The following is a 72,089-nucleotide window of genomic DNA, read 5'->3' as shown; positions in this document are numbered from 1 at the left end:
GAAAATATCATCTGAAACAAAGGAAACTTACGAAAATCAAGATATTTTAACAAAAACTGTTATTGAGCACAACTAAATTCAAGATGTTAGTGATGGTGACTAGTTTAGTCGCTCTTTCAGCTGAAATTGAAAACATTTTTGCATTCAATTCTTGAACCTAGACCAGAACTAATAAAAGCAAAAGTAGCGAAAGATATCAAAAGCGACATTCAAAATTCACAATAGGAAGAGAAAAATGTCAATACCATGGGGGAAAAAACACTAACAAAAATCAAACAAAAGTACATAAAAACCCTTCATAGAACATTACGGACTGAGAAACAACACAATCTTTTTCAAAACCAGTGAATCTCATGTGTGCGCCGAAAACGTTAGCTGGTCCATCACCAGTGGTGTTAAAATACTTCAAGTCTGAAGTTGGATAATAGGAAGATCCAAAACACTATAGTTTTTACATGTATCAAAGTTTTGCAATATATTTTGTAGGTATATTTTATTTAGGAAGTCTTATTAATATCAAAGACTTGCACCGTAATGTTTATTCAGTCCACTTTCAACTTTGACTTTGATAAAAGACAGAAAAATTGCACTCTACACGTTGATCGTGATAACAGTCAACGCCTACATGTAGGTAAATGCGAAAAACCAAAATTTTATTGTAATACCTGTTACATGAGATGGAGGTTTATTTATTTGATAAGTATGATACAAAATGGGCGGTTTACATAGCAAAAATTAATTTGTGTAAATAAGTATCACAATACAAAGGTAATATAAGACCAAATATATCATATCCATTTGTTTCACATTTTTATGTCGAAGCCCTTTCATAACCGACTATACGGTATAAGTTGTCTCAATGTTGAAGGCCGTATGCATATGGTGACCTTTAATCGCGTATATACTCGTCATTCATTTGAACTCTGGTGGTTATTAGTCTCACTGGTACAGTACTCTCTCTTATCTAATATTGAAGTGTTCATTGAACACTAAATACACGCAATATGCCCAGTATTTGCATTTTGGAGAAAGAACTGCTTTGTTAAAGCTTTTTAAAAAATATGTACATTCTAACGTTGATGTAAGAAATCCTGTCATTTTAAAATATTTGCCACTGAGGATTAATCATACAACAGTCTATGATTTCATCTTAAAAGTTATAGATGTTTAACTGAATTCGTAAACTTTGAATACAGGAAATGAACAATTGACTGATGTTTCCGACATTTATCATTAATGTTTAAGTGCAACTAAGTACATGTACTCCGTTTTTTAGAAGAAAGTCTAAGTCCTAAGCGGGATACGTCTCCGTCGCAAATATTAAATTAGCACAAGTACACACCCGTGATATTGCTGGTCCGTAACTGAATTAAAGTATATAACTATGCCTAAGCCTTATTTTAGTAATTGGTATTGTCATCTGATAAAGTCATGTCGATTATAAGATACACAGTTTTCTCTGCTTTCAAATCTTTCTGTTTGAACCTGTTGACCTGGAACTTGTCAATTATTAGTAATATTAATTATTTGGAAAACAAAAGGTCCTGGCTATCCAGGAATGGAGTATTTTTTAATCAACATCATTGTCCCATATAAGTTATCTTAGAAAGTCTTGCTGATTGCTGAATAAAACTACAATAGGGAAAAATTTGACAAAGATTGAATTTAGTAGTGTCGGCCCTTTGATTATGACCCGTGTATATAGCAAAATCCTAAATACACCGTTTGGTGGTGCGCCTGTCAAATGCGGAACGTACCCTTTGATTAGGAACCGTGTATATAGCAAAATCATACACCGTTTGGTGGTGCGCCTGTCAAATTCGGAACATACAGATAAGGTAATAGGGAACCGGTGAATATATTATTGGTATCGGTATCGGATTCGACCCGGAACTTGTTAATTATTGGCAATATTAATTATGTGGAAAACAAAAGGGTCTGGAGTGGTGTAATTTTTAATCTACATCATTGTCCTATATTAGCTATATATAGAGTTGAATTCTTTGATTTGTCGTTTTTACCCGATGACGGCTGACAAATTGGACCTCGTAATTTTAGTATTATAGATATACGATGATCATTATAAATCACTTCATTTCGCTTTAATGCATATCATAATGAATCAAACATTCCATATCAAAATATAACTAAACGGAAACTTAACTTTCACTTAACCAATTCAAAGAACTTACTTCATATGATGTGTGTGACTATGTAGTAGGTTCGGAAGTATTAATACATCAGCTCGTCCTTTCGTCATGTGTATGATGACGGGAAACATCTTACCTTAAACGCCAACGTCAGAGAAGTATCAGATGTGATGTCATTCTCCTACACTGCCATGAGAAAATCTTAAGGGTTTCATCATTTTATAAGCCATTTATAGAAAAAAAATATACTAATACACAATGGACTATAATTAAGATGGGTGATGGTCATTCATTATTTTGTTCATAAATCAGTTGGCTAGTTTTCCCGTTTCAGTTATTTAAAATTTGTCATTTCAGGGCCTTTTAAATTGCTGACTATGCGGTATAGGTATTGTTCACTGTTGAATTCCGTATGGTGATCTATATAGTTGATCATAGTTCTTAATTATTATGCCATTTAGTTTGTTTTTTGGAGAGTTGTGTCATTGTTAACCAAACCATATCTTCGAATTTATATATAATACAAAGATCGATAGAGTTTTTAATTGATGTTGTATTAACATTGAATCATAGATTAAATCTATTCATTCAGTGAATGTTCACTTGTGCTAATATGTCTTTTGAATGAGTCAGGCCATTTCAATTTATATTTATAATGTGTCTTTCTATTTTGTGATGTTACACTATTGTTTTGGATAAGGGTGAAGGTTTGGTACCATTAAAACGTTTAAAACCTGCTGCAATTGTTTGCACCTGTCCCTAGTCAGAAATCTGATGTTCAGTAGTTGTCGTTTGTTGATGTGGTTCATAAGTGTTTCTCGTTTCTCGTTTTTATATAGATTAGACAGGTGGTTTTCCCTTTTGAATGGTTTTATACTGATAATTTTTGATGCCCTGTATAGTTTGCTGTTCGGTGTGAGCCAAAGCTCCGTGTTGGAGACTGTTCTTTGACCTATGGAGGTCCTATTGGCAATCATACCACATCTTCATATTTATTCATTTCTAATTAACATAATTTGAAATAAGCGATGTTGCAACATTAGGACTCATGTTTTACTACATGGCGTGAATTACGAAATATAATTACCATTGTATTTACTTAACTGTCATTTACTAAACAGAAAAAATAACATTACTTCCTTGCATTTATGTTTATCTGGATATTTAGTATAACATAAATTAGATTGTTAATAAAAATATATCTACATGTATATTATAATGATGGGTTTGATTTTTTTCGAAGGATTCCAAATAACTTGTTATAGGTTGCATAACTGTAAATATCCACAACGCAATTTCCCATAGGAACCCATTCTACGGCCAAAACTGTGCCACTTTTACTATGAATTTAAAAAAAATATATATATCCTAGAATGGAAATAGATATAGGAAGATGTGGTGTGAGTGTCAATGAGACAACTCTCCATCCAAATAACAATTTAAAAAAAAGTAAACCATTATAGTTCAATGTAGGCCTTCAACATAGAGCCTTGGCTCACACCGAACAACAAGCTATAAAGGGCCCCAAAATTACTAGTGCAAATCCATTCAAACGGGAAAACCAACGGTCAAATCTATATAAAAAAAAACGAGAAACGAGAAACACGTATAAATTACATACATACATAAACAAACGACAACTACTGTACATCAGATTCCTGAGTAAGGACAGGTGCAAACATTTGCAGCGGGATTAAACGTTTTAATGGATACAAACCTTCTCCCTTTTTCTGAAACAATAGCATAACATCACAACATAGAAAAACACACGATAAAATATCAATTGGCAGGCTTAACTCAATCAAAAAACGCAAATTAATAAAAGTTCATATGCGATACAATTTTTTTCAAAAGAGGCATGGTTTGAGAACCAGCTGTATTTACGAAGTGCAACCTATAACCTGTGCGTCCAAAGCGCTTTTCTGAATTTATACCTTCACTAGGTACTCTCAAAACATAACATTAAAACTTCATTATGCATACAAACGTAGTCACATTAGGAGCTACGTAGTACTTAGTATACGACCGATAGGTACAAACAAATCATGGCCAAGTTCATTCACGTTCAAATTTGCCTGAGGGAGTTATAACATTCGTTTTTTAATATTTTTCAACGGTGGAATTTATCAAAAAAGGTTTGTTATAAATTATGCCAGTACCGAAGCGCTAGCTACTGAACTGTTGGTACCGTCGTAAACTACTACTATGATTCTATATAATAATTCAGAAGTTGGTTATTTTAAAAATAAAGTAATATTCCATTATTGTTACTATACATCCAATCGGTTAATACTCAAATAATTAAACGTATGCCATTCCTATATCAAGTTTAGATATAAGAACAGGCATTGTCAGGAAATGTGAACCATTTAATTACATATAGGATGGATTTGATGGATCTAAATCGTGAATACAAGATCTCTTGTATTGCAAACATAATTTAATAAATTAATCAATTTTATAAATGCATTTGATAAGGAAAATAATATGTAAAATGAGGAGAAATACAATCTTTTATATATACATCAAAAGTCACAAACATTATATTTACTAAGTCACAATTTACAATAGTTCACTTCATTGTTCAGTTCAAATGGAGAAGATGGGATCAGCGGCTGCGTAAGATTAATCTACCACGTTGATGAGTCCTAAGCTTGTTGGAATCGGTCTTTAAGTAGTTGGAGTCTGATGTGTATTACTCTGTTTTGTCGTCTTTTTGGTGGGCGGGCTCCTGCTGCATACTGGATAATGTTGCATTCTGTTAGTGCTTTTGTCTTCTTCAGTAGTTCGATATTTCTGTTATCCGGATGTCGATATTTAATATAACTAAAAGTTATTAATGTTAATAATAATTACATATTTTTATTACTGGTATTATTATTATTTCTTTTTATTATCAAAACTGATTATATTAAATATCGACATCCGGATAACAGAAATATCGGTCTATTGATCCGTTTAAGTACATCCAAACAAGGAAGAAGTCCACGAGAGCTTATAATATCATTTTGAAAAAGGCCGACAGAAGTGTTTGAAAATTGCGGAAGGACGTTTTCGAATTTTAATAAAAGTGATCTTTTCGAATCAAATAAACAATCGTTATCCAGTCCTATCATAAATTCATATTATCCGGTTTTTATACACAGACAAGGCCTTTTATGTCTGCTGAATTCATTGGTTGAAAGTTATCCAATAAAATGATAGCAATTAGTACCAAGGAAGAAACTCTACAGTTAGGATTTGATATTCGAAAAATAATATTTATGTTGGTATTACTAGTATGTAATTTGTAAACTACAGAACATACAACTACAGATCATATTATTCGGAATCGGTGATACTGCAATGCTACAATGGATCAAATTATTAACACATGTAGACACCATATGATGATTTATTGTTTTAGTTTGGGAATATTTGAAGATACCCCTTTAGAATCCCTTTATAAAAAGACATATAATTGGTATCTTAAGATTACGCTTTGAAGTGAAATTGACCTATGTATTTTCTTATTTGAATTCAGATTATCTTTTTATAAAAGAGCACTTGACCGATTAAAAAAAGGTACTATACTTCAGAATTTTCCGAATAGTTTGTTTAAATAAATCACATTGACATTCATTTGATACATGCATACTCACTTAGATTTTACGTAGAACGTGCAAAAAAGAGATGTCATATGGTTATCATTTAAAAAGTTACTCATAAAGGTCAAAGGCAGAATAAAGCATTTTGATGGACCCTGCAAGACCTGTCATTGATATGGTCATAACTATAAATTAACTGTTCACCAAACTTTACTTTTTTTGAAATACTAAGGCTTTACTGCAACAGAAATAGATAACCTTAGCTGTATTTTTCAAAAACTTTTAGGAATTTTTGGTCAACAATGCTCTACAACTTCGTACTTTATTTGGCCTTTTATCCTTTTTTGTATTCAAGCGTCACTGATGAGTCTTTTGTAGATGCAAAGCGCGTCGTGCGCGTATATAAGATTTGAATCTTGGTATTTATGATGAGTTTGTTATTAAAGATTTAAGGATCAACGTTGAAATGTTATTTAAAAGTGCTGATGAAAATATGCACCTTCATATATAGCTTTACGTGTGATGCAATACACATGAAACAAAAGGAAATGGAAGTTTTAACACCATGCAGTAAGACAGAGTCGACATAAACACTCTTAAAATGACATATGCGATTATAAAGAATCATAAAAAATAAACTTCTTGCTCTTAATCGTCCCAAATGAAAATAAATTATTAAGATTCAACTTATAGATTCAAGTCATGGCCATTGTTCTGCAAAAATATTTGAAGTTCAAAGAACTTGAAATGTCTTTACGATGATTTAAATATCGTTCTTCTATACATGTACATGTACTAACTTCAACCGGACAGAAAATAATTTTTCCTTGATTCGTTGTTCGGACAAAATCATAAATCAAATGCATTAAGATTACAAACAATTGTCAAATAGGTGTTATTGTGTCATATGATTAGAAAGCGACAACTATTTATAGATATGAACACTATGGGTAGAAATTATGTTTTTTTTCTTCAAAGGTGTCCGCAAAGAATCTCATCTTTTTACAAATGAGTATGTGTTGTTTATGTTGTTTATGTTGATTGTGTAATGGTTTATGCCCGAAGTTGTCTTTTGGTTTATACTTTGCTTTCGAGGTATCTAATTTTTAATATTGCAGTCTTTTCGATATTTTCGTAAATGCAAAATATAAATATGTGTGTGCGTACTCAAAAAAACATTGCCCTATGTATTATAATTATTTAAAAAAACAAAATAATAGTTTTAATAACCTGAATAGTAAATGGTATATATAAGTTGCAGCGAAAGCCAAGGATCTGCTTTTCTACATATATGACAATATGATCCAAATGAATTCCCAATAGCATTTCTTAAATCGATCTAAACAATTCTGTTTTGTTGAGAGTTTACAGAATGGGGAATAATAGAGAAAATGTGCAGAATAAAAGAGAAAGAAATGAGGGAAAATAGACAAACAAAATTAAGTATAGAGAATACTAGTGTGATTAAATATAAAGAAAAGAGAATAAGGGGTAAAATATATAAAGAATAGAGAACAGTCTGGTTCAAAAATATCAAATCTATATAACTTTGACTCTTAAAATTTTAAAAAGAAAGTAAACTCAGAAAATAATTTGAAGATCACCCGATAGTATTAGGTAGCGTGCTTACACTGAGCGGGAATGTCCAAGTGTTATATCCTCGGCTTTATAATACTAATATGAACAATTTACAATTGGTGTATAAACTTCTTGACTTCGCAGAACGGGGATTTAAGGAGTAACATAAAATTATAACCGGCTCGGAATCGTGCTATACTTATATTCTCTGAAAGCAACAATGAATAAAACATGGATTCTCGGAAAGCAACAATGAATAGAAATGGATTGATACCAAGAAGAGACAAGGAAACATACAAACGTATCAGATTTCGATTGGATGAAATGCCAATAACAATCGTAAACCTAGTGATATTTTTGAAATGAAAACAATAATTGAGGATATTTTGTATAAAATTATCTCAAATTTCCAAAACTTCACGACAAAAACCTATGGAAGTAATATATAATACTTCAACGCTTCAAAGTTGATTAGCTGATAAATTATGAAATAGATACGTTAAATCACCCAGTGACAGTAAACAGTACTTCATTATCAGGAACTAGTATTCAAATATAGGCATTAAATCTCGATTTTTGCAATCGTCTCAGTGTACGTATGTATGAAAGTCCTACTTCATGTAAATTTGCAACTATAATAGATATGTTGATGCTCATGGTTATATAACAGTCTAACTATGCGTGATGTGTTGATTTACGAACACAGACAAATCAATAAAAGACATTCATATGCTATTCGATTTTATATGATAACAGTAAAAAAACGATTACTTTTATGGATTTAGTAATTTTTACCTCCACTTTTGGGTCTCTTTGTATACATGTAGCTCTTCTTAAGTGGGGTAATAATTAATCATGATTTTATTTATAAGTAGGATTTATATAACTAATTATGATTGAATTGATACCTTTTACACTTAATAGATAAGTAAAATCAATTATAAGTACTGTGAATAACCTTATTGAGCTGTTGACTAACGAGTCAGAATTCGCCACAAGCCACAAATACCAGTCACCAATAAGAACTAAGTGATACATATTGAAAAGAAAACTGACTCATTTTTAAAAAAAATCCATGATTTAATGTAAGATACTGAATATAATATTGGAAGTTCTTACGAACAAAGAAAATGTAGGATTTTACAGAAAAAAGAAAGCACCAAAAACCAAACGACATCTAGAGAATATGTTTTCTCCTCATTAAAAGGCGTGCGAATAACTTTATCGAGCCTTTGTGTCAATCGAGTCTTTTTTTTTTTTAATGTTAAACGTTATGAATGTACTAAACATACACTACCAAAGATCTTTCATCAACGTCAAGTCTCAAAATAACAAAAGAAAAACATTAAGAAAAATAAAAAATCACCAAGGAAGTTCGTGGCTTTGGACTTTTGACTGACATGTGAATATGTTGTTGAACATGGTTTTAGATAATTTTATATAGATTTCACCCTACCCCTTTAAATCTTATTAAATAAACTAGTCCGATAAAAGAACATACAATACATATCAGTTTTGCTATGTAGTATGATAGTACTTTATTCATATATTTCTTTGTTTATCAAAAATGGTAAAGTTCAAAGCAAAATAAGATGTCAAGGGTTTTTTTTCAATTCGTGATTAAAGTGTCTTCCTTCTTACCTAGAATCTAGGAAGGCTGAAAGTTCTGAGACCAAAGTTTTAACTATTATACGCTTTAACATTTATAGTTGTCATACTTCCAAAATTCTTATATCGTTGATTTAAAGATGAGGTGGATTTTCCAAAGTTTTCCATTAAGTTTTATCACTGAATCATTCAATATTTCCTTTTGATAGAATTGATTTATCAGAATAAATATCGCACTCACTGAACATCTCCATGTGCAGTCTTGCATACTCAATAACATTACAAAAACTGCTTTTCTGTGCACCAGATGCACATTTAAAAAAAATTGTCGCTTCATTGAGATGATTGAGGCCAAAATATTTGATAATGACAAATAAAATATTTTTACTTATAGAGCAGTTTACATGTAGTTGTATGTTTGAAATCATATCGCAATTAACGTAATACTTCTAACGAATATAATTTATTCCTTTTCTGATGTTTTTGTTGTTCATGCCGATACTGTTTCATTTGTGTAAATGCCTATTACTTTTTATACATAAAACTATACATTTACTTGAGAAAAAATGACATCCAATAAACAAAAAACAAATTATCTGAAATGTGATAAACTATACGGCAAACAGAGGTATAACTTTGTTTGACTTTAACTTGGAATTTGTATTTATTCCATTGTTGTCTTCAACAAATTCAAGACGAACCTTGGAGAAACTCTCCGATATTCTATAACCGTCACATAATAACATGTATAAACGGAGATATCTAATCTGCCAGAGCGAATTAGTCTGTAAAATTAACCAAACGAAAACGAACTGAATATATGATTATAATGTCATAGAAAAAAAAAAAAGACAAAAAACTATCAAAAGATAAAAAACAGTCTACCAAAAATACAAAATAGAGAAACGCCAATCTCACCAGAAACTTGGCGTGATATCAGGTGCTCCGGAAGGGTTCGCAGGTTATGCTCCGCATTTGGCATCCGTTACAATGTTTTAGTGTCCCATTTGTCTCAAATCTTGGATTTGACAATGATTTCCAAATTTTGTAATTTAAAGTGCAATAACTGCGATATATTTCTATACTTAACAAAAAATGTAAAATTCAAAGCAAAATAGATGTCAAAGGATTTTATATAAGATTCGTGATTGCATTGTTTTCCTTCTTACCTAGAATCTAGGAAGGCTGAAAGTTCTGAGACCAAAGTTTTAACTATTATACGCTTTAACATTTGTAGTTGTCATACTTCCAAAACTCTTATATCGTTGATTTAAAGATGAGGTGGATTTTCCAAAGTTTTCCATTAAGTTTTATCACTGATTCATTCAATATTTCCTTTTGATAGAATTGATTTATCAGAATAAATATCGCACTTACTGAACATCTCCATGTGCAGTCTTGCATACTCAATAACATTACAAAAACTGCTTTTCTGTGCAGCAGATGCACATTTAAAAAAAATATTGTCGCTTCATTGAGATGATCGAGGCCAAAATATTTGATAATGGCAAATAAAATATTTTTACTTATAGAACAGTTTACATGTAGTTGTATGTTTGAAATCATATCGCAATTAACGTAATACTTCTTACGAGTATAATTTATTCCTTTTCTGATGTTTTTGTTGTTCATGTCAATACTGTTTTATTTGTGTAAATGCCTATTACTTTTTCTACATAAAACTATACCTTTACTTGAGAAAAAAATGACATTCAATAAACAAAAACTAATTATTTGAAATGTAATAAACCATATGGCAAACAGAGGTATAACTTCGATTGACTTTAACTTAGGATTTGTATTTATTCCATTGTTGTCTTCAACAAATTCAAGACGAACCTTGGAGAAACTCTTCGATATTCTATAACCGTCACATAATACTATGTATAAACGGAGATATCTAATCTGCAAGAGCGAATTAGTCTGTAAAATTAACCAAACGAAAACGAACTGAATATATGATTATAATGTCATAGCAAAAAAAAGACAAAACACTATCAAAAGACAAAAAACAGTCTACCAAAAATACAAAACAGAGAAACGCAAATCTCACCAGAAACTTGGCGTGATATCAGGTGCTCCGGAAGAGTTCGCAGGTTATGCTCCGCATTTGGAACCCGTTACAATGTTTTGGTGTCCCATATGTCTCAAATCTGGGGTTGGGCAATGATTTCAAAATTTTGTAATTTAAAGTGCAATAACTGCGATATATTTCTATACTTAACAAAAATTGTATTCAAAGCAAAATAGATGCCAAAGGATTTTAAGATTCGTGATTTCATTGTTTTTCTTCTTACCTAGGATCGAGGAAGGCTGAAAGTTTCGAGACCAAAGTTTTAAACTATTATACGCTGTAACATTTGTAATTGTCATACTTCCAAAACTCTTATATCGTTGATTTAAAGATGAGGTGGATTTTCCAAAGTTTTCCATTAAGTTTTATCACTGAATCATTCAATATTTCCTTTTGATAGAATTGATTTATCAGAATAAATATCGTACTTACTGAACATCTCCAAGTACAGTCTTGCATACTCAATAACATTATAAATACTGCTTTTTTTTGCACCAGATGTACATTTCGAAAAAAATGGTCGCTTCATTGAGATGATCGAGGCCAAAATATTTGAACATGAAAACTACAAAATCTACTTATAGAGGAGTTTATGTAGTTGTATGTTTGAAATCATATCGCAATTAACGTAATAATTCTTACGAACATAATTTATTCCTTTTCTGTTTGTGTTGTGCATGCCGGTACTGTATCATTTGCTAAAATGCCTATTACCTTTTATACATAAAACTAGACATTCACTTGTTAACAAAATGACATCTAAACCAAAAACAAATTATCTGAAATGTACTAAATTATATGGCAAGCGGTGTTATAACTACGTTTGACTATAATCTGGACTTTTGATTTTATTCCATTTTTGTCTTTAGACAGCAAATTCAAGACGAACATTGGGAGAAACTTTCCGATATTCTATTACCGTCACATAATTCTTTTTATTCACGAAGACATATAATCAGCTAGAGCGACAACTTTCTACAAAAGATAGTCAAAATATTTCAAAAAGATATTCAATCCCATAAATCGAAAAAGAAAAAAAATGCCATGGCAGAAACGAAAAATTATCAAAAGACACAAACAACTGTGTTACAGTCTACACAAAATACAACATAGAAAACAAAATACTAAGCAAACACTAGGTGTGATCTCATGTTGTCCAGATGGATACACAGGCTCTGCACCACATTTTGCACCCGTTGTAATGTGTAAGTGTCATATTGGCCTCTTATCTGGGATTGGGCAATGATTTCCAAATTTTGTAGGGTAAATAAGACTAAGTGCAATAAACGACATGTTTTTATTCAAAATGAGATGCATATAGATATGTATTAATACATAATTAGGAATTCCTTTAAACTTTAAGGAGTACAACAAACAACACAATTAACAATACTGTATGATCACATGTGCTGTCATTAAAGTAACTATGTACTTTGTAGTTCACAATAAATAAAGTTAAACATTCTTTCATTCATTATTTATTCTGTCAAACATCCATACATTTAATTTCCATTCATTTAATGTTATGTAAAGTTTTTATTCAAAGACCTGCTTTTAAAGTCAAATATCATGATATAATAATGCATTTGAACTATAATATGTTCTTTATGAACTGAAGAAAGTATTATGGTCTACATGTTCAAGCATACGTTTGACGTACATTCTTTTGAATTTCAGGCTAGGCATATGGTTTGAACTTCATGTTTGTATAGTACAATCACCATAGGATTTATTTTTAAAAGGAAGTAAACTACGGAATTTCAACAGGAAAATCATTTAACATATAAATAAAATAACAAGAGTTTAGAAACAGCGAATAGAATTGAACAATTTTAAAATAATCCATTCAAAAAGAAACAATCAACTTCGATAAGAGAAATAAAGTTGATTGTAAACAGTAAGATTAAACTCATTGATTCTAAAAAGGTTTTCCACAGCTTTATTTTACAACATATTTTTGAGAAAAAACATCTTTCAATCTTTAGTAAAATTCAACACCACAGCTTAACTTTGAGGTGCATAGATTACAATGTAGTATTTTTGTCGATCACATATCACCAGTAACAGATGCTAAAACTTAAAGCTACAGCTTAGAAAGGTTTAGGCAATTTTTTCTAAAATATTCAAAGATAAATACCAAAACCAAAATTGCACCAAAACTAGATAGAATTGTGAAGGACGGCCTTTCACGATACACATAATAAATAAAAAGTTACATTTGAAATATGGTGCCAGTATTATTTTCAACTGCAATGTGTAGTGCAACATTTAGTTAATGAATGAGTGTAAATTGTCTTGTAAGTATAATATATATTCGGACTCCTTAATATCAAAATTCTAGTCGGTTTAAAAAACTTTCCAATATTGAAATGTAGCTGTATCTTTATTGAAAATATTTTTATTGGAATGTGCTACTAGTATAATTTATTGTTTATGGGCCTACTGAAGCCCGCCTCCCTGCGAGATTTTATCGCTGCGTTGAAAACCAATTGGTGGCCTTGGACTGTTTTATGCTCTTTGGTCCGGTTGTAGTCTCTATAAGACATTCCCCATTTCTATACTTAATTCTACGAAGAAAGGTCATTCTAAAAACAAATGTGTCGTACGATTCCATTGTTCAAACACACAAACAAAGGATGCATATCAAATTCACCATAGTATTAGAATTCAAAGAAAGCAAAATAGATAAAATATCACTGGTTCTTGATTTTTGTCCTTGGGTAGTAAGATTTAATGTTTAAAAAATACATATGTAGACATTAATAAAAGGAGACATACATATTTCAACAATGAATTAGCAACCCAACAACAACATAAAATCATTTAGAATGCATCACAGAACCATAAAAAATACACAAATTTCTTTACAATATATCTCACTGAAAATTGAATCGAGTCTTTTAAAGATGCAATATGAATTAAAAAGAAACAATTAAAGGTCAATATCCAATATCTGCCATTAACATCAAATTCTCCAAATATCAATTAACAGTTTTTAAGTCCGAAAATAGTTAACCAAATAAAAGAAAAAAGATCATGCATAATTGTTTTTAAGAAGGCAAAATATTTGAACCTTAAATTATTGGTTCACTATTCATGGAATGCATTTATGCCTTTTCAAATATCACTCTTAGATATGAAACTGTGTTTATTTCCGCAAAATATTGCATTCATTATTCAAACAAATTGGTTCATGTGGCTTTATATTGTTTAAATTGTGCTTTATTTTCTCAATAAAGTTTACCTATCAAGAGTATTGGTACTGGACGCTAGGAAACAACAATCAAACATAAGCACTCAATCAATCAATCAATCAATCAATCAATCAATCAACCAATCAATCAAGAGCTTTAGTTTACATTGACGGGTCTCGGTGGTTAGGTGGTATTACTAGCCTTCTAACATTGAGGTTATAAGTTCAACCCCACATTAGACTTCAATCTTTATTAACTAGGATTGACAGACTGAGTTTTCCTGCAGTAGGTCGGTGGATATCAGTCTTGGCTCTCCGACTTCCCCACACCATTAAAAATTGGCCGCCACGATATAACAAATAGTGATAAAAGCGGCTTTACACATCACTAAACAATCAATCACTATCGTAGATTGCATTGGCTTTGTTAAGCATGTATTTTGATTGGCAACACATACACTTTAGAGTACCATCGCACTTTAGAGTCCTATATATAACAGAACAAATATGGTCTAACTTCAAATGGATATGTCCTATTTCAAGATGTTTCAATTAAAACACTTGTTTCGGGTTGTTTTCTGATTCACTTGCATATAGTAAAAAGTGCGTGTTTGATGTTTTTTCTTTACTCTTTTTGCTTTTATAAAATAAAAATATTAAAGCATGAAAAGTATCAGAATTTATAGATCTACCCGATATATATTGTAGGTAATAAAGACCTTTAAAACCTTTTAAAAGTGTTTACAAAATAAGTATATGACAATTTAAAACTTTACCGAAATATATGATTAGTATCATAAATGTGCGAAAGGAAGTGGGTTTAAATATTTGAGGTTTTCTCTGCAAGGTACAATGATGAAGAATACTAACTATCAAATTAAGCTAATCTTTAATTCAAAAGTCAGATTTAAATTTGTGGTAGGGAAAATCCCAAAGTTTTCAACGGTCAAAGGACAGGATGGTCACTTGATATGCACTTTGTTAAAAATTATTATAATTCACTTTTGTAGATTAATAATAAATTGCACAAATAATTCAAGCATTATCAAAATAATCTCGAAAGATGCATTGTTGCACTTCTTTGGATACCGTTCATATAGCCCTTTCTAAAGGTTAAACGTTTTGTTAACAGGAACAGATACAATGTGATGAAAATAATTTATTGCACTTTTACAATAGCAGAAAAATGTAGGTAAAGTACATTGAACTTTTTTTTTTGACAGGAAGGGCTTTTAATAAAAACTGATATATCTAATTTCTATAACCAGTATAACATAATGTGTCTAACAAAAATTATATTTGTTTCCTGTGGTTATAAACTTTTAATTTTTTCTTAATGTTACATAAATGTGGCCGGAAAAACCTTTTTATTTTAACTTTAATTATTCAACATAGTCCAGTCGATTTGTGCAGATTTTTGACAAAATTGCTCAGATTGTGGTAAAAGCATGAAATTTGGCATAGTAGTAGTATATGTCATGGACAACATTTTAAGCTATGGACCCACTCTGAAAGTCGAAATTTGTGGACGAGGCGACCATTTTAAAATGGCGGCCGTTTGATCTCTGTAGATTAATAAAAAAAATCATGAAAATGATATTAGAGAAGATATTGACATGAAACCTGGTTAATAAAACAACAGTGCTGATTTCAATTGTCTTGTTGAACAAAAGTTTTGAAAATATTACCCATATTGAATGGCGGCCATCTTGAAAAATCTTGATTTTTTTAAGCCAAAATATGTAGTCATTTTTCGATAAAAATAAATAAAAAATGCATTGTCGAAGATATACAAATGTATTTGTTTGAGCTATATAAACAGGAAAAAAAGTGAGCATACCCCCCTCCCCGAGTTATTCTTCTGTTTCGTATCGGGTATAACAGCATTAAAACGTGGACCACGAAGAGGATCATGAAATGAACTATTACTCTAAAAGCAATATTCGTTCCACCGCTTGTTCAACATATATAGAATAACAGGAGAAATTTATTTTACAAGTACAAAATATAATAATTGTCTGATTACAGGATAATTCGTTTTGTTGATATTGTTCATTTGAAACAACTTTCAAAAACCTTAATTGCAGACATAATGAATTTCATATCATGTAAGTAATGTGAAAAGAACATCAAATACTCAAATGTTTTCAATTGACGTTAAAAATATCTAACAATAGATGATATGTACATGTTTACTCTGTCTATCAAATTCGATCACATTGTCATCCACATTTACATATCGTAGTACTACTTAATACTGCCTTTACACATTTGCATTTCCTTAGTAACCGTGTTCACTTGGACTTATAACATGTATAAATTGAGCGCTTACTGCAGGAAGTTATTATATAGTCATATGGTATTTTCATCACAGATGACAAGGCCTGTCATCTGAGAACTTCATATTTATTGATTTTTTTGGGTGGCCATTTTGAAAACATGGTTTTCCAATATATAATTATTCGCTAATCTGATTAATTCACTGTTTGCATTCATACATTTTTTACTAATCTTTATTTGATATTCACAAAGAAGTCAGATAAGGCATGCACATGTTTAAAAAACAGAGATATCAGTATTAGATCTAGATTTTGTGTTACTTACATGTTTGCCTAAGTAACTTTTTAAAACAGAAATTACGTATATATGATATAATTTATGACCGAAAGTTTTTGTTGGAAAAGATCAAAATTGTAGTGTTCGAAACCCCAGGGGCTAGATATCAGAAGAACATTATGGGCGATTAGACTGGAAGGAATGTGTGAAACGGCAAGAGAGGACATATGAGGGTTTGCAATGCCCAGCAAATACAAATGGAACAGACATAGACATTTGAGCTGGCAATCACTCTTTTGATGCAAACATATGAAGATGTTGGGTTTTGAAATGATTTTCCTTTCGCTCAATTCGAACAGTTGAATGAGGGCTATGGAACTGCAGAAGCACTCTAGAATCACATGGCATAATGGCACAAATCATGTCAAACAAATGTTCAGATCTCAAAATATTTCATCAGTAAAAGGGAAAACATACTAGATAAGTTGCCAATTGAAAGAAAACAATAAGTAACCAGACACTGTAAGGTGATACTGGATCAACAAAATCAATGACTGCAGTGTATTTTTTTCTGTGGTGATGTATCTGAAGATCTCCATGATACATCGACATTTTCAAATCGACAATAATAGGGCACGACTGTGCACCTGTACTACAAGACATATTCCCCTAGCCAAAGTAGGAGCTGAAGATGTCAACTCACTTATATCCTGCTTGATGATTGATAAAACTTGACAATATAGCAAATCAGAGAGTACAAGACACAGAAAGAAAGCCAGGAATCTTTTATCCAGGAGCTGTACTTTCCAAAATAATAAAATACATTGATGGCACACGGTCTGGAATCGGTATATTACTAATCTCCAAGCTTACAGATCACGCTAAATTATACAGTTAACGCCTGGAACAACTTGGAGTTATCATGGAAGGAAGAACTGATACAACGCTGTTAACAGAATTAGAATGTAGCTGCCGTAGCAAGCATACAAGCAATATAAATTAATTCTCTTGATTTTCAACAAAGATATTCGTGACGCTCTAAAACAGACCTCATAATAAGAGGGTAAAAATAAAGGCATCACCATCGCCATAGCAGGCAAAATATATATGCTTGATACTAAAAATAACTTAATAGGGACACTCAGTAAACGCTGTTGACAGGAATCAGTTCAACAGACATAAGTTTCCTCAGTAAGAATGATACATGATGGCTAAACATCGCGATACAGTCCAGTTATATAGTTGAGTGGCAGACCAACATACCATTTTTCAGCTATAATAGTTCAATTGTGCAACTCGTATTCGAAAGGATATAACTGCAACTTTCCAGTCCCCAGATAGAGAATAAGATGTCTCAAAGATTGTGGAACTGATTCATTTTGAAAGCCTACATTGAATGTCCCTGTAAACCTTTTTATAGTAGCAAACCTAACTCTTCAAACTCTTCTAATTACTTTGAATATGATGAGGCCTTCACCATCACGACAAAAAGACATGGCCTGTTTCAGAACTTCCCCAACATATTCGTTGAGAATCCGGAGAAGATGCAACCATTCATGTGTGCTTGCATATCATCTATGGAAACTAGTTTTCAATTTTTAGAAGTGTTGTATTAATCATTCCTTTTATGACAACTCATATTACTAAGAACATTTTTTGTACAATTTACAGATATCATCAATTTCAAATATTAAAACAATTCAAGACTGTGAGCCGTCACTGTTTTCTGTCATTTTGGCGAGGCCCATTCCATGGATAACAGGTTCTTGACTTTCTGTCTCGAATTCTGTCTAATTGTCTTGTCGTGCAGTTTTAACAAACATTTAGCATCTGCTCCTGAAATATTAATCTCCAGTACTGAGTCTGGCTAAAAGAACAATGGTTAGTAGTTCAAGTGAAAAGTAACGTACACTATTGTCGATCATAATTGTCCATGCTTCATGTTGAATGATAGTCAGATACCTCATCAAAAAGAAAGAAAAACAAAACACCCTGCAGTCATTGTTCTTGTTGATTCACCACAACTGTTGCTGGTTATTTTACTGTTTTTTTTTCAATCCGCGATTCAACTTAGACTTTTTTCGTTTTTCCTGACAAAATATATTTTGATCTTAAGATTTGCCTTGAAAGGATTAATACCTTTTGACTTCACCCATTACATGGCCTTCATCAACTTGGAACAGTTGTATGCTTTAAACAAATGACTGATTACCAGCTCAGATGTCTATGTCTGCTCTTCTTGTATTAGCCTAGCATTGTAAATCCACACGTGTCCTCTCTCCGCGTTACGGAATTCTTTCCAGTTTATTTTTTATTATTTTTTTTCAGCTCCAGTGATTTTAATAGCTACGCAGTTTTCCTTTTCAACATACAGTGGTCATAACTCATATTGTATATACACAATGTTTGGTGGTAAAAAAAGTAACTAAGCCCTATATGCTTAACTGCAATTAAAAGAATTTACGCATTTCTTTACATGCATTTATGTGTTAACCATGTTTACATACGCATGGCTTATTTTAGAATATATCCTATATTAACAGTCATAAATGAATGATTAGCAATACTAGTTGTAAATGCAAATAAAACATAGTATTAATTCAAAAAATAATTTAGGATAGCGAATAATGATATATTGGAAATTTACGTTTCCAAAATGGCCACCATTCAAGATGTCCACTAAAGACTTCAATAGTCCTCAGTTGATATTCTTTGTCATAAGAAATACGAAAATTTATCAAAATTGGTAAAGAAATATATTTTTAATATTTTTTCAAATTATTTTTATTATTTTTTTGGACATGATTTCAAAATGGCCGCCCAGAGCCGCCATTTTGATTTTCTGAATTGGGTCCATAGCTGAAAATGTTAGTTATCACCTCAACTTACACTCAGCAAAGTTTGATGCTTTTACCACAATCTGAGCAATTGTTTCACAATTCGACTGGACTAACAATACATATTTGGTAGACTTGCCTGAAGTTATTGAATTTGGTATTAGAGTGGAGATATTTGTTGACGATTTTGTTTAGCTTTGCTTTAAAACCTCAGAAAGAGTACAAAACTTGCCGAATTGAAAGATATAACACATACTCCACCATGCATTTTCTGCGTCATATAATAAGAAATCGGTGAGTTTTTCTACCGGAGGTCGGTGTTTCTCAACGGGCGATCCGACTTACGTTAACGTCAAGTAAAGCCTTTTTTTGCGATTTGTCAATAATTTCATTACATAACTATCATGTAATAAAGATTATGGATTGACAAAACAAAAAAAAAAACATATAAACACTAACACACACATATTTAAGACTAGTCTTAAAAAATATTGCTAAGTTTGAATGCAAATTCGTTAAATATTAGAAATGTTAAATAAATTTTTTGAATAAACTACTAGAGCACCTCTCAAATAGAGAATTAAGGAATATTTGACACCATAGAGTGCATAGGTAAATATTTTTAATCTATTCATTGCTATAAGGATTTTTTGCGTTCTATTTTCTGATACTTAACTACGTGATACAAAATTCAGTGCAATCTTATCTTCAATAATCTGTACCAGGAAGTTTTTTCCCGCTAAAAAATGAGGGAAAATAGTAAGGACAGTTTTCAAGAACACATTTAAATGTCAAAAAGTATACTTGAAATTTGTGAACAATCTTTACCAGAAAGTTTTCCACCTGCATAAAAACGGTGAGGGGAGGCGAATATCTTCAGTTAAATACTCTCAGATAGTTCATGTTATGACTGCCTTTAAAAAAAAAATTAAAGTCAAAAGTGTAATTAATATTTGCAAACTGATAAGGGTACTGTTGTGCATTGTGTCTAACTTATATATATAAAAAAACGAATGCTTTGAAATGGATGTTAATAATTATCATTCTCTGACGTAGACTTTGCCTGAGATAGGGTAATATTTTTGCATTATATATATAGCTATTTTTTCCTTTGCAATATTCAAAAGTCATCTTCAATAAAAGAAAAAATATAAAGACCAAATCTAAGTAACGACGGTAATTTTTTAAGCGCGAAATAATTCTTTTCGTATGAAGAAAATGAATCGAGGCAAATAATAAAAATACAAGGTCATGTAACACTGTTAAGGAAGTAATGTTTAAAAATCCAATTTAAAGTGTTATCTTTTGAACCTTCAGTTGTAAACTGTTTTTAGATGTCCACCTTGTTGTGATTGGGGGGTTGGATGGGGTTTACAGAATAGTGAACAATGAGTCAACTCTACATAAAAATGGCCAAATAAAACAAAAAATATAGAAAAATAGGGGGGAAAAAATAATAATATTTTTTTTTAAAGAAAACTGAGGTGCTAAAATATAAAGAAACAAGGAGAATAAAGGACAAAAACAGAGGAAACTAATAATAAATTAAAGGAATACAGAAATGCAGAACCCTTCTTATCCAGACCCTCTGATATTCTAAATTTAAAGATTTAAGTGCGCTTCAAAAAAGAATGGATCAACTTTATCGTTTGCACCTAGATCGACATCAAAATTAAAATATTGTTTTTACCCTGTTTTAAAGTTCTACACTACTTTCCAACATTAAAAAAACCTGAAACAAACGCCAGCACCTATATAGTTTCTATCAAAATGGTCAACAAACACATAAATCTCGAGTCGAAATAAAATATTTTTTGATAAAAAGCCGCACTTATCTCAATTGAAATTACCAACACTGTAGTTATCAAAATGCTGAATATTTTGATTGACCACCTATAGAATAAAATTCACAAATCAAGTCAATTTTCCTAATAGAAATATAATATATGTCCTCGGTGCACACGAAACAGAATTTAAATTCAAATTTCAATTGAAAAATTGAAAAATTGGAACATTACAGAAGATAGATCTGCTTTATATCAATAAATTCGAAAGGATAGAAGATCTATGACATCAAATTTAAGCTTTCCTATCGTTAACTGCACATTCCTGGATAAAAGATAATTATTTATACCGCGGAAGATATTAACGTATCACAGAAGAGACGCTAAATCGTGTTTTTTTTTTTTTTTTTTTTTTTTTTTTTTTATTATGAAATGCACACATTTTGAAATATTGTGATATCAGCAAACAATGGGCTATGATTTTTCAAATGATATTAAAGTTTGTTGAAAACTGAACATTTGTCATACGTAGGGAAATTTGAATTTGAATAAAGTGGTTTTAAAAAATCTAAATTTGCCAAAGAGCAAGGTGAATGATCTAAAAAGCGACTAACGGGTGTAGACGTAATAGTTATAAGTTTGTACAGATATAAAAGATTAAATCATAATATACGCGTCATTGTATTGAATACGTTGTCAATATCATTTTAAACAAATATCAGTGACGATGATGCTTTAACCCCTACGTCACAATGATAGTCGACACAGGTAAACAACAAATGACGACAGTGCGTTAACGAGGAATACATTCATGAGTGTTTTAGAAACTCTGCCCTAACTTTGCAAAGAACGTCAGTAAGCACTCGTTCTCGTTTCCTTTTACATAAGAACGTTCCCTGCCTTTTGGCAGAAATTGTATTTTGATCACAGGGTGTGTACCTCTGTTGTGAGTGTCCTTTACAGATCACATGTTAATGAAAAACAGGAAATTGTCAATTGACCTTTGTATCATATATAAATAGTACCGCCTCATATAGTACGTTGACTTTTCTGCACTAAGTACCTATGTACTAACTACTCCCTTAGTTATTCAAACAATACTAAGTTTTGATCCAAAATAACAACTAGACTTGTAAAAAAAAATGTTATAAGTTTGAAATGGAGTAAAGTTTTTACAATTTATCTATTCGCATTAAATGTAGGAAAACCATTTTACTTTGAAATAGGAATATGTACGTTTTTAAAAAAATTTGTTCCGTTATTTCTTAAAGAGTAAATTGTCAAAACGTTTAGTTACAAGCTCGTAAGGCAAAGTTTTATCAAACAGTTGAGTGAAATAAAGAAGAATTGCGTTAAAAACCCGAAGTGCTTCTACAACAACACAAATTAGTCATAGAAGAGAAAGTTTGCTAAATGGATTACAATATTTTTTATATTCATAGTAGGGAGACCAATTTGTTATGTTTATAATTGAAATTAATTTTTGAATTATATCATCAGAATTGATTAAAATTGAAATACACATTGTATGTGGATGACCATTGTCAAAATTCTACACGCACAAAATTTTCCCAACTTTTTTACAACATAGGAAACACTGATTTCTTTATATGCCAAGACAAGATTGGGAAATATGATTGGAAAACCACGACCATTGTGGTCGGTATTTCCAAATTATGTGTGCCATTAGTACAGTTTGTCATTAAAACAAAGCTTCTTTCTGTTGATGTATTGCATATTATACTCTAACAGATCTCTAGAAGATTTACAAGAAAAGGGAAATGGTAGTAATCATTTTGTTCGTGTTTATCGTAATTACACATGGTCAAATAGCTATCAAAGATAGACACTGTAAAATGGGAATCATACAAGTACAATTCGTGACACATTTATCATACTTATAAATAAACAAAAAAAATGTAATGCAAAATCTTAGTGTAATGCTAAGAAGTGGGTGGCAAACATTAGGGAATTTAAAATATACTCAATGTGAAATGATTTTTTTTCTACCATCCCTGCCCATGATAAAGCTGAAGAAGAAAGGCAAGACTCAAGTAGGGGAAGAAATTATAAAGATTCTAGTAGTCTACGACGCAAAAAAAGTCTTATCCTGCTGTTTCAGAAGCATAGGTTAAAATATGCAGAGGGAAGAATAGAATTATGGTGTCGCAAAATTGCTGATTGAAGACAAGGATTTATTACTATAAAAAAGAAGATGTGGTATGATTGCCAATGAGACAACTATCCACAAAAGACCAAAATTACACAGACATTAACAACTATAGGTCACCGTACGGCCTTCAACAATGAGCAAAGCATGTATACTAATATACGTCCTACGGCTAAATTATTGACGAAGTATATAAGTATTGTTGTGTCAGCCCTGAATATCCAAAGCTATCCGATGGAGAACGTTCGTTGTAAAGTTGTCATAAATTTAGGCGTATACAACTTATATAATGTACATCTAATTCTATTATTCTTTTGATGTGAAATCAAAATATTTCAATAACAAGAACAATGTTCGAATATGTTTTAAATTCTGCAATGAAATGCTGACATTTATAGGATGAGCCCAGCACAAATGAAGATACCCATTCAATGTGGACAAAAAGAACGACATTTTATCCTGATGCCTTGACTAAATAAAAAAAAAGTATCTTTTGACTCAATACATATATATGTTCGGACTAAATAGAAATATGAAAATATGATGTATAGACGAATATGTATTTTTGTTTTACAAATAAAGATACGAATGTGTTGGCTCAGTAAAATTATATAATGTGTTGGCTCAAGAAAACTACATAATGTGTTGGCTCAATAAAACTACATAATGTGTTGGTTCAATAAAACTACATAATGTGTTGGCTCAAAAAAACTACAGGTTTAATCGATCAATTTCTACATAAGGAAATGCCTGTACCAAGTCCGGAATATGACAGTTGTTTTCCATCCGTTTGATGTGTTTCAGCTTTTGATTTTGCCATTTGATAAGGGTATTTCCAATTTGATTTTTTCCTTGGAGTTCAGTAGTTTTGTTATTTTTCTTTTGACTAAATGAGATTACGAATGTTTTGACGACATACCCGAGTTGTACCATTCACCTATGTGTTCTTAATTTGATAGGTCAACAGTAAACAGTCTTTGTTATATATTCTAATGATTCACCAATGCATAATTACATGTGGTCTATAATCTACATTGTTATTATTATGACAGTTAACACTTCCATGCGTTGATCGTTGATACGGAAATACTAGATATCAATCTTAAATAATTCAATTAAATTGTCTGACATGTACTATAATATTAAAACTAGTGATGTTTGTTAATATTTTATTTTCCAAATTACTAACATTTATATTGTAAGATCAAAGCATTGAATTAATTATTAATATTATGGATTGATGAAAAGATACACGACTTTAATAACTATATACTACGGTTTACCATGTTGAAAACTTTGAAAGAATTTTTCGCTTACAACTATACTGGATAACCTAATCCAATATGTAATTTTGTATTCTTGAATTTGTTTTGTTTGTACAATTACATGGGTATAAACTTAAAACTCACAAGCGGCTAAATTACGCACGGAATTACAGTTGTCGCAATGACACGGAGGATTTGTTCTCAAAAAATGTTATAGACCAATGATAGATCCACGTCCATTCGTCTATGGTTAATAGTTGTCTCATAAGCAATCTTACCACTGACCTTTTTTGTACCATGATTTACAATGATGGTAAGGGTATATTTTAAAACAAAAATTATATTAACATGCAGATTTACGTTCATGATATCTTTCTATGCTTTACCTTTTCCAAAGAAATTTCCATTCACGTATGTCATATTAAAATTAGTCTTAGAACTGCAAATTATAAATAATGCTAGCATCAGAAAATTACTGATGTACGAAAAGTACATTTCTAAGACTAATACCCTAGTCCCACTAGGCCACGATCGCACTACGATCTGTGAAAAAAATGCAAATTTTGATGATCGTAGTACGATCGTGTAGATCGCAGTAAGGTCGTATCACGGTCGTGGTGAGGTCTTCAAGATCGTGATGAGCGTGGCCAACTTTGAACATGTTCAAAACAATCGTGGTGCGGTCGTGGCCAAATCAGGTCGTAGTAGAAGCGTAGTGAGAGCGCACTAAGATCGTAGTAAGATCGCAAAGGTCGCTGTACCATCGTAGTGAGAGCGTAGCGAAAGCGTGATTCTATTCGGAGAAACTGCGCTACGATCTCATTGCGACGTTATTACGACCTCACTACGACCATCACGTTCTCACCGCGACCCAACTACGCTTCCCCTACGACTATACCACGCTTTTCACGACCATAGTACGATTCTAGCACGCCCTTGCCGTCCTCATCACGCTCTTCTCACGACCTGACTACGTTCATACTACGACCATTTATTCACATTGTCATTTTCCCATAAAATATATTAATTCTCTCCAGGCTTTGTTTGTCTGTATGTAATTAGGACTTCTTGTCCATTTATCTAACGGCTCAACCATGCTTTTTGTGTTCATATAGATTAGACCCGTTTGTTTTTTCGTTTGAATAGTTTAACACTAGTAATTTCTGGGGCCTTTTATATATTGCTGTTCGATGTAAGTCAAGGCTCCGTGTTGAAGGTCGTATCTTGGCCTATAATTGTTACTTTTAAAAATTGTTACTTGGATTGAGAGTTGTCTCATTTGCACTCATACCACATCTTCCTATATCTATTGACACATCTGTTTCATATCTGTTATCGTTCACTAAAATATCGTCATTTCAGCTTTATGGACCAGCAATAGGTTGTAATTTAGGTCGGATTGGTCGGTCCGACATCTCTACTTGATCAAGATTCGTTACTATCAGAGCTCCACCTGCCTCTACATCAACCTTAACACCACGCCCACGAGTTCTAGTAGATTTTGGTGGCTTGATTGTATTTTTTCGAGAAATCTACGTATTAATTAGAAATAGAACTGAAGGAATGATACTGTATTGATATGGAACACGATGTTGACGTTATTGCTGAGAGCGTAGTGAGATCGCGGTTTAAACGTAGTGTAATCGTGGTAAGAACGTGCTATAATCGAAGTAGAAGCGTGGTAAGATCGTGTTGCAATCGAATAACTCGTGGTATGGTCGTAGTGAGAACGTGATGAGCGTAGAAAGATCTTGATAAGCGTAGTAAGGTCGCAGAATAAGCGCGGTGAGAACGTGTTTTAATCGTAGCGGGATCGTTGTAGATGCGTAATGAGGACGTAGTAGCATCGTGAAAGCAACGAAAAATTTACATTTTCATGCCGCTCATACCGCGACCTCACCACGATCTGAATTTAATTTAGATCGCGGTGAGCGTGGTGCGATCGTGGTCTAGTGGGACTGGGGCTTTAATAGAAATCAACCTCAAGGAAATAAAAATACTTGAAATCAAAAACTATTGAGTAGAGGGAAAACAGATAATGCCACGTTTAAGAACAAAAACGAAACAAACCCACCCAAAAAGGTAACAAAGCACTCTATAGAAACCATAAGATTAAACAATAAACAAACATCCCCCTTTTCCGAAAACAAAATGCAAAAATACACCAAACAATAAAAAAATATCAATAAAATAACGAAGCTAACACAACTAATACGAGAGAGTGTGTTAAAGCATGCCTCTTATACAAAACAGAACTTATTTTGCTCAACATATATTATGGACTTTAGACGTATCATTTGTATTTTAAGTGTCAAAACATGTGTAATTGTAATAATATTCAAAAGTATAAATAACACATCACTGTAGAAGTGTAAAATTCAATATGTCAGTCATATTACAAGAGCTGACAAACGGTACGAGCATATCTATCATTATACCAGGCCAATAAGATAAGGTTGTCAGCGCCTTAATATACAATGACGTCATCAATGACCATATATATCGAAATTGTTTGATAAGTTCTTTGTCAATTCCACACCAAATTAGACACATGAATGACACGAATTAAAACAATATTTATATTGTGTAACATAAAATTCCCAGTTAATTTTCAATATATTATTTTCAGACGTAAAAGACGGACTTCAGTGCACTAAACCGAAAGGGGAGTTTCTGGTTCGTTTTGTCAAATATTAGTATCAGTCTATATTTGACCAAGTGGTAAATGGATTTCAACAATAAATTATTTTCTGTTTTTCCTTTTTTGAAAATACATTTCCATATAATGACCTTTTACTGTCATTGTGTGAGTACTTTAAATAATTATTGTTACCTATCAATCTTGACCATTGTTCTTTAAGATAAGTATAAGAACAAGAAATTGACTGAAATGAAATTATATTATTTTCTACTTTTATATTTACCCCCCTTATTCACCAAAGTGTGATACACAGGAAATGGCTGAGACATTTCCTTTGTTTAAAAATATAAAAAATGCACGTTTATTCTGTATATTGGGTTATCCCATTAAAAGATGTACGGTTATCCCATTAAAAGATGTATGACTAATACTAACGATTAATTAAGGACTTTTAAGTTGAAATGAAAATCATACTTACTACAAAGTATATCGGTTCATATTAAAGAACAAATACCTAAGTTTGTCTAAAAAAAAATTCCATCTAATTCTGACAAATTTAACGCTATGCAAGGCATTTGCAACTACTGATTTTTAAACCCGACGATCGCACAGAATTCACTTACGATGGTTGCTACAATTAAGGTTAGCTTCATTGCCGGTAATATTTGCAGAAGGCATGAGCACCATTGAGCACCACGAACATTTATTTGAGATAACATCACATTTCTACATGTTTCTAAAAATCATGGTTCCGTCATTTGAGCGTTTAACGAGGAACGCTGTTTAAAAAAAATGGAACTGGTAAAGCTTCGAAACAATAACGATCCACTGGTATCTTTAATAACATTTGAATAGAATGCATACACACAACTGTTAATGTGTTGGCCTAAATCGATAAACTTTCATTAAACGTTATTTTTGATTTCTTTATAATTCAATTTTGATTTTGCTATTTTCAAGTTTGGGGAAGATAAAGATCTAATTCTTTAAATATTTGTTTTGTTTGCCAAAATTTGTTCCTTTTTTTCATAGACTTATTTATTACTATTCTAACATGTGAAAATAAAATGACAAAAAATATCCTACTCCGAGGAAAATTCTTAACGGAAAGTCCCTACGCTAACGGCAAAATCAAAACATCAAACACATCAAATTAATGGATAACAACTGTCATAGTCCTGACTTGATACAGTGCATTATTTCAAAATAACCAGTTATACTTTAAAATTATCCCAGAATTATGCTTTACTTTTTTTTCCCAAAAAATATTAAGGACATGCTACAGAAATCAAATTTTTATATGACAAATTGTCACATGCAGTTTTATTTTTATAAACTAACTCCTGACACCATGATCCGTCATTCGAATCAATAAACAACATTTATTTATAATAGATACATGATTCTCCCGTTAAAGGATTGACCCACTTAAGATACTTTACCTTTAATAAATATAGTTAATGATTACCTTTATACATATCAGTACTGTTTGGATTTTCCTTACTTATGAAGTAGATCGAATCATTGCAAGGTCAAATCATTTATGATTGAATAGTTAATACTAAACTGATCGACGATCTTACAATATAAATGATGATATTTAGACATCATAATTCATGATCGAAAAAAAAATTGTTAATTATAATTTTCAGAAATATGCTGTTAAATTTCAGGATTCTACATTGTATTAAAATGTATCATATTCCTGTAGTTGGACCATGCTAATTTGGAGAAAAAAATTGTGAAAGAGTTACGCATGGTATATCTCCACAAGTTTTTCAGAATGTTTTGAAATAAGGTGCTTCGGTAAGGTTATTTGTTCGTGTTCCATTAATATCACCTGTTATATCCGCCGGACAAAACTTAAGTTTATCTGAGAAGACAAGGTTTCACTCTATTGTGGAACCATCTGCAATTGTAAATTCTGTAAACTATTCATTCACAGAAACCTCGTATTATAAGTAGATGACCAAAAATACAATAGATAAAACAGCACAAATATTTGAAACATATTAAAGATGAAAACTTTCAAAACATAGATACTATGAGGATAGATACCCTGGATACTGTGCTATTAGTGACGAAACCACTCGTCGATGACTCAAGTTTAAATTCTAAGAATGAAGGAGTTAGTTAGTTGTTATCAAATGGAGCGTTGAAACATTAACAGCAAAATTACATGCGCTCCGTCCAAGAACAAAATATTAATACACTATACCAATTGTTATTCTGGTAAATTTTAAAAAAAATTGCCTTGAGATGATACATCTGTTAAGGTTTTTTTGAAAATCTATCCCGCTAGAACTACATTATTGCACTTAGTAAATAAATATTTCTTGCTTTGCGGGTTCAAACTAAATCTCTGCGATATGAACGGCAATGAGACGAATAGACACGCAAGAATTTTCTGACATCACTAATATATATATGAACGTGTAACTGGAAAAAAGGGAAACTGTATTAAAACCGTGAGGAACTTTGAAATTACAAAGATCCCATTAAAATTATCATTAATTCCTGTGAAAAGAAGTCGAATAATAATAACTTAACCCAACAAAAAACATGATAGAAGCTTTAGGTATTTTAGATATACATCTAAGGTAACGATGGGTTAACGTCCAATTTATATGCATTCTAATAATATGTTCATGTCATGTAAATATAATTAAATACTTATTCTTACCCCGGACTAAGTTGTCACTGCTCTCACTTGGGAATGTTCGATGAAAAAGATGCAAATCGGAAATTTTAGTATTTCTTGATTGACCCTGATTAGGACAGAGAATTGAAGGTACATGATGGAAAACATAAACTGTGACCCAAATTTGATTCTAGTTCCTAAGTGAATCATTGAAAAAAGCGGTTTAAGAGTATACGTATAAATCGCTTGTAGTCAGTTTTCCTGGATGGATGGTGTCATCGACGAACTGCAGAACATGGTTGTTAGTGATGGAAACTCCCGCAAGTTCTATTTTTGAAGTTGAAATCCTTTTTTGATAGATAAGTGAGTAGTTGTTGAACTTCAGTTGACAGTTGATTCTTGAAAAATAAATTAGGACTTTCCGTTTTGAATTTTCCTCACAGTTCAGTATTTTTGTGATTTTACTTTTCACAGTTTGAATAAATGTATAACCCCTAAGAAATTGATAAAAATTAGTTTGATAATGTGTAAGGATAAGACAAAAGATATTAAATTGTGATTTATTTCAGTATTAAATTGTACTTAGGAAAGGCATCTTGTCTCACCATTGTAGATTTTTGGAAGGGTTCGTATTACTCGATTTTGGTATTCTGTTAAATACTTCTTGAGAGGAGTTTGTCCTTTAGCTGCTTTTCCTGATAAGGGATATTTGTAAAACCCTCTTTATACCTTTTTCAATAATGCCCTTATGTGCTTGCTGTATATCTGTATTGAAATGTTACATATTCTGGGTTTCTCCTTGCCATATATATATGATGTTGTATGTATATTCCAGCATAATCACATACAAGTTTTCCTTACATCATAAGGATTGTGAGCAACTACAAATTTCAGTTTTATTCAAATCAATGTTAAGATTTCCAATAGACAGATATGGAGAATGCATTATTTAGACAAGGTGAAATGCATATTATATCCGCATTTTGTGGATTCTTAAATTTCTATAGAATAGAGACTATACATCATATTTCAGTTTTATATCCGTAATAGTTCTAGAAGATATGGAGTTGACATTATCTCTCAAAATGTGTTACAGGGCTAATGAATAAGAAGTTATAGGCTCTGGTTAATAATTTTTTATTTCTTGTTGTCCCATTTGATACAACCTATTCAACTAACATCTCTACAGCAAGCATGTATATATAACATGACTTAATATGGAAATATATATAAATACTAGCTCGCTTGTATTTGTAGAAACATGTTTGCCTATCAAAAACTGTAAAATTGAAAGGAAATTTACCTCAGCAACTTGAATTCATAGTATTCATAGACGTATACTGTCTTGTTAGTTTCTAGTAAAGAAAAGATATTTTAGTCATTATATCATAATCGAAGATACAAATACTTAACTTTACATTAACTTGTACTTTTAAAGCCCATTTTAAAAACAAGAAGGCGTTTTTTGGTTTTTTGTGCGATTTTCCCCATTGCCACAAATAGAAGATGAAATAACTGGAATCGATAATCCTGTCCTCCTAACCCTGTTGTATGTAAATGAAACAAACCTAATCCAATTATGATGCATTGATGATGTAAAATGTTCGATCGAACCTTTCTGTGAATGGAAATGAAAGAAAAATCAATCACACTTACGTAATGCTTTAGGTAATCAGGCAATTGTTGTTTTACAATGATTTTATTCTGTAATATCGACAATTGTATAGGAATAACTAGTCAAAGAGGTCCGAATAAGGATTATGTTGTTTTATGACAATTGACTGGTTTATTATATAGGTACACATTGATTAAACAAATGTATACAGACGACAACAAAGGTTTTACCATTTAAAAAAAAATATATAATAAATTGTATTTAATGTATTTAATGATCTTCTTTATCATAAATCAAAAGTAAAACAAACAGACTTATCAACTACAAGATAAACAAGAATGGACAAAGATATTTGAGTTAATTGTGGGTATCTTGATCAACTGAGGTCTAAACAACAGAAAGTGCGAATGAGGTTATGATTAACATTAAAAAATATGCCGAACAAAAGTGATCATAGAAACCAGGCTGTAAATTCTGCACACCAGATGACCGTTTCGTTTATAAAAGATATATCAGAGAAACTCGAATAAAAAACGTAAAAACGATAAAATAAAGTACGAAGATGAAGAGGATTAAAAGATATCTGAAAAAAAAGAAAGAATAGTCTCTGTAACCTCGTCATTAATTTTACTTGTCAAATGGGGTGTTGCTGACATACATGTATTATTCATGGTTCCTGTTAGATCGAATGTAGTTTGTCTTGACTCAGATTTAGACCTTGAATATTCATCCACATGGTACAGAAACTTTTTATTGTTCAAAGTGTTAGGGTTGATTTTTTTACTTTTACATGTTTCTAAGTTAATACTGAAACATGTACTGGATGACTCCTAAATACATTTATCAAAATTGCACCAGAAACAATACGATTAGTGCTGCTTTTATTTAAAAAAAATTAGTATTGAGACAAACTTTGTTTGTGAAAAAAAATACAATCACCGTTTCCAACATGCTATACTAATAATGATCATTGACAATCAAAAGGTTAATCGTATGTATGTAGCTTTATAGGAAAATCGTCCTTCTGAACATTTAATAACTTTAAAATTGAGAAAAGAAACTTATAAAAAAGAAGATGTGGTATGATGGTCAATGAGACAACTATCCACAAAAGACCAAAATGACACAGACATTAACAACTATAGGTCACCGTAGGACCTTCAACAATGAGCAAAGCCAATACCGCATAGTCAGCTATAAAAGGCCCCGATAAGTCTTCATGTTTATATGTGCCCTGATTATGCCCGTGATGTCTCTTAAAAAAAACAGTTTAAAAAAAAGTAATTCACACTGATAACAAGTACAATATCTTTCATGACAGTGCTTAGAATTTTTTGAAATAGATAAATTCGAAAATAGCTAGGTTCTACTGTTAATTGTTCAAACAAATTATCATTGACTATCACTGAAGTGATATAAATTGTTGAAATGCACATCATCTTCAAATTTATTATTTTGTTCTTTGCAATAAGCATGTGACTTATTTCTCTACATTCATTTCAAAGTAAGGTTTTTTTTAAATGCCAAATTCCAGGACGAGCAGTTGTATGTGAAAATGTGTGAACGTCAAAACCAACAGGAGCTATATGAATTAAGAACTTGATTTCCATGGTTTCAAACAGTTTTGTTTTAATCATTCATGATTTTGTTGTTTAGCATGACTACAACAATAAAATCATCATGTGTTTTTCTTTTAAATTGTAATAAGCTTGTGCCTTATTTCAACATTTAATGAGGGATTTTTGTAATTTAATGTCAAATTCCAGGACAATCATCTGCTAAGGTGTGAATGAAAAAACGAACAGGAACTATATGAAATAGGAAGGAACTTGATTTCTATAGCATCAAAATATCACACGTTTTTAAGTTTTTCCATATTTAAAAATAGTTTATTTTAATTGTATCTACATTATTTGTTGTTCAACATTACTACAACAATCAAATGATCATGTGTTTACATTTAAATTTTTCATTGTAATAAGCTTGTGACATATTTCAACATGTTATTGTAGGGGTTTGATTATTTAATGCCTAATTCCTGGACGAGCATGTGTATGTGAAACAATAAGGTGCGAGTTACGCAACTAACAGGAACTATATGAAACAGGGTCGAGATTACTAAAGCTTAAAAAAAATATCACACTCCATGCGTTGAATTACTATTTCGTGTTTTAAAGTTTTTCCACATTTAAAAATAGTTTTAATTTGATGTTGTTGCTCAACATTACTTTTATAACAATGAAATGATCATGTGTTTACATTTAAATTTGTCTTTGCAATAAGCATGTGACTTATTTCAACATTTCATCGTAGGGGGTAAAATGTAATGTCAAATTCTAGGACGATGGTCACCGTTTAATGTGAAAAACATTCATTGTATGTGTTGTTTTTAGATAGAAACTTAATTCTGGTATACAAATAAAGTTTGTTAAACACATCTGACAAAAGAGAGATATGATAAAGTTAGAGCACTCTTTGCGCCCTTCAATTTATATATATATAACGAAATAATCATCGTCAAAACCACCTTTAAGTTTGTTCCATACCAATTCAGTAATTTCTAATAAAACAATACGCATTGCCACGACTCAAAACTAATGCACATGTATATCTCCAAGTTGATGTAATATTCTAGGGCTTGCTTTTCCTATCATGATGTAAATGGTAAAATATTTCTGATTACAACGTCATTCTTTCGAAAGTTTTCTAAACGCCATCACGAGTTTGTTGACCGTTAAAGAATTTTATTCTACATAAACGACCGATATGTTCCAATTGTTGAAGTTTATCCCGTGGTCTTTCGCAGGTTGTGGGTAGATTGGCGCCTGTCAAAACATTTGAAAGTTGCTTTATTTGTTTGCACCTGTCTAAAGTCAGAAACCTGATGTTTAATGGTTGTCGTTTGTTTATGTGGTTCATAAGAACTTTTCTCGTTTCTCTTTTTTATATAGCTTAGATCGTTGGCTTTTCCTGTTTGAATGGTTTTACACTATTCATTTTTAGGCAATGTAAAGCTTGTTGTTCGGCTCCGGGTTGAAGGCCATACTTTGGCCGTTAATCAGTCTTTTGTTTTCTGTGGTGTGTTATGTATATTGTTTGCCATGGAGTTTTCAGTTTAAAATCGACTTATTTGTTGGAAATGAACTCATCATATATACTAGGATTTAAATTTTGTTTTAACGCCAGACGCGCGTTTCGTTTACACAAGACTCATTAGTGACGCTCGAATCCAAAGAAGTAAAAAAGGCCAAATAAAGAACGAAGTTGAAGAGCATTGAGAACCAAAATTCCTCAAAGTTTTGCCAAATACAGATAAGGTTATCTGTTCCTGAGGTATATGACTTTGGTATATTGCACCGCTCTTCTAAATCTTTATCAATATCATTAAATTCAAAATTTGTATTTGTCATAGAAACAAATATTGATAATTTTGTCAGTAAGATAACCAACTACATTTACTAATGTAATAATACAAAAACGAAATATAGTGTGTATACCACTATGATGATGATAGTATGCTATCTAGCCATTTCGGCATGTGATGAGAAAGTAACGAAGTCAAAAAGAGGTGGTAGTTTTGAGTATAGTTTGATTTTAAATTAAAAAAACCCCAGGAAAATCATAGTGATGTAAAGAAAAATCAAGAACATCTTAGATTAGATGACAAAATATCTGATGAGACAATGATGTTGCAGAACAATTCATTTTAATAAAAAAAAATATCAAAAAGAGATATATATCTAGAATCGTCTAACATAATTGGGATAATATGATGTATATGATATATATGAAAAATCAAAATTACTTTATATTATTAATTAAAATCATTTAAAATCAAACAAATGTACGAGGCTTAACGATAATCTAAATAGTAATAATCTCGCAATTTTAAAATCGTAGGGAAGTAAACAGATCTCATCTTATCAAGTCTTACTACTTCACATTAACTAATATTCTAGTACATTATTTGTTTGTCACAATTTAGTTTCTTTCTGAGAATAACAAATACGGTGAATACGGCGTTGCTTGTCCTGGAATTTGACATTACAATAAAATTTTGAAATAGGTCACATGCTTATTACATTTTTTTTTAAATTTAAACACCTGACGATTGAATTGTTGTAAAATTTTTGAATAACAACAAATCTATGAACAATCAAAATAATCTATTTCTAAATCTGGAAGAACTTTTAAACGTGTAGTATTAAGTCAATCCTGGGCGTTTGATATTGTGATGCTACAGTTATCAAGTTCCTTTAGTTAAAATAATTGGAAATTATATTTTGTATACTCAACCAAAATGTTTCCCTTTATTTCTCGTGTGGGACATCTTCGAATTAAACTTATCGCTGAATTTGAACTTACACGAGCAACTGGACGGGTTGGACGGGTGCAACATGTACAGGGTCTGCTTTCACTTGCGAATTACCCTATAAACCACCCGGTTTCGGTAGGGTTCGTGTCGCTCAGTTTCAAGTTTTCTATATTTGTGTTTTGTAAAATGGTTTTCGTTTTTTTTACATGATGATGTCAGTTTGTCATTGACTAAGGAGTTTGGATATCTCTCTGGTATATTCGCCCCAACTCTTAACATTTTTGTTAGCATCAACATATTAACGTTAATCATCTTCATAGAAAAGGTGTTTGAACTTTTCTGTAAAAATAAATTATATGATCTAACAAAAGGGTTTACATATTTGTAACTCCTTATAATTTGTAATTTCTGTTTGAAGTATACCTCCAATAACTATTGTATATACAAATGTTATTTTTACCGGTAGTAAATGATTGTCAAAATGATAACAGCTATAAATATATATAGCGTAAATAAGTATGAAAATGTGTTTTTTTTTCTATTAGGATCTAATGTATCAATCTAGAATAGACCGAATTTGCGTAAACAATGTTCATCTTAAAAACTAAATTTAAAAAAGTGCAAAAAAACCTTCTCCAGTATTCGGCGCGTCGAGATGTTTTCTGTAATTTTCAAATTTAGAAACCAGTAACCGAGATCTTCAACCTTACATCGTGCATACAATACAAATGTTCCAGTTTAAATAATGATAAAGCATCATTGATTATATCCTAGTATGGTAAAGTACAACACAAAGAAGGAACGAAATTGGTTGTGAAGGCCCTTAAATGTTAAAATCATTTGTTATTGGACGCATTGTGTCAGAGCTTTTATATGTAAAAAGTAATTTTAAGACCGTTTAGTTTATTCTATTGTATTCTTTTCCTTGCTAAACAAACAGTTTATACAGATTGAGGCTGAGAGAGGGAAGAGCGAATACCGGAACCAGAATCCGTGATCATAAGCTTAACCTAGTGCGGGTAGTACAAATGTACCGGTTTGGATAATGATTAATGATCATTGATTGGATCTTTATATGAACAAGGACATTACAAGGAAGGGATACTCACTGTTTATTTCCTTTCTTATTGAAAGATAATTCGTGTACTTCAATCTAAAGAGAAATAAACTTGTCAGAGATACAAGGTTTATTATTTAATGTGTAACATCTGATATGCGTTATACTATCCAGTGGCACTCGAATAAAAATCTTTGAAAGATCAATTAAGTACACAGTTGAATAAAAAACAATTTGAAAAATTGAGCCTTACAAAGCTATGGCCATTTGTGTCCAAACTAGAACATATGATTTTGGATGTAATTTATGTAGTATTACTAAATTGACATTATAATATGTCATTCCCAATATTTTGCATGATTAAATAGTATGCATCTTATTAAAGACATTGAATTTACTAGACATTGATAATTGTACCAATATTCAACTGTAAGTTGTAATTTTATAAAGTGCTAAGAGTGAAATGTTTCCAAAGTACGTTATTTTCTATACTCTTCGGGGGTCCAAACGAGTACAGAGAGTATATTCCATTCACAGTTGTCTACTCATTGGACATTTTAAAGAGATACAGGCTTAAAGTGAGCTTTAATTACTTCATATCGTATGGCCCGTGTATTAGAAATTGCTGTACGTCTTTCATGTTGTCCTAAATTTATCCCATCGTTTGAGAAAAAATGACTACCCTCAGTTCCAAAAGGGTTCTTTAATTACATTATTTTTATATAAATATGTACTGCCCATAGGACAGTGGTATTGACTAAGACAGCGATAATGACTGAGCCGCAGAATATAGAATGTCACTGGTGCCACTTTTTACCCAAAAAGAGAATAATTTTGAACCGATATGAAATAATTCTTTAAAAAGACCTTAGAAAAACAAATGCATTCTTAATTGTATTTATAGCGTTTGTCATTTCGCTATTAATTTGGTACCAATAAGTGGTTCTTCTTGTTATCCGATTTATTTATTTTTTGGTCTCGGTGATTTAGTTGTCTCATTAGTTAATCTACGGTAATTGGTAGGTTACTTTGCAGAAAATATAGCCTGATATACGTAATTTAATCATTTCGAATTTTTAGATTGAAATTCAGAAGTCAGAATTTGACGTTAGATAACCGCAAACATAACGCGGTACATCAGTTACTCAGTGTGCATGACTTGTATCAAGCATTCAACACAAAGTTAATCATTTCCACCAATATCATCAATATATATATCCCATGTAAATTGTCTATTAGTAAAATATAATGCTCCACAGACCGCAGAGGTCAAATCCTGAACAATTGAGACAATTTTTGAGAGGCTTGACACTTGACACAGCTCTGAATATGGATTGTGATTTACTATTTGAAACAACAAAGAGTTTCAAAGGGCTGGATGTGATTTAATTGAAATTGGACATTTAACAGGTATGAACGCGCACAAATCTTCTCTTCCAACCTGAGCTGTAACTGCACATCTTAATATAAACAATTAAAATCAGACGAATAACTCTTGACTAATTACTTCGATGCGAAGCTCAAAGACAACTAGAATTGCCATTGCAAGCAATAGCGGATGTCACCCTTCCCCCTATTGCCACTAAGCGGCAGCCATTTCAAACTTGTTTAACAGTAAATGCACAAATATGCATGGCTATTCATCTTTTTGTAAATGTTCAGTATATTCAGAGCATTTTAAAGTATTTCACATTTATACCGTTTCCATGGCAACGGCAGCCATTTTGAAAATTTCAAAGTCAAAAGTCTCATCTTAACTTGTCAGTTACCAATAATATCAAATTTCATTAAGTTAAAACCATTTTGAGAATTTTTGACATTTTTGCAGTTTCCATGGCAACCGTGGCCATTTTGAAAATTCCAACTTCAAAAGTCATATCTAGACTTGACAGTTAACAATCATATCAAGTTTCATCAATTTTGAAGCATTCTGAAATTTTTGCTCCTGTATCCATGGTAACATAGTAGTTCCAATGATTATCAAAATCATTCAAAACCTGTATATAGTGGACAACTATATTGCATAAAAATTTGATGATTTTAAGTTCAAGCATACCAAAGTTATTCACCAAACCCGGAAGTTTTTGGAGCATTTTGACCTTTTTGCATTGTTTCCATGGAAACGGCAGACATTTTGGAAATTCCAACGCCAAATTCCACATTTACCAAAGTTGCTCATCGTTATGCTAAAGTTTCAAAAAAATTGGAGCATTTCCATATTTTTGAAATTTTTGGTGTAGTTTCCATGGCAACATAGCAGATCCAAAATGTGCCAAAATCATCCAAAACCTGTATATAGTAGGCACCTACATTGTATTAAAATCTAAAGATTTAAAGCTTAAGCATTCTCAAATAATTCAAGGAACTCCAAAATTTTATTTTTTCACCATTTTTCCGTTTCCATGGTGATGGCAGCCATTGGGGAGTCAGGGTTCCTTGTTATAGTGCACCATCATTCGGATTGGTACTTTTGGCTCTGAGAAAGCGGGCGGACAAAATTAGGTGGAAGTATAATAATAATAATACAGAAAAAGAAAAAGAGGAAAAGCAATATGTCACCCGACATTGTCGATCGGGTGACATAAAAAGGATAAAAAAAAAACACATTCTGGCAGCTAGTTCAAAACAATTGTTATATATATATTTTTTTTACATTGTTATCGCTAGGCTTTCGTCGACTTATGATGTTTGATTGTTCTTTTGCTCACTTGTACTTTCTTACAAATTTTCAATTCAGGACTTTTATAGATAATGTGAACTTTGTGCAGTTTTTTTGCAACTCTCGCAAATCGATTAAGAATTGATAAACCAGGGCGACAAATTTCGATGGAATGTCTTCAGAATGAAATATCAGTTGTTGTGTACTAGTAATATTTCTGCTGAAATGTCATTGATACAATTGAAATGTTCAAAATAAAAAACAAAATCAATCCGAGGAAAAGATCATTCGATATATTTGATGAGGTTTTCTTCTAATTATACGTAATCAATGATATTTTGAGTATACGTCAAAAGTCACAAATACCAAATATCCAGACATTTGTGTATTTGTCTTTAACATTAGTCAAGTGTCTTTGCAATAAGTCAAGTCATTCGCCGTTCCTAGCCGATCAATCTTTGGATATATTCATTCTTAACGTGACGACTTTGCTAATTTTGAAGCTTTTTGTCGTGTTAATTTTTATAACTTTACGAGAAAAGGAATATGAGAAAATTTAACATAAAAAATAAGTTATAACTTTTTAATATGACAGTTAAAGATACTTATAATTCATTGGACAAAGGGAGGTAAATACTGAATTTTTCAAATGACTGTTTTTGCAATTTATCAGATTCATTAATTGTTTATATAAGATGATTTCTGGTTACAAGAGCGCAATTATTCGTAACACATTTTCCATAGGGTACCACTGGTGTTCCATATTTTTTTTCTCGACGACTACACAAACTAGGGAAAAACGGGTAGCAGTTCATGTTACTAGAAATGCCAGTGTTGCATTACAACCAAAACAATATATACGGTCATGCGGCTCAAATTGACTTAAAATGCAGTTGAAAAAGATCGTTTATTTTTTTCGCTTATATTTTTAATGGCTCCGACTTGTAGAAATGGAAGATATTTTCTATACTTCGTAACATGTGAATATGATTTTCGGCAATTTTTACACCTAATTGGATAAGCTTTCGATTAAATGTAATTCCAATCCTGTATCATCCAATCAGAAGCCGCATAGGATTCTATTCTGAGTACCATCTTGGGGTAAAAAAACTTGCCGGTAAAATGTAAACAAATAATTGCGCTCTTTATGAAATTTTTTTGTTTATCTTAAACAATACACCAGTGTTTAATTGTGGTTTTTTTCTGTGTATCAAATTTTAATAAGTTCACAAATGTGTACATAGTCATCATGAGGTATACGTTAAGTTTCTGTTTGAAAGCGATTGTATGTTTATGTATACAACTATTTGAATATAAACATTGTGTAAACCATCATAAGATTAACAAACATCGGAAACTTCAATGTTTGAACTTTTCTGTAAAAATAAATTATATGATCTAACAAAATGGTTTACATATTTGTAACTCCTTATAATTTGTAATTTCTGTTTGAAGTATACCTCCAATAACAATTGTTTATACAAATGTTATTTTTACCGGTAGTAAATGATTGTAAAAATGACAACAGCTATAAATATATATATGGTGTAAATAAGGATGAAAATGTTAGCTTTTTTTTCTTTTATGATCTGAAAAAGGGACGAAAGATACCGAAGGGACAGTCAAACTCATAAATGTATCAATCTAGAATAGACCGAATTGCTTAAACAATGTTCATCTTAAAAACTGAATTTAAAAAAGTGCGAAAAACCCTTCTCCAGTATTCGGCGCGTCGAGATGTTTTCTGTAATTTTCAAATTTAGGAACCAGTAGCTTCAACCTTAAATCGTGCATACAATACAAATCTGCCAGTTTGAATAATGATAAAGCATCATTAATTATATCCTAGTATGGTAAAGTACAACACAAAGAAGGAACGAAATTGGTTGTGAAGGCCCTTAAATGTATAAATAATTTGTTATTGGACGCATTGTGTCAGAGCTTTTATATGTAAAAAGTAGTTTTTAGACCGTTTAGTTTATTCTATTGTATTCTTTGCCTTGCTAAACAAACAGTTTATACAGATTGAGGCTGAGAGAGGGAAGAGCGAATACCGGAACTAGAATCCGTGATCATAAGCTTATACCTAGTGCGGGTAGTACAAATGTACCGGTTGGGATAAAGATAAATGATCATTGATTGGATCTTTAAATGAACAAGGACATTACAAGGAAGGGATACTCACTGTTTACTTCCTTTCTAATTGAAAGATAATTCGTGTACTTTAATCTAAAGAAAAAAAAAACTTGTCAGAGATACTATGTTTATTATTTAATGTGTAACATCTGATATGCGTTATACTATCCAGTGGCACTTGAATAAAAATCATTGGAAGGTCAATTAAGTACATAGTTGAATAAAAAACTATCTGAAAAATTGGGCCTTATACAGCTATGGCCATATGTGTCCAAACTAGAACATATGATTTTGGATGTAATTTATGAAGTATGACTAAATTGACATTATTATATGTCATTCCTAATATTTTGCATAATTAGATAGTATGCATCTTATTAAAGACATTGACTTTACTAGACATTGATAATTGTACCAATATTCAACTGCAAGTTGTAATTTCATAAAGTGCTAAGAGTGAAATGTTTCCAAAGTACGTTATTTTCTATACGGGCCACTTTTTACCCAAAAAAAGAATAATTTTGAACCGATATGAAATAATTCTTTAAATAGTACTCAGAAAAACAAATGCATTCTTAATCAACTGTAGTTATAGTGTTTGTCATTTCGCTATTAATTTGGTACCAATAAGTGGTTCTTCTGGTTTTCCGATTCATTTATGTTTTTGTCTCGGTGATTTAGTTGTCTCATCAGTTAATCTAAGGTAATTGGTAGGTTACTTTGCAGAAAATATAGCCTGATGTACGTAATTTAATCATTTCGAATTTTCAGATTTAAATTCAGAATTTAGAACTTGACGTCAGATAACCGCAAACATAACGCGGTACATCAGTTACTCAGTGTGCATGACTTGTATCAAGCATTCAACACAAAGTTAATCCTTTTCCACCAATATCATCAATATATATATCCCATGTAAATTGTCTATTAGTAAAATATAATGCTCCACAGACCGCAGAGGTCAAATCCTGAACAATTGAGACAATTTTTGAGAGGCTTGATACAGCTCTGAATATGGATTGTGATTTAATATTTGAAACAAAAAAGGGTTTCAAAGGGCTGGATGTGATTTAATTGAAATTGGTCATTTAACAGGTTTGAACGCGCACAACTCTTCTCTTCCAACCTGGGCTGTAACTGTACATCTTAATATAAACAATTGTTAAAATCAGACGAATAACTCTTGACTAATGACTTCGATGCGAAGCTCAAAGACAAAAAGGATAAAAAAAAAAAACCACATTCTGACAGCTAGTTCAAAACAATTGTATATAAGAAATGAGACATGTCTCCCACACTAAACTATCAATAAGTACACATCCAGTTGATTTCAATTAGATTCGATTGAAACAAATAAACAATGATATGTCATAACAAAATATACGTTTCAACGCGTCGTATGATTGTGTATGTGTTATAGCACTATAGTACACTTATAGTAATGTTTTGATTTATCAATTACAGAATGTCAGTAATGGTAATAACAATATTAAATAAACTCATCATAGATACCAGGATTCAATTTTTCATTCGACTGAACAGATGTTCTATATTTCTATCTTGGTGACGTCAGTGTATAGAAAAAATACTACTTTGAACACATCATTTTCAAAAATTACTTACATCACATAGTCTTGAGTGTGTAGGTAAAGGTTGTATCTCTGGTCTGCTTTTTTGTAAGCTAAACCATGAAATCAATATAATCTAAGATATTACCTTTTGTATGTCTAATGTGATCAGAGTTATAAATGTATATATAAAAGATGATGATACCAAATTCTGAACCAATTTATATGACTAGATGTTTGAGAATATGAACACTTATGTCAGGAAATACCTTGCGTGTTTTTGGAGGTGAATTATAGATAGTATCAAAGAGAAAGAGGGACGAAAGATACCAAAGGGACAGTCAAACTCATAAATCGAAAATAAGCTGACAACGCCATGGCTAAAAATGAAAAAGACAAACAGACAAACAATAGTACACATGACACAACATAGAAAGCTAAAAACTAAACAATACGAACCCAACCAAAAACTAGGGGTGATCTCAGGTGTTCCGGAAGGGTAAGCAGATCCTGCTCAACACGTGGCACCCGTCGTGTTGCTTTTGTGATAATAAATCCGTTAAATAGTCTAATACAGTAGGTCACATTCATGTAAGGGAAGGGGATTGTAGTTACGACGTATGGAACATATCCGATATCATTTGTGAAACGGTTACTCCATAACAGTAAACCAAATCGTGATGGCGTCCGTAAAATTTACGAAGGGATGATTTCAACTTCACCATTTGGAACCCTTGGTTTAAAAGCTTCCATGTTAGCAGCAACCCTCTATCAAGAAAATCATGATAGGATATGCAAGCACGGGCATATAGTATCAATTGGGAGATAAATACCCCGTATGCAGTTGCTGCTGGAATGTTGCTACTTAGAAATGGAAAGTTCACAATTGGAAAGCTGAAATCATCTCTTTTGTCGTAAAGTTTTGTTTTCAACCGACCCTCATTGTCAATTTCTAGATGCATGTCAAGATATAAGGCCGACTTAACTGTATCTGTAGTATCCTTTATCTCTAGTTCGATGGCATAGATGCGTTCCACATTGTCACCAAATTTAGTGAAAGAACATCATCTATTTAGCGGAAAGTAGAGTTCAAGGATATCGCTTACTTCTTATCTTTCTTCTTAAGAAGTTCCTGCATAAAGTCAGCCTAAAAATAATAAAGAAACAAGTCGGCAAGTAGAGGGGTACAATTTGTTCCCATTGGAATGCCGACAGTCTGTTGAAAAACACGTCCTCCGAACGTAGCAATTATGTTGTCAATCAAGAAATCAAGCATCTTGATAATATCAGTTTCAGAGAATTTTTTGTTTGAATCAGAGTGATCCTTTACGAAGTAGGATTTATCCCTCCCTAAGACAAGATACTTGTATCTACGGCAAGGCATATTGGGTAGGGTAAAGGTAAAAACTTGTCTTGGATTGCTTTGTTGAATATACTGATTAAATAACTATACCTTATACACTTAGTTCAAATTGACTGTTCAATTCAAATAGAAGCTGTCCATAAAGACATAAATTAAAATAAAATTAATAAGATTGAGCGGAGTCATTAACATAGAACTAATCAAAAGTAGGGACAGTTTATTCATTGATATTAACAAAGTGAAACTAGTTTTACAAGTCAGTTAAAAATATGTTGTATTCTAAATTAAATGTGTAGTATCAATTGCAAGCTAATTTGCAAGCATTACTCTTAGTTTTAGATCATCAATAATGTCGTTTCTCTGAACGAATTCCAACGCATTAATCAAATCATTAATATTGTCTTCTTCTGGAGAACTTGATTTTCTGTTACGCCACATAATTAGAGCCTCGGTTGTTTGTGTTATTGGTTCATTTATATATTTTCTTTCTATCTGTTCCAACTCTGTCGTTGTTATTTCTAAAAGTATTTGGACTTGTCTCCAATCATGGCCAAGTCTCGTCGCAATTTCAGACAAAAAACTATCTTTTAATTTTTGACAATTACCTGCAAAAAATAATTTCAACATTTTGTTTTCACATTATTTTGCGATTGCATATTTATAATTCAAGGTTTTTTTTAATGTGAGCACAACTTACGAGTTTTTTTTTGCCAAACAAAGCGTCTGGTGACAATGTAGTATCAAAAATAAATTTGTAAATCTATAATACCTACATAGTTCGTTGTTAAGTTTTCTCTTTAGAAATGTTATTATAGTAATTTCCTGAAGTAATGATCTACTCACGGCTTATTTTAACTAATGTTTTGTTCAAGAATTTTAATGCATACTTTTGTTACCCGACATATTCCGAGCGGTATCTTCTTGTTATGGAGCACCTAAAACAACCTCTGATTTTTTATGGATTGCTACTGCTCTGTGAAAGTAGTATTTTGTTGACTTTCTAATCTTTTAAAAACATGTATCGTTTTTTGCAATGGTGTTGTTTTACCAATACGTCGTTCTTAAGTATTTAATTGTACTTACTTGTGCATGTTAAAACAGAAGAATTGCTGTTTCCTGTACCAGCAGCATTAGTTGCAGAGCACTCATACGCACCACTATCAGAAGTTTGGAAGTTCAGAATTGTCAAAGAAGGATCTGAAATAGTTCCACCTGAATACTTTGCTGCATTGTTCCGAGGACAAATTTCGTTCTTGCTTTCGTTAGTTGGCGTGAAATACCATGTAATGTCTTGTGCCGAAGGTTGTCCACTTAAAGTACATGATATTGTTCGATTGTTTCCAAGGATGACGTTTGCGTTATCAGGTTCTACAACCAAGCTGAGAATATCTGAAAACACATAAAGAAATTTACTAATTACTAAGTAAGGTCATTTAATAGTGTGATTTTTTATGTCAATTTGACAATTAAAACTTGTCTAATGATAATGCAACTCTTTTAAGATAATATCTATAGTATTTGTACGCAATGTTATACACTTTTAAAGTCTAGCGCAATTAAAATAAGCAAAAAAATGTTCAGTTTAACATTCAGTTGTCATGGAACTTAAGGGATAGACCTGGGTACAACTCTTACACATGTTTTGAAAGTCACTTTTTCATTTTAACCGAAACAGTGATCATGACTTGATGATGTTTACAATTTGTTATGAGACTGATGCTGATTGCAAGATCATCTAAGAAAATTGGACACGTTTGACTCGGCCAAGCATTAAATTAAGGAATTTGTTTTTTGTTGAAAGATTCAAATTCAAAACAAAAACAAAAACAATAATATATGAAATGCTTAACAAACTATGTACTTGTAAGTTTTAGAAATGAATTTTGACATCACTTCGATAAAATCTTGGACGGTTTGGAAAACATTTAGTTGGAAACAAAATCGATGGAATAATAACGTTATATAAACAATATTAGGTCAATGAAAGAAAAATACATTTCCTGAAGTAATGATCTATTCAGACTACTTATATATCTATTGTATCAAAATGTACTGAAATTTCAAACATAGTTCCCATATAAATATCCAGTTTTAATGTTACAAATGTTGATAAAATATTTACCAGCAATACCCATACATTAGAAGTATAAATATTTGTATTTTAGTATGAACAATATTTTCATCTTACACAGAGCTAGGTACCATTACAAAAAATACTGATTTATGTAAGACATGATTTTAATCTACGTATTGGTTCTATCTTTTGGATGCTTAATTTTTATTTTTTACATATTAAAATTTTGCACTTGGTCTAAGGGTCTGCAATCAGAAGTTATAGTGCTGAGAGTATAACTTCAGTTAGCAAGTTGATAATGGTGGACTATTTGATTTATACACTGTTATGCCTATCGAAGGCAGAAATGTTCTTATATCCCATTAATTTAACCTCAACCTGCAAGGAGTTTATAAGAGTAAGGACTGAAACAACTGTTTAACTTACAGGTATGCGTATACTTGGCTAATTTTAACCAATGTTTTGTTCAAGACTTTAAATGCATATTTTTGTTACCCGACATATTCCGAGCGGTATCTTCCTGTCCTTATGGAGCACCTAAAACAACCTCTGATTTTTTTATGGATTGCTACTGCTCTGTCAAAGTAGTGTTTTGTTGACTTGCTAATCTTTTAAAAACATGTATCGTTTTTTGCCATGGTGTTGTTTTAACAATACGTCGTTCTTAAGTATTTAATTGTACTTACTTATGCATGTTAAAACGGAAGAATTGCTGTTTCCTGTACCAGCAGCATTAGTTGCAGAGCACTCATACGCACCACTATTAGAAGTTTGGAAATTCAGAATGGTCAAAGAAGGATCTGAAATCGTTCCACCTGAATACTTTGCTGAATTGTTCCGAGGACAAATTTCGTTCTTGCTTTCGTTAGTTGGCGTGAAATACCATGTAATGTCTTGTGCCGAAGGTTGTCCACTTAAAGTACATGATATTGTTCGATTGTTTCCAAGGATGACGTTTGCGTTATCAGGTTCTACAACCAAGCTGAGAATATCTGAAAACACATAAAGAAATTTACTAAGTACTGAGTAAGGTCATTTAATAGTGTGATTTTTTTATGTCAATTTGACTATTAAAACATGTCTAATGATAATGCAACTCTTTTAAGATAATATCTATAGTATTTGTACGCAATGTTACACACTTTTAAAGTCTAGCGCAATTAAAATAAGCAAAAAATGTTCAGTTTAACATTCAGTTGTCATGAAACGTAAGGAGTAGACCTGGGTACAACTCTTACACATGTTTTGAAAGTATTTTTTTCATTTTAACCGAAACAGTGATCATGAATTTATGATGTTAACCATTTGTTATGAGAATGATACTGATTACAAGATCAAGGAATTGTAATAATAAGTAATATTTACAATTCCTTGATTCAATAGTCACTAATAGAGTTTATATGTTTTATACGATAACAAAAAGACAAATATACAGTTGATTGACATCTATTGACAGATATACGCTATAAGAGTATTATTTTAAAAAATACTATTTCATATCAGCACTCGTGGTCTAGTGGTAGCATGCATAGGCTACAGACTAAACTGACGAACACACGCGCGAGTTCAAACCTTCCATTTTTCACTCGTTTATGGGAGGATAAAATACCATAAAACTTTAAAGGTATGTTATAAGTTATCTTAAGTTAACCTAGAAGTCAGTGGATTCTTGAAAAATAATCCACTGTTAGAACAATAGACTGACGTCAGAGAAATGGGTTAATTATTTTACAGTCAGGCTCTATTTTAATTTGCATTTTTAACATATCAGTTGTCATGGGTCTTTTATTGTAAGATATACGTGTATGGAACACACAAAAGCTCAATTGAATTGATGAAAATGATACACAGAAAATTTTTATGTAGAATTTGAAAATTTATGTTAACAAACACATTATAATTTAAAAAATATCAACAAAAGAATCGTATAAAAAAATGAAGATAATTTATTCAAAATGAATAGAATTTCCAACATTCCGAAAATATTTAGTTAAAATTTGACAAAAATGTATTAATTTCCAAAAACATTAGGTATTTAGGAGTGAAATAACATTTATGATTTGATTTTGTTAATTTCCACTATTTCCTTTTAAACAGCCTTATTTCCATATACAGTGAATTATTCGAAAGAAAGGGCTAAACAAAACACCATATTTATAGGTACTTTATAAAATGTCTTGATACTAGTATAGAAGTTTTTTTTATAAATTTTGCAAAGAACTTAATCTGATAACCAAATCGAATAGCTCTTTGAGAATAATTCATCTTTTGGTAGGTTGCCAGAAAGGTTCATGACACAGATGCAATAGACAACTTCCATATAGAACATGTATTCAATAGCACTTTTCTCTAAAGATCATATTTTTTTTTATTTTCTACTTATAATTTGAAAGGTACATATCAGCTGTAAGACAAGTTTAACATTTTTAGTTTGGCAAATAATGGAATATTAATAAGAAAAATAATCCAAAAATATGCCATAATTCTTATAGTTTTATCCGTTGATTTTAAACTCACAGAAGGAAATTTGGCTTTTAATTATTCATTTTATGTTGAAACAATAAATCTGGCTAAATATCAGAGTTTTTTTGCAAAATTTAACCTCAACCTGCAAGGAGTTTATAAGAGTAAGGACTGAAACAACTGTTTAACTTACAGGTATGCGTATACTTGGCTAAAATTTAACATCAAGCTACCCAAAGTAGCATGAATGTTTTCCCCCCTGAGTGGAAATCTTTTACTGAGAATATGGCAACTACCAGTGATGGAAGTGCATACTTATCAATTCGATTTTTCTGAACTTTATAGGAGCATTTGCGAACTGACCGTGCTGCTGTAAAATTGCCAAATTATGTCCATGAGACTGTCTGTGGATTGATAGGCGGAACAAAACAACAAAGTGTAATTCTAAGAAAATCCTGCTGACAGCTAGGCTGGGAAAGGGTGCACCTCAATAATTAATTGATAGGGCGTGTCGCTGGGGTTCTGTTACCCCACCATTTTCATATAATTTAAATCTTTAAAATGTATACCTTTTCATATATTGCGTAGCTAAAATTGTAACCTTTTCTCGTATTGGTTGGATTTCGTTGGGTGTGTTGAAAAAGTAGAATATTTAAGGCTACGATTCTGTGTGTAATGTTTACGTACGGCGAGACTTTCGGCTATGAAAAAATGACAGGGCTTTTCATATACTTTATCGACCTTATCATATATTTCTGATAGTTTTTCCAACCTATTCCCATATTTTCAAGCTGGAAAAAGTTACCTATTCCAGCGGAACGTCCTATCACCTTGTATATAGCAAGTGCCCCCCCCTTTTTTTAGCAGTAAGGCAAAAGCTCTGTTTGTTAGAGGAACCGCACTAACCCTGTCAAAAGAATACTTGCTTTTGAAAGCACAAATTCCAGTAGGATAAGATAAAGTCAAATATCTTTTGCAAATTATGAAGAGTAGATTCCTTTTTAAAACCGCCATATATACAATGTACATAACATAGTGAGGAGGTATTATCTGATACCCTCCATTCTCATTGACAGTTGAGTGTCCGCGCGTCCATCCGAAACCCGGTAGTTTCCAGATGATAACTTGAGTACGAACCAAGGAAGGAAAATGCAATGTATCTGTGAGACCCTGGTACACCTGGAAAAGATATTCGTTATTTTATAAATTGATCGATTGTTCACACCTGAAACAGTGTTCATCATTGACATGATCGTTCTTGATTTATGTTTTAAATGTGTATGGTACAAATGAATGGCTGCATTATTCCATTTGTTTTAACGAAGACATACATTGTAGGTCCATGCATGCAGTGTTTTACCAAGATCAGACCAACAATAGGTGATGGAGGTATCAAAGTTGATACAAAAGAAGATTTCTCGCTACATTGAAGACCTGTTGGTGACCTTCTGCTGTTGTTTTTTTCTATGGTCCAGTTGTTGTCTCTTTGACACATTCCCCATTTCCATTCTCAATTTTATTTAGTAAGAAAACATATGAGAAAATTGCATTTTAGTTTGATTGTCCATAAGACAACGCTCCACATGAGGCAAAAACGAATTAGAAATTAACAACCATGTGTCATCGAACGGATTTCAACAATGCGCAAAACCCTTACCGTAAATCAAGTTAAAAAAGTCCAGAAATGACAAAACAATTCAAACGAGAAAACTAACTGCTTGATTTAGATACAAAATAATGAACGAAAGACAAATTTCATAACCATTCCATTTGTTCTTGTAATTTTAAAAAAGGATAAAATTATAAAACTGAATCTAAATATTATTTCAATTGCTTAAATTGGACTTGTATTAACAACGTACATATATAAAAATAAGGATAATTGGTATGATTGCCAATACGACTATTCTTAAGAGTTCGTGCACCAGAGTTCACATGAGGTAACTGTAAGCAATTTTGGCAACCAAAAGGCCTTATTGAGAATTCAAATATACATCTGAATCAAACCACATACTTGATGCAATTCCGTTTATGTAAGCACAATTAATGAGTAAGACTGCTCGACATCATACAATATCTATGAAAATTCAATAAAACATTTACGCTGAACTGCATTTAATTTTTTTGAATACTAGATATTAATAAATATTGTGTAGATGAATATAAGTAATTTAGACTCCTTACTATCGTGAGTTTCTGTACTACTAGTAGGTCTATAACCATTATATCTTCTCTTCCAAAAAAGGAGCCCAACAATCAATAGTATCAGCAATACGCAAGCAGCCACGACTAAACCAATACTGAAATGTTATTGTACGCATTATGTATTCTCATTGTTTACACACATTTTGGATAACAGTACTTTTAGTAAGATTTCATTTATGAATTCACAAACTTGAATTGTATGTTCTTGAAAGAATATTATAAATGGTCATTTAAACTAACATGATACTTGTATTCAACTATTTTTCAAATTTATCTATCAAATTGTAGCAACTGCATAATAAATGTGTGGTTCTGCAGAGGTGATTTGTTTAATAAGTCACTTACATTACTGCGGTTGTTAAGTTGGTTGATTCTGTAACTGTTAAGTTGGTTGATTCTGTAACTGTTAAGTTGGTTGATTCTGTAACTGTTACCATGGGTGTCGCTTTAAGAAGACAAATTGAATATCGAAGAAAACTTTAAGGATAAAAAAGTCAATGTAATGAAGCTTTAAAAAGCATGACATAGTACGACCATTAAATGACTACAACCTATTTTCAATTGTTCTGCCTTTCAAATACTATAAAAAGAAATCAAAACTGACAAAATCAAACGCTATCAATCAACAGCACAAGAAAACTGTCATATTACTGACTTGTAACAGACATTTTCCGAAGAAAATAGTGGGTTGAACATTGTCTAGCTATAATTGAGACGTATTAGGTTTGGCTAATGTTGCTAGAATCCACATCATTTGAACTCCTTATATTCTATTAAGAAAATGGTGCATGGCAATTTGTAGTTATATTGTGGCAATGCCTTCTTACATGTATTTGAATTAGAATTAATCCTGCTTTAAAGATCCATATAGAATTCTCTTTACATTAAAAAAATTATGGTCATATATACATATATAATAGGAAAACAAATTTATTTTTCTAATTTTTGCCATGACGTTGTTACTTTATTTTCATTTTATGAATATACATGTCCCTTTGGTATCTTTCGCGCCTTCTCTATATAACTGACTGTAATACAATATGTGACATTGTGTAAAGATATGAGTTTTCCTAAAAACAAATGTAAAAATATCATTTCCATATGACTACGACCATTTCAAAAATGATAGGACATCTTGGAACTATGATGCTACATGTATATGACTAAATATAAAATTATGACCTTTACAAAAAAAAACTCATGAAACCAAAACAGCTTACTTTGGAAAGATTCTTCTATCACCAACAGTTTCTTTTCACCTTCGATGCCTCCGTATGTACATGAATAATTACGATTCATATCTGATTCGGTCAGATTTTTCAAGACTAAGGTAAAACCATTTTTTCTTAAATTTCCAGCATATTTTGAACTTTTAAAACTTCTTAGATCGATAACAAGTGTCTCGTAATTTCTGCCGTCATAATTCCAAAGTATCCAGCCTGGAAATGTTGTACAACAGTCATCAACTGCACAAAATAATGTCAGATTTTGTCCAAACGACGACACTTTATGTGTTACTTTCCATTCTACCTGACCTTAAAAAAAATAAAAAATGTTAAAGGTAGTGCTTAGATGTGTAAAAACAGCAATGACAGACATGTCAAAGAAATACAATATCATTGTAAATGAAAAAAACAAAAGAAAACACAATAAACTGCCAAAACATTAAAACAACATAATTCATTATAGCTTGAATTTACTACTAACGACAATATTATCTTTTGATATGAGTTGTGAAATTTAATATTTAATATAACTGCATTACATTCAAAGCATTTTCAATTTTACAAGAACTCATTGAATGTGTCTTGTTTGATTGTTGGATAGCTGTCTCATTGACATTTTTTGGTATGTCCATTTTAAAGGAAAATTTTCGTGTAAATGCTTGTAAACATGAATAATATGAAAAGTGAATACTACTAAATATAAATGAAAAAAAAAGTAGTGGCAGTTGAAAAATTCATCAGAATAGAGATAGATGTCAGCCAGTGGTCGCTTAACTGCACGCAGTCATTATCTAATATGCTAACTAAATAACGCGTTCAATGACTATGTTGTGTCATGCACTTATTTTTATAACAGCGTTTCTTCGTACATCTTCGGTCTTTAACGTTTATATGAGCGTTCACAGTTTTAAGAAGTATCGCTTCTGTTGCTTCATATTTTTTCTCACCTCAACGTAACATTGAGACTGTGAACAACATAGAACACTTCACTGCAACTCAAATAGGGTCATAGCACTTTAACACCTTTCAATATGTCTTTTTATTATAATAAGTTTTAGACTTCATTAGTACATTCAGCTTTAAAAAGTCAGGAATATGACAGTTGTTTACTTTAGTTTGATGTGTCCGAGGTTTTGATTTTGCCATTTGATTAGGGACTTACCGTTTTGAATTTTCTCGGAGTTCAGTATTTTTGTTATTTTACTTTTTACCTTGTTTTGCTATAGCAACACTATTTTGATACGTTCTTGTAATATTGTAACTTTCATTCATTCATAAATATCTATACAGTTCAGAGTTCACGCACGTGTTGTGTTGATGGACATAGCAGATAAGGTCGCGTCGTATTACTTTATGTATTTGTGTTGATTACTTAGCTCGAGCATTATATTAAAGTATGTTAATCAGTACACATGGCTTGTCTCTTAGTTAATATATATAGGCTACCAACGTTACATTGGCGACGAGGATAAAAACAAAAGTTGGAAATGTTAAAAAATTAATGTATTACAATGATTTTAATAATTAGTGACACTGATAATCAAACCATGGCTGCATCTTTACTAATTTTTCCGAGTTTTCCGGTACATGATAGTAATGCTGAAATAAGGTGGCGTAAATGGATAAGTAGACTAGAGAATTTATTCATCGGTTTAAACATAAAGGACAGCAAACGACAAAGAGCACTCTTGTTACATTACGCTGGAGAAGATGTTAACGAAGTCTTTGATACCCTTGACAATACAGGAGAAGACTTTGCTGCCGCTAAACACAAGTTAACCGCTTACTTTGCTCCTAAAAAGAATACAGAATACGAAATCTACAAATTTAGGCAAGCCAAACAAACATCTGATGAAACTATCGACAGTTTTCACACGAGACTACGTCAGCTAGCTGTAAACTGTGAATTTACTGAAACATCTAAAGAAGTAAAATCGCAAATTATCCAAGGTTGTCATTCAACTAGACTAAGACGAAAGGCTCTTCGGGAAGACACGACCCTTGAAGGATTAGTTTCATCCGCTAGAGCGTTAGAACTTTCCGAAAAACAGGCAACGGAAATTGAACAATCAGACAAACAATCCGCAAATGCTGTGAGAAAAGGAGTTGGAAAACGTAGAAACGGACCACGATTTCTACAGACACAAACTGACCACAACGTAAAGAAAAAGAATACTTGCAGAAACTGTGGAGGTGATTTCCCACATGCAAACAAGTGTCCGGCATTTGGAAAAAGTTGCAACTCATGTAAAAAGTTAAATCATTTCGCTTCTGTATGTAGATCCAAACGTATGGATGGAACTAGCACTTTTAAAAGAAAAGTAAACAAAGTTGACAATTACAAACATGATGATGATCGTGATAGCAGTTCTGACGATGGTTACGTTTTTGGATTACGAGAAAATACTGTAAATAAAGTACAGAAAGGACAACCGAAAATCAACGTGAAAATCAATAATTCTAATGTGGATATTTTAATTGACACAGGATCAAGTATTAATGTTATTGATGAAAGCACATTCGAGAACATCAAGTGTAAACCCAAACTTTCTCACGCCGACACTAAAGTCTTCGCATATGGTTCAGATAAAAACTTGAAATTAATGGGAAAATTTCACGCTACAATAGAGACTGATCATAAAATAACAACCGCACCGGTGTATGTGATGAAAGGAAGATACGGGAATTTATTGTGCTACAATACATCTGTTGACTTAAGCATAGTGCCAGTCATTTCTTCAGTAGCAGATAAACATGAAATATTATGCAATAAATATAGCGATGTGTTCAATGGAATTGGAAAATTAAAAGATGAAAAAGTGAAAATTCATATTGATGGAAGTGTAAAACATGTAATTCAACCACATAGGCGTATTCCGTTTCACATTCGCAAACAAGTAGAAGCAGAACTCGAGAAACTCGAAAAACAAGATATAATAGAATAGGTGGATGGACCAACACCTTGGGTGTCCCCGATAGTTGTGGCCCCTAAACCGAAAAAACAAGAACGAAATTCGATTATGCGTGGATATGAAGGAACCGAACAAAGCTATTTTGCGTTCACGTCATATTACACCAACACTTGATGACATGATCTTGGATTTAAACGGATCTAAAGTATTTTCGAAAATGGACCTTCGAAGTGGATATCATCAATTGGAGTTAAACGAAGAATCCCGGAACCACACAACCTTCAGGACACACGTAGGATTGCGTAGATACAAACGACTCAGTTTTGGTGTTTCATCAGCCGCAGAGTTATTCCAAAACACACTGAGTAATGCACTGGAAGGATTAGATGGAGTCCGAAATATATCCGATGATATAATCGTATTTGGAAGGAACCAGGACGAACATGATCAACGATTGGAAAAACTATTTGCACGACTTAAAGAAAAGAACTTGACATTAAATAAGGCAAAATATGAATTTAATAAGAACAAACTTGAATTCTATGGTCACATTTTTAGTGCAGATGGCATATCAGCCGATCCAAGAAAAATAAGCGCTATCAGGAACACGACAATACCGAAAGACGTAGGTGAAATTCGTAGTTTCTTAGCAATGACTAATTATGTTGGACGTTTTATTCCAAATTACTCAACTATAACTGAACCGCTCCGCAGATTAACAAAGCAGGATTCCAAGTGGGAATGGACATCTGAACAACAGGAATCATTTGACAAGCTTATGAATAAACTTGTTGCTGACCGTGTGATGTCATACTTTGACCCTAACAAAGAAACAATGTTGATAGTAGATGCAAGTCCCGTTGGATTAGCTGGATTATTAACACAAAATGGGAAAATAATCGCATATGCAAGCCGATCATTGACAGACGTTGAAACACGCTATTCCCAAACAGAAAAGGAAGCATTAGCAATCGTATGGGCAATTGAACATTTTCACCTTTATTTGTACGGACAATCATTTACATTGGTATCCGATCACCAACCGCTTGAAACTATATTCAACAGTCCAAAGGCAAAAACACCAGCACGCATTGAAAGATGGAGATTAAGATTACAGGGATACAATTTCAAAGTACAGTACAAACCAGGAAAGGTGAACGCGGCCGATTATTTATCAAGACATCCGACCCCGACTAGTACTACATCTATTGCATGTAAACATTCTCAGGTGGCAGAAACCAGTTATTTTACAATAAATCTTTAGAATTTCATGGATTTATGATTTTATTTTCTTGAAAATTCATTCAAGCTTATATACAAATAAAATGTATGGTTTCAAGGAACTAAGATGTGTGCGTGCTTATGTTAATATATAGAAAACCTTTAAATTTGGGTGTCTGTCCAGCATGGAAATTTAAAAATTTATAAATGCATTTCAAATAAGGCAAAAAATGTGATGCTCTGATACCAATCTAATCCTCACCTGCAAAATCCTGCTAAAAGCCGACAAGAATTTTAGCCAAAATTCAAGAGAGAAAGGATATTCAGTGAATTAGAGCCTTGTCCGAACCTATCCTTACCATCAAAATCTCAAGATATTTTTGTTTACATAAAACTGAATTTTTCCCCCACTTTGATTGGATGCCGTCAAGTGAGGAGATCACAATTTTGACATCTGATTGGACCTATATGTGAAGGAAATCCCCAACCTGTGTATGCAACTACTTACTTGTGTAGTACAATAGCCTAGAATTTACATTCATTTATTTTTTCAGTCCACATGATGCAATTATATACCTCAATACTTAACTATAACAAAATTTCTGCGTGGGACACATGTTCTGGTACACCAAAACTGGTACCTGCCACCTCAATTAGCTGAAGAGTATGTTCGATACTTAACTGACAACGCTGTGCCGAAGGCAATGACCCTTAATGAAATAGCTGACAGTACACAAAAAGATAAAGATCTACAAACTGTTATTACTGCATTAAAATCAAACAGGTGGGACAAGCATGAGAGTAATACGCTTGATACATTCTCAAGATTACGATACGAATTAACAGTCGTTCCCGTTAATGATATGGAGATCATACTTCATGATAATAGAATTGTCATTCCGAAAGATTTACAGATGCGTGTAATTGACCTTGCACATGAAGGGCACCAGGGCATAGTACGTACAAAACAGTTGTTACGTGAAAAGGTATACTTCCCTGGAATAGACAAACTTGTAGAACAAACGTGTAAATCATGTATACCATGTTTAGCGTCAACCCCGAAAAATGTTTTCGAACCGTTACAAATGTCTGAGATACCGAATAATGTATGAAAGAATCTCAGCATGGACTTTTGTGGACCATTTCCGAATGGATATTACGTTATGGTTATAATTGATGAATACTCAAGGTATCCTGTAATAGAAACCTTAGGTAGCAATACACAGTTAGAAGTTTAGTTTCGCATTATGGCCCCTGTGAACTTTTTAAATATGAAAGTTTTTGTACAATAAAATTGATTTTTAGATAATTGAAGAATAATATAGCCTTCTTAGTGGGTTTATATGAACATTTAGATTGTTTTTAACATGTTTTATAGGCCATTTATATGATTGACAGTCTGTATTTTCCTATCCGTACCGTTCATAGGTCCATACATTATTGTAGTGTTTATCAACAAAGATTTTGCGCTCAATCTTTTCAATTCAATTTTATGGAAAAACGAGCAGATAAGCATATGATTTTTTTGGGACCACTTGATAGATATAAACCTATGGATTCAGGGAAGGTATTACTGTAATTGATTGAAATTTTCCTTTAGACCAAATTTTGGAGACTTTTGTGACATGTTCACCCCCCTTTTTTGCTATATTTTGTATCTAAGAAATGCAGATTGTTGCCATGGTTACACCCAAGAGGGATTATATTTCACCCTTATGACCATTAGAAATCAAATCTATGGAAGATTCTCTTTCTATAAGTATATACATGCATAACACACATATAAAGCCTTCTTTGTTAGACAGGAGGGGAAAGAGGGTGTTTAAAAATTATGAGTGTCAATTTTAAGTTTTTTTCCTAACTGTGTATTGCTACCTTATGGCATTTGACAAAGCAAAGAATTGCTTTTTTTTAGACAAATCATACCACAAATCTATTGATAACTAGGTTATAGATACAATTCTGAGGGAGAAACAACCTTTAGAATGACAATATATGTTAGTTTTGTTGTTTATTGTCCTTAGCAACCAATATAGACATTTTGACACAAAGACTTGGTTCTGTCATAAATTGAAACTTCATTGGCTACCCCTTGGAAAAGAAGATTGCGCGTTATTTAGAAACCTTAGAAGGGAACGCTTTATATTTTTTCATGCGACTAAATCAAATTTATTATTTTAGCAAGTATAAAGTCACAATTTAGCATGAATTAAGCCTAAATTTTTTCCCACTATTATAAATGAATTCAGTATTTACTAAATTTTAACCAAGGCTTTGGTATGGTAATACACAACAAAATTGACATTCTAGAGCTTTAAAATAGCTTTAACTTGTAAAATTTGTCTACTGTTAAGGTTAATTTAAGTTTTTAAACAAGAAAAGACAGGCTTAGAAGGTATAGTTTTAGAAATTTGACTAAAAAAGGAGAAAATGCACTTTGACATGGCATGTTTCATAAAATCACTTTTTTGTTGCATTTCAGTGTCAACTGCTAACCTTCATAAAATATTTATTTCTGAACCGATTTTCAAAACTAGCAGGCCAATTTGCTCGTTTTAGCTAGTAGAAAACAGAAATCCATTTAAAGTGGAATTGGGAAAAAAAATGTTAATCCTTTTTTAAATATGAAAGTTTTTGTACAATAAAATTGATTTTTAGATAATTGAAGAATAATATAGCCTTCTTAGTGGGTTTATATGAACATTTAGATTGTTTTTAACATGTTTTATAGGCCATTTATATGATTGACAGTCCGTATTTTCCTATCCGTACCGTTCATAGGTCCATACATTATTGTAGTGTTTATCAACAAAGATTTTGCGCTCGATCTTTTCAATTCAAGTTTATGGAAAAACGAGCAGATAAGCATATGATTTTTTTGGGACCACTTGATAGATATAAACCTATGGATTCAGGAAAGGTATTACTGTAATTGATTGAAATTTTCCTTTAGACCAAATTTTGGAGACTTTTGTGACATGTTCACCCCCCTTTTTTGCTATATTTTGTATCTAAGAAATGCAGATTGTTGCCATGGTTACACCCAAGAGGGATTATATTTCACCCTTATGACCATTAGAAATCAAATCTATGGAAGATTCTCTTTCTATAAGTATATACATGCATAACACACATATAAAGCCTTCTTTGTTAGACAGGAGGGGAAAGAGGGTGTTTAAAAATTATGAGTGTCAATTTTAAGTTTTTTTCCTAACTGTGTATTGCTACCTTATGGCATTTGACAAAGCAAAGAATTGCTTTTTTTTAGACAAATCATACCACAAATCTATTGATAACTAGGTTATAGATACAATTCTGAGGGAGAAACAACCTTTAGAATGACAATATATGTTAGTTTTGTTGTTTATTGTCCTTAGCAACCAATATAGACATTTTGACACAAAGACTTGGTTCTGTCATAAATTGAAACTTCATTGGCTACCCCTTGGAAAAGAAGATTGCGCGTTATTTAGAAACCTTAGAAGGGAACGCTTTATATTTTTTCATGCGACTAAATCAAATTTATTATTTTAGCAAGTATAAAGTCACAATTTAGCATGAATTAAGCCTAAATTTTTTCCCACTATTATAAATGAATTCAGTATTTACTAAATTTTAACCAAGGCTTTGGTATGGTAATACACAACAAAATTGACATTCTAGAGCTTTAAAATAGCTTTAACTTGTAAAATTTGTCTACTGTTAAGGTTAATTTAAGTGTTTAAACAAGAAAAGACAGGCTTAGAAGGTATAGTTTTAGAAATTTGACTAAAAAAGGAGAAAATGCACTTTGACATGGCATGTTTCATAAAATCACTTTTTTGTTGCATTTCAGTGTCAACTGCTAACCTTCATAAAATATTTATTTCTGAACCGATTTTCAAAACTAGCAGGCCAATTTGCTCGTTTTAGCTAGTAGAAAACAGAAATCCATTTAAAGTGGAATTGGGAAAAAAAATGTTAATCCTTTTTTAAATATGAAAGTTTTTGTACAATAAAATTGATTTTTAGATAATTGAAGAATAATATAGCCTTCTTAGTGGGTTTATATGAACATTTAGATTGTTTTTAACATGTTTTATAGGCCATTTATATGATTGACAGTCCGTATTTTCCTATCCGTACCGTTCATAGGTCCATACATTATTGTAGTGTTTATCAACAAAGATTTTGCGCTCGATCTTTTCAATTCAAGTTTATGGAAAAACGAGCAGATAAGCATATGATTTTTTTGGGACCACTTGATAGATATAAACCTATGGATTCAGGAAAGGTATTACTGTAATTGATTGAAATTTTCCTTTAGACCAAATTTTGGAGACTTTTGTGACATGTTCACCCCCCTTTTTTGCTATATTTTGTATCTAAGAAATGCAGATTGTTGCCATGGTTACACCCAAGAGGGATTATATTTCACCCTTATGACCATTAGAAATCAAATCTATGGAAGATTCTCTTTCTATAAGTATATACATGCATAACACACATATAAAGCCTTCTTTGTTAGACAGGAGGGGAAAGAGGGTGTTTAAAAATTATGAGTGTCAATTTTAAGTTTTTTTCCTAACTGTGTATTGCTACCTTATGGCATTTGACAAAGCAAAGAATTGCTTTTTTTTTAGACAAATCATACCACAAATCTATTGATAACTAGGTTATAGATACAATTCTGAGGGAGAAACAACCTTTAGAATGACAATATATGTTAGTTTTGTTGTTTATTGTCCTTAGCAACCAATATAGACATTTTGACACAAAGACTTGGTTCTGTCATAAATTGAAACTTCATTGGCTACCCTTTGGAAAAGAAGATTGCGCGTTATTTAGAAACCTTAGAAGGGAACGCTTTATATTTTTTCATGCGACTAAATCAAATTTATTATTTTAGCAAGTATAAAGTCACAATTTAGCATGAATTAAGCCTAAATTTTTTCCCACTATTATAAATGAATTCAGTATTTACTAAATTTTAACCAAGGCTTTGGTATGGTAATACACAACAAAATTGACATTCTAGAGCTTTAAAATAGCTTTAACTTGTAAAATTTGTCTACTGTTAAGGTTAATTTAAGTGTTTATACAAGAAAAGACAGGCTTAGAAGGTATAGTTTTAGAAATTTGACTAAAAAAGGAGAAAATGCACTTTGACATGGCATGTTTCATAAAATCACTTTTTTGTTGCATTTCAGTGTCAACTGCTAACCTTCATAAAATATTTATTTCTGAACCGATTTTCAAAACTAGCAGGCCAATTTGCTCGTTTTAGCTAGTAGAAAACAGAAATCCATTTAAAGTGGAATTGGGAAAAAAAATGTTAATCCTTTTTTAAATATGAAAGTTTTTGTACAATAAAATTGATTTTTAGATAATTGAAGAATAATATAGCCTTCTTAGTGGGTTTATATGAACATTTAGATTGTTTTTAACATGTTTTATAGGCCATTTATATGATTGACAGTCCGTATTTTCCTATCCGTACCGTTCATAGGTCCATACATTATTGTAGTGTTTATCAACCAAGATTTTGCGCTCGATCTTTTCAATTCAATTTTATGGAAAAACGAGCAGATAAGCATATGATTTTTTTGGGACCACTTGATAGATATAAACCTATGGATTCAGGAAAGGTATTACTGTAATTGATTGAAATTTTCCTTTAGACCAAATTTTGGAGACTTTTGTGACATGTTCACCCCCCTTTTTTGCTATATTTTGTATCTAAGAAATGCAGATTGTTGCCATGGTTACACCCAAGAGGGATTATATTTCACCCTTATGACCATTAGAAATCAAATCTATGGAAGATTCTCTTTCTATAAGTATATACATGCATAACACACATATAAAGCCTTCTTTGTTAGACAGGAGGGGAAAGAGGGTGTTTAAAAATTATGAGTGTCAATTTTAAGTTTTTTTCCTAACTGTGTATTGCTACCTTATGGCATTTGACAAAGCAAAGAATTGCTTTTTTTTAGACAAATCATACCACAAATCTATTGATAACTAGGTTATAGATACAATTCTGAGGGAGAAACAACCTTTAGAATGACAATATATGTTAGTTTTGTTGTTTATTGTCCTTAGCAACCAATATAGACATTTTGACACAAAGACTTGGTTCTGTCATAAATTGAAACTTCATTGGCTACCCCTTGGAAAAGAAGATTGCGCGTTATTTAGAAACCTTAGAAGGGAACGCTTTATATTTTTTCATGCGACTAAATCAAATTTATTATTTTAGCAAGTATAAAGTCACAATTTAGCATGAATTAAGCCTAAATTTTTTCCCACTATTATAAATGAATTCAGTATTTACTAAATTTTAACCAAGGCTTTGGTATGGTAATACACAACAAAATTGACATTCTAGAGCTTTAAAATAGCTTTAACTTGTAAAATTTGTCTACTGTTAAGGTTAATTTAAGTTTTTAAACAAGAAAAGACAGGCTTAGAAGGTATAGTTTTAGAAATTTGACTAAAAAAGGAGAAAATGCACTTTGACATGGCATGTTTCATAAAATCACTTTTTTGTTGCATTTCAGTGTCAACTGCTAACCTTCATAAAATATTTATTTCTGAACCGATTTTCAAAACTAGCAGGCCAATTTGCTCGTTTTAGCTAGTAGAAAACAGAAATCCATTTAAAGTGGAATTGGGAAAAAAAATGTTAATCCTTTTTTAAATATGAAAGTTTTTGTACAATAAAATTGATTTTTAGATAATTGAAGAATAATATAGCCTTCTTAGTGGGTTTATATGAACATTTAGATTGTTTTTAACATGTTTTATAGGCCATTTATATGATTGACAGTCCGTATTTTCCTATCCGTACCGTTCATAGGTCCATACATTATTGTAGTGTTTATCAACAAAGATTTTGCGCTCGATCTTTTCAATTCAATTTTATGGAAAAACGAGCAGATAAGCATATGATTTTTTTGGGACCACTTGATAGATATAAACCTATGGATTCAGGGAAGGTATTACTGTAATTGATTGAAATTTTCCTTTAGACCAAATTTTGGAGACTTTTGTGACATGTTCACCCCCCTTTTTTGCTATATTTTGTATCTAAGAAATGCAGATTGTTGCCATGGTTACACCCAAGAGGGATTATATTTCACCCTTATGACCATTAGAAATCAAATCTATGGAAGATTCTCTTTCTATAAGTATATACATGCATAACACACATATAAAGCCTTCTTTGTTAGACAGGAGGGGAAAGAGGGTGTTTAAAAATTATGAGTGTCAATTTTAAGTTTTTTTCCTAACTGTGTATTGCTACCTTATGGCATTTGACAAAGCAAAGAATTGCTTTTTTTTAGACAAATCATACCACAAATCTATTGATAACTAGGTTATAGATACAATTCTGAGGGAGAAACAACCTTTAGAATGACAATATATGTTAGTTTTGTTGTTTATTGTCCTTAGCAACCAATATAGACATTTTGACACAAAGACTTGGTTCTGTCATAAATTGAAACTTCATTGGCTACCCCTTGGAAAAGAAGATTGCGCGTTATTTAGAAACCTTAGAAGGGAACGCTTTATATTTTTTCATGCGACTAAATCAAATTTATTATTTTAGCAAGTATAAAGTCACAATTTAGCATGAATTAAGCCTAAATTTTTTCCCACTATTATAAATGAATTCAGTATTTACTAAATTTTAACCAAGGCTTTGGTATGGTAATACACAACAAAATTGACATTCTAGAGCTTTAAAATAGCTTTAACTTGTAAAATTTGTCTACTGTTAAGGTTAATTTAAGTTTTTAAACAAGAAAAGACAGGCTTAGAAGGTATAGTTTTAGAAATTTGACTAAAAAAGGAGAAAATGCACTTTGACATGGCATGTTTCATAAAATCACTTTTTTGTTGCATTTCAGTGTCAACTGCTAACCTTCATAAAATATTTATTTCTGAACCGATTTTCAAAACTAGCAGGCCAATTTGCTCGTTTTAGCTAGTTGAAAACAGAAATCCATTTAAAGTGGAATTGGGGAAAAAAATGTTAATCCTTTTTTAAATATGAAAGTTTTTGTACAATAAAATTGATTTTTAGATAATTGAAGAATAATATAGCCTTCTTAGTGGGTTTATATGAACATTTAGATTGTTTTTAACATGTTTTATAGGCCATTTATATGATTGACAGTCCGTATTTTCCTATCCGTACCGTTCATAGGTCCATACATTATTGTAGTGTTTATCAACAAAGATTTTGCGCTCGATCTTTTCAATTCAAGTTTATGGAAAAACGAGCAGATAAGCATATGATTTTTTTGGGACCACTTGATAGATATAAACCTATGGATTCAGGAAAGGTATTACTGTAATTGATTGAAATTTTCCTTTAGACCAAATTTTGGAGACTTTTGTGACATGTTCACCCCCCTTTTTTGCTATATTTTGTATCTAAGAAATGCAGATTGTTGCCATGGTTACACCCAAGAGGGATTATATTTCACCCTTATGACCATTAGAAATCAAATCTATGGAAGATTCTCTTTCTATAAGTATATACATGCATAACACACATATAAAGCCTTCTTTGTTAGACAGGAGGGGAAAGAGGGTGTTTAAAAATTATGAGTGTCAATTTTAAGTTTTTTTCCTAACTGTGTATTGCTACCTTATGGCATTTGACAAAGCAAAGAATTGCTTTTTTTTAGACAAATCATACCACAAATCTATTGATAACTAGGTTATAGATACAATTCTGAGGGAGAAACAACCTTTAGAATGACAATATATGTTAGTTTTGTTGTTTATTGTCCTTAGCAACCAATATAGACATTTTGACACAAAGACTTGGTTCTGTCATAAATTGAAACTTCATTGGCTACCCCTTGGAAAAGAAGATTGCGCGTTATTTAGAAACCTTAGAAGGGAATGCTTTATATTTTTTCATGCGACTAAATCAAATTTATTATTTTAGCAAGTATAAAGTCACAATTTAGCATGAATTAAGCCTAAATTTTTTCCCACTATTATAAATGAATTCAGTATTTACTAAATTTTAACCAAGGCTTTGGTATGGTAATACACAACAAAATTGACATTCTAGAGCTTTAAAATAGCTTTAACTTGTAAAATTTGTCTACTGTTAAGGTTAATTTAAGTTTTTAAACAAGAAAAGACAGGCTTAGAAGGTATAGTTTTAGAAATTTGGCTAAAAAAGGAGAAAATGCACTTTGACATGGCATGTTTCATAAAATCACTTTTTTGTTGCATTTCAGTGTCAACTGCTAACCTTCATAAAATATTTATTTCTGAACCGATTTTCAAAACTAGCAGGCCAATTTGCTCGTTTTAGCTAGTAGAAAACAGAAATCCATTTAAAGTGGAATTGGGAAAAAAAATGTTAATCCTTTTTTAAATATGAAAGTTTTTGTACAATAAAATTGATTTTTAGATAATTGAAGAATAATATAGCCTTCTTAGTGGGTTTATATGAACATTTAGATTGTTTTTAACATGTTTTATAGGCCATTTATATGATTGACAGTCCGTATTTTCCTATCCGTACCGTTCATAGGTCCATACATTATTGTAGTGTTTATCAACAAAGATTTTGCGCTCGATCTTTTCAATTCAATTTTATGGAAAAACGAGCAGATAAGCATATGATTTTTTTGGGACCACTTGATAGATATAAACCTATGGATTCAGGAAAGGTATTACTGTAATTGATTGAAATTTTCCTTTAGACCAAATTTTGGAGACTTTTGTGACATGTTCACCCCCCTTTTTTGCTATATTTTGTATCTAAGAAATGCAGATTGTTGCCATGGTTACGCCCAAGAGGGATTATATTTCACCCTTATGACCATTAGAAATCAAATCTATGGAAGATTCTCTTTCTATAAGTATATACATGCATAACACACATATAAAGCCTTCTTTGTTAGACAGGAGGGGAAAGAGGGTGTTTAAAAATTATGAGTGTCAATTTTAAGTTTTTTTCCTACGAATATACAAGACATTGTAAATAATGAGTATACAGATGTTGGTTCTGATTTTTTTTCTGTGATGAACATAAGATCGTCTCTAGACTAAGTATGGTATTATTGTTTATCCATAAGCTATATTGTGAAGTGTCTAAAAACTTGAATGTTGTTTTAATTGCGCGACATTGTTACCTCTTAATACAACCAAAGTATATAGATATCTTGACATACGAATAAAACTGTATACAAAACATTGTAAATAAAAAAAAAATGTTGTTCGAATTTTTTAAGTTCTGTGATGTACATAAATTGTCTTATTACTAAATAACGTTTTATTGTTTATGCATAAGCTAACTATTATTTTTTGTCGTTTCATATTCCTGAGTATCCTGCTTGGTGATTGGTCCGGGACTACAGCCTCGAAAATTCATCATCATAGAACTAAGAAATAGATAAGATCATTTAAAGAGAAATATAATAGATACATCGTGATACTAATGTGAAAATTGACAGAAATAGAAAAACTGTGTAAAATAATGTATATAGAACGATTAGTTACAAATCAGTGGATTTATTCGAGTTGGAAAAAAACAGCCAGCAAACCAAGATGACAGACTAACCAAGAAACATTGAACTATTATTGCAATTAATTGTTATCTCATATAAAACCACATATTGTTTTACTAACATCAACTAATTTTTAGGGACAAAAATTTTGAAACAAAGGGGTAATATAATGATGCAAAAATGCGTGATATTTAAAGATAATATTTATTAATAAATTACAAATAAAGTTTTGTTGAATAATGGAAGAATTGCACAGAAGTTAAAGAGAATATTTATCACTAAATTGTAAAATAAAATGATAGAAGAATAAACGTAAATAAAACTAATTAAAGAAAGTTTAACTTGTTATAGAACAATTTCCTAAAATATAAATGTAAAGTGTTTAATCTTTTAAGCATATTTGATAAAGTTGTCTCAAAAATGTCCCCCAGCTAATTGATAAATATGTCAGCTTCGAAGGAATAAATATAATTGTATATACTTTTGAAATTAATAGACTTGAACAATTAAGATTAAGTAATTCTGCCTTTAACGATATATAGTCCATTGTTTATTAAAAGAGATCAAAGAAAGCTATTGTATTGAGTAACAAAATAATATGTGTCAAATTAAGTCCAGTCTGCTATATAAAGTCGTGCAAAACTATTTGGTTGACTAGACTGTGTGAACCAGAATAAAATGTAGTTAGCAGACTGGATTGTCTTTTAAAGGTCCCGTTGTCATGCCAAGTCCAAGCTAGTTCCCAAATTATGTAACATCAATGTGAGCAGTTCCCCCGCAAAAAGAATTGATAAAACCATGAGAGAGAGACCACAACACGAGTCACAAAGTCGGGACCAAGTTCCCGCATAATAGCAACACCACACTCAACAACTAACGTGTCCCCGGCAGAACTTTTATTTGGAAGGAAAATCAATACAAAAATGCCGAACATTTCAACAAATGACCATGCCGACAGTGAAGTTCGCAAAGAAGACCACAAGAACAAAAGTAAAATGAAATTATGCTTCGAGAAAAATATTCAGTAAAAGTACCTAATTTTACAGTTGGAGATACAGTACTAGTTAAACAGGAAAAGAAAGATAAACTATCTACCCCGTACAATCCTCAACCATTAACAATCAAGAATAAAAAGGGTAGTATGATTACGGCAACGAACGAACAACAAAAAGATATAACTCGAAATTCGTCACACTTCAAAAAGGTTGGGAAATTTAAGATAATGACTGATGAGGAAATAGAAGAAATCATTGATGATGACATTATACCAATCACACCATTAAGAAGATAATCACGAGAAAAACAAACACCGAAACATCTCGATGATTATGTGCGTTAAAGAGCTGTGTTACAGGCATAATAATCCTGTGCTCTTTCTGATGTATCAGTTAGGTTTGATGTTGATTTATATGTTTGTGAATTTATGATACAAATCGATTTTGTGGAATTTACTATTCACACTCGTAATGATAGCCTTATCAGATTGATCAGACGATCCACTAATTATATTGACATTACAGTACGCGTACCAGATAACTTACATTTATCACAGACTATAAAGTTCTAATTTTCTATTGATACAATTTTACGCATCTTATCACTTACTTTGTTTACACAGACAGTTAAAGATTTTATGACTACAAAGACAGTTATATAATTAATTAAAGTAGAACTTTAATCTGAGAAAAGAAGAGATGTAATATTGTAACTTTCATTCATTCATAAATATCTATATAGTTCAGAGTTCATGTATTTGTGTTGATTACTTAGCTCGAGCATTATATTAAAGTATGTTAATCAGTACACATGGCTTGTCTCTTAGTTAATATATATAGGCTACCAACGTTACAGTTCTTAACATAATTTAATAATTCTATTGCTTGATGCATACATAAATTCTTTACATGTGTCATGGGAAAATATTCTAAGCAAAACAAATTGTGACATTTTAATATCACAATGTGTTCTATTAATAACTTAAATTAAACATACCTAGTGTTTTCTGACCTGACACCAACCCAAGGTAAACAAACACAGCGACGATGTAGTACATCACCGATTCAAGGTTCCAAACCTGCAACTGTAAAAATGAGTACTCAATCATTTCAATAATTTATATAAAAAGATTATTCTTTTGAAAAAACTGCATAAAAAGTCAGTTGTATCAACATTTATAGAAGCCAAAACGGACTTGATAAAATTTTTGTGACCCAATAAGACATGTCCCTTTCAGTCAGAGCCACAACCTCTTTCCAGATATTTTTTTACCGTTCCGATTTGTTTTGATTTCAAAGAAGCGTTTATGATCTGTTTGCCCCGATTGTCTCCCCTAGTAATTTGTTTTTTTATTATTTTGATTTGCATTCTTTCTATATAGACGAAAGATTTGACAAATTTGTAATGCTAGTAAATTTTGTAATTCCAAGTGTGTTTTATTTTAACATCTTTGATCCCGTTTAGGTATTTGATACATTGCACTACAAGCATCAGTGACAAGCATACTATTTTTTCTCGAAATTTATGTTCATTGCTTACAAATTTGTGCAATTTTGAAACTTAATAGTTTGTTGATTTAGCACGTTTGTTTTACATACCTAACAATAAAGATGTAATATTGATATTGCTGATGCCTCATTATATATTCTTCACTTCACCTGTGGATTATTTTATCAAATCGAATGTTGCTGAAACCAATTTATCTTCCTTGTTTAAAACAAATATAGGTTATATTTAGAAATCTGATATAAAAAATCTACGATTTACATGATCTTCTTGATCCGGATTTTTTTACGATGTGTTTGATATATTGATGCATGCCATTTTTTTACATAATAATTTGAATAAATTCTATTTTTTGTTGTTGTTATTTTTTTGTGTTTATATTTTCCATCTTTATCATGTATTATGGTTACGCTTGCATTCATTAACACTACAGAGTGGGTTGTCATTAAATTGTGGTTTGAGTTATTTCCCTCTATACAAAAATGTCAATAAGGAGGAAATTGTTTTCACTTTATTGCAACACGTTGGACATTTTTGTCACAATAGATATGTTATGAACTCTGAGGTTATGATAATAAAAGACTAATCTTTAAAAGAGAGATATTTTCCTTACATTAGACCGGTGACGGGCATTATCCCAGATGACCGTTGTTATAACATTTACTATTTTTTTCTGCACCAGATGCACATTTAAGCAATAAATGTCTCTTCATTGATGCCTACTGCCATAATGTTCGAAAGCCAAAACCTATTAAAAATGAAAGATAAGCTCCAAAACTTTGTAACAGAATATTTTATCATCACACTATCCGTATTGTCATGACAGTACCGAAGAACTGGGAACTTGGCTACTGATATTTTTGCGACTTTCTGGACAGTCTAGAAGCAGAGGTATAAACCAAGTGGAATTTATAAAATTAACAGTATTAATTTTGCTGCACTAGATGCGCATTTCAACAAAAAATATTTCTTCAATGATGCTTCAGGCTGAATTTTGAAAACCAAAAACTATCAAAAAACTATGCAGAGCTTAAAATCCAAGTGGGATGAAAGTGTAGCCAAAGGAACCAAAAATATGCATGAGGTAGATATATTTATTAACGTAAAATAATTTCCTATATGTTGAATCAGAAAATTTAATTACACAATATTCGTATTGTAATTCCAGTAAACATTTTTATGTTCTAATTAGTAATTATACTGTCGAGTACTTTAATTATAAAAAAGAGGATGTGGTATGATTGCGAATGAGACAACTCTCCACAAGAGACCAAATGACACAGAAATTATTTAAATTTAATTTTTAATTAATTTTAATTTTTGGTCACCGTACGGCCTTCAACAATGAGCAAAGAACATACCACATAGTCAGCTATAAAAGGCCTCGAAATCACAAATGTAAAAAAACAATTCAAACAAGAAAAGTAACGGTCTAAATTATGTAAAAAAAGATGAACGAAAAACAAATATATAACGCAGCAACAAACGACAACCACGCACGGAATTACAGGCTCCGGTCTTGGGACAGGCACATACATACCAAATGTGGCGGGGTTAATCATCCACCAGCAGAGGTATCAAACCAGAAGTAGTATTACATAAACGGTACCACTTTTATATGCACCAGATGCGCAATTGACAATAAATGTCTCTTCAGACATGCTCGGTGCCAAGATGTTAAAGTTAAACAAAAATACAAAGAACAACAAAAAATGACAGAAAGTTCAGCCATGATAAAGGAATCAGAGCTGTAAATTGTAATGGGGTTTGAATATAGAATTGTAGCAGTAATTTTCAAACATAGTTTGTACAAAAAAAGAAGTTTCAGAAGGGGTAGTATATTGCAAATGTGATGAATACCACAACCGGCTTTTTATGATTGCAGAAGGTCATTATTTGAAACATAATGAAGATAATGTGCCGTATAATGACGATGGCCAGGACTGCAACCACGCTGAGCAGCAGAGCTGCAAATACTGTGAAACAATTTATTTTTGCGACTTTCGAGAGAAGAAAAATTATCGCGAATATAAATATGTCGCGAATATAAATATGTCGCGAATATAAAAAAAAACATCATTTCCTATAATACGAAATCATCAACAAAGATAGGAATCGCGAAAATGAATCGTCGCAAAGCGTGAAAGAAATATCAAAGTTACT

The 72,089-nt window shown here is 31.6% G+C and overlaps 1 protein-coding gene and 1 pseudogene across 1 annotated transcript; one reads left to right on the top strand and one right to left on the bottom strand.

Moving 5' to 3' along the window:
• Positions 1–44,999: 44,999 nt before the first annotated feature.
• On the bottom strand, positions 45,000–70,140 carry LOC143079783 (uncharacterized). The gene is made up of 8 exons (XM_076255375.1): positions 70,019–70,140; positions 69,417–69,504; positions 52,760–53,074; positions 51,885–51,984; positions 51,519–51,634; positions 47,558–47,863; positions 45,881–46,186; positions 45,000–45,402 (listed from the first exon to the last, which is right to left on the bottom strand). The coding sequence occupies exons 2-8, from the start codon at positions 69,475–69,477 to the stop codon at positions 45,107–45,109; spliced, it is 1,500 nt and encodes a 499-aa protein (XP_076111490.1). The 5' UTR covers positions 69,478–69,504; positions 70,019–70,140; the 3' UTR covers positions 45,000–45,106.
• Positions 54,776–55,851, top strand: LOC143078482 (uncharacterized; annotated as a pseudogene).
• Positions 70,141–72,089: the final 1,949 nt, after the last annotated feature.

The sequence above is a fragment of the Mytilus galloprovincialis genome, chromosome 6 (genome assembly GCF_965363235.1).
Source record: "Mytilus galloprovincialis chromosome 6, xbMytGall1.hap1.1, whole genome shotgun sequence".
Lineage (NCBI taxonomy): Eukaryota > Metazoa > Mollusca > Bivalvia > Mytilida > Mytilidae > Mytilus > Mytilus galloprovincialis.
The sequence above is the reverse complement of the archived record's forward strand: the minus strand, read 5'-3'. Positions and strand labels throughout refer to the sequence as shown.

Coding starts and splice junctions, on each gene's coding strand:
- LOC143079783 (XM_076255375.1), bottom strand. CDS start 69,477: ATGTACTACATCGTCGCTGTGTTTGTTTACCTTGGGTTGGTGTCAGGT. Junction 51,635..51,884: donor AACTTAACAACCGCAGTAAT/GTAAGTGACTTA, acceptor ATAACATTTCAG/TATTGGTTTAGTCGTGGCTG. Junction 45,403..45,880: donor TTCTGTTTTAACATGCACAA/GTAAGTACAATT, acceptor TATTTTTTGCAG/GTAATTGTCAAAAATTAAAA.